Here is a 57,159-nt window from a genome sequence, read left to right on the forward strand (position 1 = left end):
TTTGAGTTGTCTCAGCAGAGCGCCTGACGCAGCGAGACGGTGGCCTGTTTGCTCATACCGGGGGTATGTAGGTCATCCACGGGCCGGCCCGCTGTGACAGCAGCGCGGCCGCTGCGCTGGGTCTGCCCGGCAGGACGGGACGGGGATTGGAGTAGACAGAGAGAGAGGACCCCCCTCACACGTCAGCAGCAATACTTCCTTATTCCCCCCCTTAAACACTTTGACATTATCAGGCCACACAGAGCGACGTCCGGACTTATTACTCTCACCTTTGCTGCGGCGGAAAAAACAAAAAAAAAAGAACAAAGAGAAGAAACGGAGCGAAATTGAAGGCAGGAATCTGATGTACGTTTTTGTTTTGTCCACAAAATACATGCGGACTGAGTTTATTTCTGTTTTAATCTAGTCATTGAACAACAAGGTGTTTGTATGTATTTATTTATTTTAGAAAAAAATAAATAAAAGAAAGATATTACATGAACTGTAAAGATAGAAAGTTGTTTCAGGCCTTTTAATGTTGATATAGTGCCATCTAGTGGCTACAAACAGAAGCTCTAGTTCCCAAACCTGACCAATTCTGAATCGAGAATCTGCAACTGATACAAGTTATTTCTGCCCTCAGTCCAGCTAAATAAAACGGGTTAGAGCCACGAATATGACCTGATCCTTCGAAAAAATAAAATAAAAAAAATAAAAAGGCATCTTATAATATTTGATAAGTAGCTACAGCAGAAAATCTATTGTAATTTTTAAAGTACAACCTCAGGAATCCTGATTTCAGGCTTTAATGTACTTCCAAAAAAATAACGGTTACATTTTCTCAGTTTCCAGCCTGAGAAACGGTTCTAAATAAAAATGAACAGTGCTTTTGTTATGCTGTTGTGGAATTCAACATGAAAAAACTTGTATTTGTTATTGCATTTTTAAAACCTAAGTAGTTTCTTCATCAAGTCAAAGTTAGTAAGAGCCACTGTGGCTCCGGGGCCACAGGCTGCGGGCCCCTGGTCCTCAGGCTCGGTCAGTTCCATGAAGAGCTGAGCTGTTAGGAATGGAGAGCAGAAGGCTCATCGGTTGTAGGGATGCATGGAAGCAGATTTTATATTTGTCTTGATGCTGCTTGGCATTTTCCCTGGAGGACAAAAAAAAACAAAAAACTGTAAATATTCACAAACCGTCACAAACAAATCAGACACTCATCAAAACCAGGACATAAACAATATCTGTGTGGGATGACTACTTAATAACTTAAATTAATCTTATTGTTATTTCCCAATAATTTATCTATAAAGGTGCAAATATATACATCCACCTCCAGTCATGTTAGTCATTTTCAATACATTTAATCATCCAATCTGCTGAGTTCTGTTAGTCAGGTTAAAAGTACCTTTGAAAATAACCTTTAAGCAGGTTTTAATCATACTTTAAGTTCACATTTTTGTTTTTAAAATTGTTTTTTACTGGTTTGACGTACAGTATGGTGTATTAGAAAAAAATTTCTGTTCAAAAGCTCTGAAATTTTTTAGATTTCAGAAATTATTCTGGAGAAAAAAAACAAAAAAAACAAGGACATATCTGAGCATCAAAAGTCAGAAAATTTCCTAAAGTTGAAAATTTTCAACTTTTGAATCTTTGGAAATTTCAGTGATTTTTCTAGAAAATTTCTGAATTTGAAAAGTCACAAATTTACTAGAAAAATCAACTCAAATTTTTTGATTTTTTTTTTACTTGAGCTTCAAGTCAAGAGGGCAGATATTTAACGCTTTTTGATTCCATCTACAATGGCCCCAATACGCCCTCATAGATGTTAATCTTAAATGTCATGTTTAAGCTGTTGCTGTGTAACAGTTTATACGTAAACGTGTTAAAACATGATAAGTGTATGTAAACATGATCACAATATCCAAATCTGGCTGTTAGATGAAAACAGCATCAGGCTGAGTTCTGATCGCTCTCCAAACCAGGCCTCTTACCCGGCTGTCCTTGCTGCTGTGGCGCTCCCGGTCCCCCCATACCTGCTTGCTGGCCTCCACCACCTCCGATAGTGACCTGCTGTAAGGTTGGACCCCCGCTCATCATGGGCCCCTGCCCTGGATGTCCAGGAGCCATGGGACCTGGAGGCCTACACTTGGAAAGGCCTTTTCCAAACGCAACGGCTGCAACCAAAGCGTTGGTGTCTCCGGGGTTAAACGACGGTTTGTTCAGTCGGGACGCTGACGGGGAGACATGTTGAGGTTTTGACTTCAATCAGGATGCAGAAAGAAACAAACGGACGGAGCGGTGCGGTGCGACCTACCGGCACTTTCTGCATCTCTGTCATCGCGCGGGTTGTTCAGCTTCTCCAGCAGGTTGGAACACATTTTATTTAGCGCCTGGATCTGTTTCTGTTCGATGATCCAACGATGAGTTAATGTAAAACACACCAACTGTTCGATATGAAATATGAAAAATAAAGGAGTCGAGACAACATGTAACTGACCTGCGCTACATCCGGACCGATGCGCGCCGCATCCGTGCTCAGCTGCTTCTCCTGCTCCTCCACTTCCGGGTCGGGTTTGGTCCGCAAGTAGTCTGGGACAATTTCATGGCTGAACACCGGGACACGCTGCTCTGTGAGGACCTGAGGGGGGAATAACAAGAGAGATGAGAGGCAGAAATCCAAAAACACAGGAGGACAACGGTGAGAATACACTCACCGTTAGATCATCGTCTGGCTTCTGGGACAGCACCAGAGGGATGATGACCTGGCTGCGGAACGACGGCGTCTTCTCGTTCTTCAGCATCTTATTGATGGTGTTCAGCTGACCAGACAGGAGACCGAAGTTATCCAGAACATTGGGCCTGAGAGAGAGAGCAACACACACAGCTGCTGTGGTCAAATGTTGTACAATTAAACTAGAAAAAGATAAAGTTGTTCTTCATCCTATGAAGAGAAAGTAAGGTTTAATTTAATAGAAATTACAATATATACATTATAAACATTTTCTGACCATCAACTCTTCCATAGTTCATGTTGGCCCAGAAATCCAACAGCAAAATGATTTAAGAGGAAACAGAAGAAGCAGATTCTGTTACTCCAGGATGGAACTGAGCAGCTACTGCAGTTTGTAGTCAAATATTTAGTCACCATGTCAGTCGCTCGTATTCGTTCTCCAGCTTGTAGATGAAACTTTGCAGAGCGTTTTTAGTGAGAGCCACCAGAGAGATGAGAGAGTCCACAGAGGCTTCTAACTGCTTCTCCTCGCGTTGCTGAGAGGAAAACAAGCAACACAAATACAGAGAACGGTTAGCAACTTAGCATTGTAGCTATAAGGTACAGAGCTTAGCCAGCTGGGCTAACTACAGTGTTTAGAGGTGTGTTAATATGAGCACAATAAACCATAAGTTGTGCTAAACTAAAACATTTATCTTTCCGATAAAGGTGCATTTCTTCAAGAGGCGTATGGGAGTCAAACTTACCTGCATTGTTGAACTACAAGTTAGCCGGTTAGGAGAAATGAAACGAACCGTGTTCTTCTTCTCTGGAGTTTTATGGCAATTTGCATCCTATTTGTTGCATTGCTGCCATCTTCTGGAAGAGTCGTTCATCGTACTTCTATTATATATGAATGTGCTGTATAATTCCGATTATTTTATTTTGTGACAAGCTTAAAGGCATGCTTAAGTGAAAAACCAACTTCCCCCAGTTTTAGTCCGCTCGTAGAGACAATACTCAACCATATACTCACTGTTGCTTTAGCACTACAAGGAATCCAGTGTTTAGACATTTTCTTTCTAATTCTACACTATCAGATGTTTTTCAAAACTATAAGTACACTGTCTTACAGACAGTAAAGTAGATCTACTTTACTGTCTTACAGACAGTAAAGTAGATCTACTTTACGGGTGTGCTGTAACTTTCAGTTGGGTTTCTGCTCCAACACCTGAATCACTGCAGCCATTGGCTTCAGGTGTGTTGAAAACAATTGATTACATTTAATTTCCTTTTGAAATAGAAGATCGAGTCCAATAAGCAGTAAGCTCATGCAACACCTCAAGTTGACCATGTGGTGGCAGTGTACTGATCTTTTAAATACTAAAACTAGTATTCTACATTACTTACACAAAGATTAGTCAAGTTACAGTAGTAGGTAAATAACTGAAGTGTAAAATATTTCAATGAATTATTTTCTGAAGTAATAAGAGATATTTGTCAGTGAAATATTTTATTTTGAAAAAAGGCAAAGCCTTTCAGGTAAGCATACATCATCATAATCACCATTTGGCACAGGTTTCCTCCCAATGCTGATGCACATTTATTAGGCCTCTTTCTTTGACATTAGATACTTATGCGGTCACATGAACATATCAGTTAGTATAGTAGCTTAATCCTCAGGCGGAGTCACATTTTGTGGATAGAAAGTTCAGGTTGGTGCAGGAAAGAAGCATTGCTGACCTACTGCTTCAGGTTTCATAAAGTAAGAACACGGGTTTATACTCTACAACTTTTCTGTGGTACATAATTACAGAAAGCCAAAATCTTTAGTCACAGTTCTAGTGTTGCATGTAAACTTTCAGGGTTTAGAAGTGGTTCTCAACGTCTCCCAGTTCCACAACCACAGTCTTCAGCTGGGAGTAGTACTCGATGGTCACCTGGCCGTTCTCCCTGCCAAAGCCTGGGGAGATTCAACAGTTTGGGTTCATTCCGGCAACAAATCCCATGTTCTCTCAAAGTTAAATTGAAAGAATTGTTTATGAATGTAGAAACCTCCTAACAAGCTACCTGACATCTTGTATCCTCCAAATGGCATTTCTACAGGACTGTTGTTGTAGTTGTTGATGAAGCAGGTTCCCGCCTCCAGCCTCTCTGCCACACGATGAGCTCGAGAAATATCCCTGCAGGTGGAGGGAGGAACTTATTTCATGTGATAAAAGATTAAACCACTTGCGTCTGGACTTGAACTTTATTAATCTACTGAAGTGAAAGGAACAACATGAATAGGCTGTTATAAAATCCAACCTAGAGAAAGCAATAAACTCCTCTTCAAAGGGAAGCGGCGGTAGATCTTGACTCATTGCTGGTCAGAGATAATCCTGCTGGCTCTGTTGCTCACCTGGTGAAAACTCCAGAGGCCAGTCCATAGGTGGTGTTGTTGGCCCTCTGGATCACCTCGTCCTCAGAGTCAAAAGACAGGACGGACATGACCGGACCAAAGATCTCCTCCTTCACACAGGTCATGTCGTCTCTGCAGTTTTCTGTGAGCAGAAGGTGTGTGAACCGTGATTTGACAGAAACCAGTAATCGCTATGGCGATGAGTGAGGGAGTCAAACATACCAAGGACACAAGGGGACATAAAATAACCCCCCTTCAGTTTGGGATCGGTGGGAACAAAAGGGTCTCCTCCACAAAGCGCCTTGGCTCCCTGGCAGAACCACAAAGAGAACGATGAGATCTGGAAACTCAGGATCTACGGCTACGTTCACACAGCAGGTCTGAATGCTCAATTCTGATTTTTTTTGCTGAAATGTGATTTTTTTTTTGGTCGTTCATGCTACTAATTAAATGCAGCCACAATCAGACTTCTGTGTGAATGGTGTGATAAAATTTTTTAAGGTTACCATGATTATGAGTAAATTAATGCATAACAGTATCAAGATTCGTCTGTAACGCACATGCTCATTGGAAGGTTTTCTGAAGCCGTCTCTCTGAACTCAGTATTGCAATAAAGTTGTTGGATTGTTTCTTGTTAGTGTGATAAACACCCTCATAACGTCCTTGAATGTTTCATTTCCCTTATGAAAAAAATGCTTATGCTTGCAATTTGTTTTGTAACCAAATAGATTGTCAAATTATGTGAATCGAATGAAACCCTTGTTATAAAACTGAATGCTGTGTTCTGCTCGAGGCTTTGAATCCTGACTGTGTTCAGTGAGCAGTGTGTTCAAATGCTGTAAAGCACAAGAGTCAAACTCCAGTCCTCGAGGACCGCTGTCCTGCAGTTTTTAGATGTGCAAAACACTGGAATGAAATGGCTTAATTTCCTCCTTGTGTAGATCAGTTCTCCAGAGCCTTAATGACCTAATTATTCTATTCAGCTGTGGTGCAGCAGAGGCACATCTAGAAGTTGCAGGGCAGTGGCCCTCCAGGACTGCAGTTTGACACATGTGCTGGAAAGCCTTCAAATAAATACTAAGAATATATGTATTATTTTTCTGGTTTTTGAAACAGTTTTTTCTTACTCTTTATTAAAGACAATTTTCACAACAATGGCTTAAGATGCCAAAGCGACCGACATGTGCAGAGAAAAGCATAGACATCATACAGTAGTACACTGTTTACGGAACTAATACTTGATGAATTATAAAAGTTATTCAGCGACAGTATTGTCACAAGATCATAAGATGAAGGAAGCTGGAAAAAATAAAGCACAACTAATGGCAATGACCTTTTGTGGAGCATCAACAGCAATTTCTTTAGAAAAGTCTGTTTGGATGTGTGGTCAGAACCAGGAGTGTTGGCGTTAGCATGGGATGTGCTTCACTGACAGATTTCATAATTCAGATTTTTTTTCCAGGATTGTTTGTTTGATCTGCCTTCTTCTGGTGCAGAATTATGCCACATGTCTCATGTCAACGATGTAAAAGTTTGATGACCGTTCTGACTGGTGGCGCTTTGAAAACTATCAGGTATGCATCTGATTTAGTTCCACATATGGAAGTGGCACAGACTGGATTTTCTTTGGGTGAATATGTTGGATTTGGGTTGCAATTACCCGCTGTGTGAACGTAGCCTCATTTTGAAGTCTCCCAATCCAACTTTGATAATGAACCAACCTCCTTCTTGGCTTTAGTGACAAACCCCAGAGCCTTGTCCAGCTGGGGCTTGCTGATCAGGGCCCCCATGCGGGTGCCGTCCAGCAGCGGGTCACCCACAGAGATGGCCTTGGTCCTCTTCACCACTTCCTCCAGGAACTGTGGCATGATCTCCCTCTGTACAAACACCCTGGTTCCATTGCAGCAAACCTACACATTTCACACACACCTGGTAAGAGCTCACAGAGGTCGCCCTAGTTCAGACGGGCTGAGTGACACGAGCCAATATGGATGGGATGCCTGTCAGTCTCACCTGGCCCTGGGTCAGGAAGTTGGCCATGAGCGCCCCCCTTATGGCATTCTCCAGATCACAGTCTTTGAAGATGATGAGGGGAGATTTCCCTCCCAGCTCCAGGGTCACCTGCTTCACCCCCTTGGCAGACATCTCCATCACCTGAGAGGACATGCAGCACGGATGGAGTCATTCTAACTCATTTTGGTAAATCTAGGTGCTGCTATTCAAAAGAATTGGATGTTTTGTCAACTAGAGCCTCGTTCACAAGGCAAGACTTTTATGCCAATTTTTGTCTAGATTCCCCCCCTTCCAAAAATCTTAAGGCCACCCCAGTTATTGTGACAGCTCTAAAAATGAGCTAAAGAACTATTCCTCTGTGGTGTAAATCACTTTGAACTTCCTCGTTGCTGAAATGTGCCATACAATTAAACTAGATTATTAAAAGTGACATGGTCCGCTCCGATAGAAAGTCAGGGATATTCAACATTCAAGCTTAGCAAGATTTCCCACCGGAATGTTGTTGAGTGAAACATTCCGATGTTTCAAACAAACATCGGAAACACCTGTTAACCGAACAGGTTTGGCTCAATACCAAACCTTTTATAGCTACAATGTTTTATCGTCATGTGTGGACTCTCAGGTTTTGAAAACAGGCTAAAAATGTTGCTGTGTGAACCAAACGTGCACAGACGACACACTTTAGCATTTGTACCTTCTTGCCAGTTGGAACACTGCCTGTGAAGGAAACCTTAGCCACCTTGGGGTGGTGGCAGAGCAGAGTGCCAGTCTCTGCTCCACCTTGGACCACACAGAACAGGCCATCAGGCACTCCTGCCTCTTTGTAGATCTCAGCCATAACCAAAGCAGTCAAAGGAGTCATGGGAGACGGCTTGAACACCATGGCATTACCTAGAAAAGCCATTGTTTTACTCCCATCTCTTTTATTAGTGACTTCATGTCAAAATGAGAGTTGAAAGTCGCTGCTGTTCACTGACCACATGCCAGGGCCGGCGCCGACTTGGTGACAGAGATCTGGAAGGGGTAGTTGAATGCCCCGATCCCCACGCACACCCCGAGGGCCTCCCTCCTGGTGTAGGCGAAGGCTCCGCCAGGAAGCTGGATGTGCTGACCTGCAATCACAACACAAACCCGCGTTCAGACAAACAGAAAGTACACTTCGAAACACAAAGAGACATCGCCGCACCCACCAGTGAGTGTCCCGGCCATGCCGGCGTAGAACTCCATGGTCTGACAAGCGACGTCCACATCCACCAGGGCTTCGGTGATGCACTTGCCATTGTTCATCACTTCCAGCTTTGCGATTTTCTCCCTCCGTTCCTGTTTGATTGGGAGCAAAAATGTAGAGTCATTACTGGAAAATAAACCAAACTCCTTCATGCGACCTAAAATGGGCCAACTAGACACAAAAGGAGGATTTTGCACAAATCCAGAGAAGGGAGGGCTTCCTGTTAATGAATAACTAGTGTCACGTTGCAAGCTTGCAATAGTCAGCTCCAATTTAAGTTGCACAATAAGGACAGTAAAAGTTGGACAGCTTCAAAGCCGCCTGACCGGCTCACCCTGATAATGCGGGCGGCCTCAAGCATGACCCGAGCCCTCTCCATGCCAGACATCTTGCTCCATTTCAAGTAGGCAGAGTGGGCACTCTGGATGGCTTCCTCCACATCCTCCGCCCCACAGGGCACCAGCTGGCACAGGACACGGCCTGAGCAAACAGGAAGGCAAATAAGCTACTGACAGCTGGACTGTACTGATAGATTCCCCCCTCTTTTCTCCCCCCAGACAGTAGGGAGAAAATTCTAAAGTAGCCACACCCCACAGCTCTGAAGTTAGTATCTTATCTGTAGCGTCAGACTCTAAAGGACTATTTCACCACTTTTGAGTTTCAGATTTATTTTCTCTAGTTCAATGAAAGAAAGATCAGTCAAACCTGGAAAGAAAATTTCCACACTGAACAAAAATACATTTTTATATTTACAAAACTGCACATTTCTATTTGTCCCTTTGGTTTCTTTACCATTTACTTCGAGGAAAGCTTAAATAAATGGTCAGTCTGGTCAACCTTGGAAATGATTGTCCTAAACTAAATAAAGCACCTTTAATAAATTTCCTATGAGTGAAAGTTCATTTTGTTTGCAAAGCTCCCACAGTAAAATTTCCCTTATTTGTTACTCTGCCAAATAAAATAAAGAATTCAATGGTTATAAACTGGATTTCTCATAAGTAAAGTTATGATTTAGCCCATAAATTCAGTGAATGAAATTCAGAATATCTAAATTGATTAAAGCCAAGGTAGAATATGGGAGAAAAATGAAACGGGACAGTCTAATTCTGTTGTCTGACAGAAAACAGAAGTGTTTGAACATCTGGCCGTTCTTTAATTTTGTGTTCCACCTGTTGCACTTAAAAAGTTGTCATAGAAATACTATAATTCAGCATCATATTTCTCTCCACCCCGGGGGTGCTTATAGAGGGGAAATGTTAGGACAATTCTAAGGTCCCCTGACCAACAGGTGCCCCTCCACAATTTATTTATTTATTTTTTGTTTATATAAATTGAAAAAATAAATAAAATTTGGGCCCTGACAATTACAAAATTAATCATATTGTGTTTTCTGAGATTGTTTTTAGCAGTAAAAATTTTATGTTACCACTCCCAGACTAAAAAACACACATCCATATTTGCCCTGAACACCCCCCTGGATCTTCATGAAATGGTTCGTTCCTGCTTGGGGCACTTGATGGTGTTCAGCAGCAGTCAGTAGAAGACAAGAACGACTGTGGCGGTTATTATGCTGCTAAGAAAAATTATAAAATCAGGTTTTCAAAAAAATAAAAAATAAAATTGAGAGATGGAGAAAGAATATTAGTCCAGTATTGAACCAAAGAAAGCAAGTTGCAAGCCTTTAAAATTGTGACGCTTTTTATGGGTCAAAAAAAACTCAAAAGAAATTGTAACAGCAGCTGCGTGGGGAAGTGGGGGGGGGCAATCCAATTTTGTTGTCAGGGGCCCCAAGATTTCTGGCAGCACCCCTGCCCCTCCCTATATACAAACTATGCATTAAATACATCTTAAATGAGTGCACAAAAAATATGTTTTAACACTATTTCAACAACAGGGAATGACACGACATTTGAATTTTTTAATCAAATGTATTAAAAAATATAGTTTAAATGACTGCCAAAAGCACAAAACTCAAAAAGCTATGTTTATAGTAAAAGGTTTAGAAATTGTGAAATTATGTGATAATTATGAAAACTACCATCTTTGCATAAAGATGTAAGCAATGCAGTTCCTCTTTATTTCAGGTATCGAAGTCTGAAACAAAGAAGCCCTTAAAAGTCTACATTTCGTCAGTCTAATAGTGCAGTTCTGTTATTAGGCTGACAATTTGGAAAAAGATGCGAAATATCCCATCAGGGTCATAAATCAGAAGCTAACTTCAGCGTCGCCGTGCCTCTCCTAAATTCAACTCCAGAGCAGAGTAACTTACAAACCAAACTAATGCTATTGTTCTGCGTGTCATTTTTTAATATGCATTTCCACCAGAACAAACTTTTAACATGCATTACCAGTTGCAGGCTCGAAAACGGGCTCGGCGTTTTTCTCCTCCCTGGGCTTCACCCGTTTCCCAGCCCAGAAGTTCAGAGGCTCGGTAACCACCAGGGTTCCAGTGGAGGCTCCGGAGGTCGTGTCGAGGATTGACTGGGCCATTTTCACACAGATTGTACCTGAAAGTTTCAGAAAAATATCTCCATTACGTAATATTAGCCTGCGAAGGCAGAGAGTTAGCAGAGCATATAAGCTAGCTCATTCAGAGAACGTGACACGAGGACAGAGTGCACGCGCTGCTATTGTTGCTGAGAGAAGTCATTGTAACTTTTTGGAGAGGAAAACTGTACCGTCTGGGTTCTGCGGAGAGAAGAGCTGCAAGATGGACGTCTGCGAAGAGTGGAAGGAGGATTTTACGGCCCTTTCAAGCAGCCAGGACACACCTCTTCTCAGAGAAACTGCTTCTCGCTTCTGTCAGGCTGATAAAGCTGAGGCTGAGCCAAAACAGGCGGACTTTAAACACAAATAACTCCGAGAAAGATTAATAAACCCTGTTAATACCGAGTCGGTGCCATTTCTGTTACATAATGCAAGCGAGTAGACAGAAATATGGTTTCACAAAGACACCTCACTTTAGTATGACACAGTTTATGGACACCATGAAAAAAAGAGCATTTTTAAAGATATGTTTCTAAACTGAGTGTAACACAATACAATGCAAATTAATAGGGGTGAGGAGAATTTAGAAAGGACCCCGAGATAAAGGACTTGGCAAGTTATACAAGATTGTAAAACCAGCTGGTCTGCGTCCAAGAATAAAGTCTGTATAAAAGCATAGTATGATTCATCAACTTTTAAGAAATCTTCTAAGTATTATTTTATTCATAATGTACAGTTTAATGTTGTGTTTTATGAAACCAAACAGCTACAATAAAATAAAAAGCACACCCTCTTTATTAGTAGGGTTTTGCTAATCAGAACACAACGAAAATGATATGATCCATGTTTTTTTTTTTAATTAATTCAATCTAACCTCAGGCAAAAACACTCAGACAACTACTGTCATTTTTAAAAATGAATGCAAAACAGAAGATATGCTTCTAATTAGATGCATAATGAAATAAAACGCATGACTTTGAGAACAATTCCCTCTTGACAGATGAGACTAAAGTAGAAATGTTTAACCATTATTACACACAGTTGATAACCAAGCACAGCATATCAGGACAGACATAGTAGGAAGGTGAATGATGTTTGTGTAACTAATGAGTCGGGTTTCTGTTGTGTTTTATGTTCTGTTAAGGAAAACACTGATCAGATGGAAGAAGTGCTGGTGTTTAACTTCACCAGCACTATCTTTCAACAACTGACACAATTTTCTGTATCAACTTGATAAAGAAACTTGATACATTTTATCAAGTTGCTGTGATAAAGAAAATTTAAGAAATTTTTTTCTGCCATGGTTGTTTTAAAGAAATCATTTCACTTCAGGGGGAGCGTACTGGTCCTAATGTAAAATTATTTTTCTTTGGATATACTGTAACTCTTTGTGAAAATTCCAAAGTCTGAGATAAAAGTTGAAAAAAAAATGTTGGACATATTTACCTCGTCATTCACATCTAAACAGGATGCAAAATAAAGAAAGCAGAGAAATATGACATATAATCGTAAAACTTTTATTAATATGCAATTTACTCAAAATAGAGATGATGACATTCAATAATACTGAAAGGCGTTCAGATGTCATTGTGTCAATAAATGATTAAAATCTCAGACCGGTCCGTGTTGTGAGGTGAACAAGGTGTGAACTGAACTTTCCTATTTTCTCCTCTACTTTTAAGTTAAATATTACAAAACACAACAAGAAATCAAACAACATAGTAGCTCCAAAAGGCAAGACATTTGCTCCAGCACAAACAGTTCCATCAATGCTCTGTTGGGGTCGCCATGGTGACTTGATGATTAAGAAAACTTGGCCGCTTGGGGCGGAGGTCCCAGGAACCCCCCTGCCTGCTTGGTGGCGGCTCTGGAGGGGGCAAGTCCGAGCATTTTCTGAATGTTCTGGAAGGAGGACAGACAGAAAAATCAGTTTTTCACAACCTGGTAGAGAGTGATGGCTCTTCACAGGTACCTTTGGCAGATTAAGTGACCATATTGTGGAATTTATAGTATTTAACTTAACCACAAAAAGTCTAATTTTCACATTATTCATCATAATAAATATTTGGCAGTAAGTACTGCATATTTTGGCTATAAGTTTATTCCTCTGACTTACTAAATTGATCTGGGACTCATGTCTGATGAACAGCTGTTTAATAGAGACTCCACTGACTGGAGAACGATGAGTCAGGTTTGATGATGTATTGAAATATATAACAAAAGAAATAAACCAACTGCATACTTTTTAATAACTGTCCATTTTTATTTCTCACTACTTTTAAGCTGTAAATAAAATCGGCAAACCTTTAAATTATTTTAATTTGATATTCAGAAACTCTGCAAAAACATTCAACGTTGGGTTAGTCTTTATATATATGCTTTTACAAAATAAAAGTCAGTTGTTATTTGAACTAAGAAGCAGTTTCCAATGGAAGCCAAATCTTTTCCTGTGCTTAACAAAATTCTCATCAAGTGACAATCAATAAACATACACGATGAGAGTTACTGAAGCTTAGAAGCAGTGGAGTTTCTTATCACTGTCCATAACTTCACTGGTTTATTCAGGGTCAAAGGTTGAAATGAATGAACATTGACTTGACAATGGGGGTCAAAGGACGTATGAGGCTGATGTAGAGATGAACTCTGTTAAACTCACACCAGCTCCTTGATGATGCAGCACCGTCACTGATCCAGGTGTTTTCAGACAGTCTGCTGCTGATAGCTGCACTTCATCCACAGTCATCATGACCAAGCGCTTTTAACGATGAGACCTATCCCGTTCTGGATCCAACATTTTTATATTTGGCTTTTATGTCTTGAAACATGATTTAGGGGTGCACTGATCACAGTTTTCTGGCTGAACAACAATCTTTAAAAAGACGATTTTGGCCGATGCCAATTTTATTCTTTTGATATTTTTCTACAGTACATATAGCGACAAAGTTGGCAACAGTGGGGTGTTGTAAATATTGAAGCAATATCAATATTGGACATTGGGCCAGATTTTTACATCGGAGCATCCATAGAGATTCGTGTTGGTTTGTCACACCTTTACCTGTGCTGGTCCACTGACATAAAGTCACGGGATCAATTTGTGCCATGACAACCACTCAGTAAGCAACATAATATCTTTAAAGGTAAGAAAGTTTTTCTGGATTATCTAAAACACAATAATTACCTGTCTGATAGACATGGTGCAGAGGATGTAGAGGAAGATAAAGGAGCAGTCAGTGTAGTCTTCTCCCAGTAGGTTGCGGTGCGACAGCCCCTGAATGTAGGACAGCGGCACAAACGGCAGCTTGGCCACAACCCTTCCATCAAAACTGCCAACAAGAAAAACAACAAGAAGTTTTAGTTTGTTTATTGCACTTCATTAGAAAACCTTTAGATTGTTTCATTTCCAAGTAGTCACTTCTGTTTTGATCAAAAGTGGAGCTTACATAGAGTTGAACATGCCCATCAAAGCTGTGAAGCAGAAGCCAATTGCGAACATGGACTTCATGCGCACCTAGAAACAAACACACCAATGAAAAACAATATTCGACTAAAACTACAGGATCCATGTTGAAGTTTTATTCAATAAGACAAGGACAGGCTGGTTGTCACAGGCCTCACCATGGACAGGTCTCTGTTGTTGTTCTTCAGCTTCTCTTCCTGTCTTTCTGTAACAGAACAGTTTATTTTAGAGCTGCACAGTGCTCTGGTACACGCCATCACATAATGTAATCACACAGAGCGTTGTATAGTGTCTTAAGTTTTTTATATCATGTAAAGCACTTTAATTGCATGTAGAAAGTGATGGGGACATAATGATAGTTACAGCAAATCAATGCCATTTGTGAGGTGGTTCCTATGACAACTCATTGGCTTCTTACCGATTTTCTTCTTCTGCTGGCGTCCCGCAGACTCGGTGATGGTTTCTTTTTTCTTTTCAACTGAAAGCAGAAAAACAAGAGTAAAGAACCATCTATAGATGTCAATCTCGTCAGATAATGGCGACCAGTCCTGGAGCACTTACGCTTTTTGCTTTGTTTTTCCACCTCAGCCTTTAGCCTCTTGTACTTTTCAGTTCGATATACTAAGACCCAGGTGATCCCTGCCAACAGAGCAGAATATGTACAAATGTCACAAACTGTATTCTCTTTATTAAAATAAATGATCACTGTAGATATCTACTTTATCACATACATATTTATAAGGCTTCTTCTAGTTCACTAAGCCTTTGTCTAGTGTTTTGAACTGATCTCAATGTCTAACTAATCGATGTCTTGCACAGATTTCTGGCTATTTCACAAAATATAAAAATAATTTACATTTTATTCCGATGGTGATACACATATTATCAACATCTCATATTATGTTGATGTCCACTTTTTCCAGTTTTACCTATTGTAGAATTTAATTTCATCTACTGGTCCTTTATCTGGCGCATGACCCACATGGCGCATGAAATAACGCGCCCGTCACAGGTTCGAGTCCTTTCAGCATATCTCTTTCAACTCGTGTTCCTGTTATTTTACTTTCAAACTAAGGCCAAACAACGAGAACTCTCACTCCTATTATTGTTTATTGTGGGTATCTGCGTACTTCTAATTCTCACTCTTTTCAACTTTGCACGGATAATTTCCAATCGAGCAAATAAAGAATTCTATTCCGTCGTTAATATCTATAATATATGAACTATAATATGTGGTTGTTAATCCGTCTTTAACCAGCAGGGTGTGCTGTGTGCACATAAATCCTACGAAAACCCGATTTGGGAGTCAAGCAGCTGAAAGGACTCAACAAAAGATGAATGGAGTCATGCCTGCACTTATTGATAAACCATTAAAGAATGAGTAGAAGCCATATTTAACAAACTATCAACACAGTCAAATACATGGTGACGCATTAAAAATGTTATATTTGCTAAAGCTCTGTGAGACTTTTGTTTTGAAATACTAACCGGAACCACAAGATGTTAGCCATTAGCCTTGTCGGCTAGTTTAAATTCAAGCCTCATTACTGACTGTAGGGCCAGAAAACATTAGAAATTACTTGTCATACCAAGGCTGATATACTTTCTCCGCCCTGAATCTTACAGGAACAACACATATTTGTACACGGCCGTGTTTCTGAACACCGTTAAACACGGCAGCTATCTTAACGAGGATTTCCACCCACCTTCTGCTAACAGCGCCGTACAGACAGAAATAAAGACGATCAGAATGGTGTCTGCAAACATGGTACTCATGGTGGTTTTCCGGCTGACGGAGCCGCTTCACAGAACAAAGGCCAGACACAAGTTAAACCCTGAGCGGCTCCTTCTCTCCACTGAGCTTCATAGAGCTCTGTCAGCATTTCACAGAGGTCATACAGCTGAGAAACACTTCCGGTTTATTCACGCTTACGAACACGCGCACGAACACAAAACAGAAAACCTTTACGGCTAAAAATTTGTCTATTTTTAGTAATATTATGTTACCGATAAATACAAAGCAGTGCATAATTGTGAAATGGAAAGACAATGGGAATTTTTTAAATTGTATTTTTATATACAAATAATGATCTAAAAAGCGATGCAAGCATTTCAGTCCCCTGCACTTTGAGGAAGGATTAAAAGTGATTTTTCTTTCACTCAGTTGTTACTGATTGCTGTGTTTTGGCAAAAGTCCGTTAGTTTTGAGACAAACTAATTGACTTCTCAGTCAGGGTTACTGCTCACTCCTTGTCAAGAATTTTAGTTGAATTCAATCTCTTTAAAAACCTTATTTTGTCATGATAGACCCTATCATGTCTGATGATTAATGCAACTATTCCTTTGTGATGATGAAAGATAAAATACCTCTTCAGCTTTCTAGGAGAAAACTTGGGAGTTTGCATGTTCTCCCTGTGCATGTGTTGGTTCTCTCCTGGTACTCCGGCTGACTGTTAGGTTAATTGGTGTCTCTAAATCAGGGGGGTCAAACTCCAGTCCTCAAGGGCTGGTGTCCTGCAACTTTTAGATGTGCCTCTGCTGCACCACAGCTGAATAGAATAATTAGGTCATTAAGGCTCTGGAGAACTGATCTACACAAGAAGGAGGTAATAAGCCATTTTATTCCAGTGTTTTGTACCTGTGGCACATCTAAAATCTGCAGGACACCAACCCTTGAGGACTGGAGTTTGACACTTGTGCTCTAAATTCTCCCTAAGTGTGAGTGTGTGTGTGTGTGTGTGTGTGTGTGTGTGTGTGTGTGTGTGTGTGTGTGTGTGTGTGTGTGTGTGTGTGTGTGTGTGCGTGGTTGTTTGTCATGTCTGTCTCTGTGTTGCCCTGCGAGAGACTGGCAACCTGTCCAGGGTGAACCCCGCCTCTTGCCTGGAATGTTAGCTGGAAATAAGCACCAGCACCCCTCCCAACCCCACTAGGGACAAGGATATACAGAAAATGGATGGAAATATATTCACATTTGGTCTCATCAGAACAAAACACATTCACTCACCCCTTAGGATTTTGGAAATTGAAAAAAAAGAACTGATTAATTGGGGTCTTTTTTTTTAATTTTTTTTTTACATTTTTTGTGTAACTTTTAGTAGTGATTGATTGAGCTGTGTTTCTAGAATATATTTAGCAGAAAAGTATCATAACTCTAAATTCCTGAGATCTGAATATTTCTAACAGAACACTTCGCTCCCAGACTGCAGGTTTACTGGTGGCTCCTGGAGGTTTCTAAAAGTAGAAAGATCTTATAGTTATCAGGCTCCTCACCAGTCTGCATTTAAGACTAAAACTTTCCTTTTTGGTAAAATCCTTTGCTATCTCTGTAGCTATAGGCTTAGACTGCATAGTGACAACTCTGCTATATTCTCCTACTACTCTCCAAATTTGCAGTATTTGCAGTTATTGCAGATTTTAACTGTACTCTCCGTCTCTTCATAGAATTTATATCTGGTTTAGCTGCAGCACCTGGAGGGTTGTTGCTACCAACAACTTATGTTCTTCTGTCTTTCAGTCCTTAATCCTATATCGCTCCTAGACAACACTTATTATTATTATTATTATTATGGACATTGAGCGTACTCCTGGATCAGTGCTGATCAATGCTTATACGTTTCCTCTTCTTTTTGAGTGCAGTCTTTATCCTGGCTGCTCACACTGAGCCTTGTTCTGCTGAAGGTTTCTTCCGGCTAAAGGGAAGTTTTCCTTTCAACTGCCGCCACATGCATTATTATCAATATGAAGGTTTGCTGCAAAGTCAATGTCTCCCCATTTTAACAAACCAATTTGAAAATGAAACTGAACTTATTGATAACAGGATCAAGTTGGAATGTATTGACCTGACTAGGAGTCGTCTCGAGGCACTTTTGTTTTGTTGTTATTGTAAAGTGTCTCGATATAAATAAACTGAATTGTACTCCCTCTCATTTCCTGGGCTCTGACGTCACTATCCTCCTCCTCACAGTCACAGTGATGAAACAGGAGGCGAGCGCGCGCACACACACCGGCATGCACAGACCGCATCGGCCGGCAGATGAAGCATGCCGAGAGACAGCGAGACAAAGCCGGGTGACCCGGTCCAGCGTGACGGGCACCGGCAACCGTTCCTGATCGGTGTGGCCGGCGGCACGGCCAGCGGCAAGGTTGGCATTTCCATCACAACAGCCGAACATGTTCTTTGTTGAATTCCTCTGTCTGACGTTGTGATCGATTCTTATGTTTTGTTTGCTTGTTCCCCTTAATTATTTGTTCTATCCTTTGCATCATCCTTAAGAGTGTTGCTTGATTAGTAACATAAAAGGGTAATTTGCAGGGCATGTATATAAAAAAAAAACAAATGAACAAAGAGAGAATGAGCAGATTTCAGTTTATCAGCAGCAGCTGTGCACAGGCTGCAGATTCAGTCAAATCAGAATAAACTACAACATATTTCTCCAGGGAGTCAAATATGTTACGTTAGAATAAAATAGAGGGATTTTGTTGCAGTGTATATTATGGAATCATTCCTTCTTGTATTTCATGGATCTACATGCACTGTTTCTGTTCTTCCTCCTTATATCATTGATCAGCTTTATTCCCAAAGTCTACAGAATGTTGAAGCTTACAAGTCTTTCAGTGTCCATTCTTCTATAGAAAAGAAAAAGCTGCTTTGGTACATGGCTATGTTGCGGAAAAAGATATTGTGGATTTTATTTAATTTTGTTGCCTTGTTATCTATGCACTCAAAAAGCTGAAGTTGTAGTCGATTCAATCGGCAGAACTTTATTTGTGGCTGAGCATTCAGTTGTTGGTGGTTTCTGTTTCCTGATGTCATGCCCCACTGTCTGAAAGTAACCGTTCACAGAAACACCTGTTTAACCAGCCATGTTATCCAAATGGGGGTTAAACTGTATTTCTTCTTATTGTGTTTGTCTGTGAGCTGCAAAGACAGCTAAAGTCACATTTTATATCAAACAATGTCAACTATGGATTTATTTAATGCTTGTTAAGATACATTTATCTATTTTATGCACTAAACATAGACAAAAAGTTTATTATTCCCCCTGTTCCCCATCTTGCAATGTTATCAGATTTGACATTGTTTTAAAGGCTTGTTGACATTAAGGGTATCAAAGAAAGTGTTGTTTTTTTAATAACCTGCTAATGTGTAAAGTTTCATAATTCTTGACTAAAAACATATGGACATTACAGGAGAGGGTGTAGTGCAGACAGGGCTATTGTGTGTTAGTGGGAAGCTCCGTTGTATTGTAATCTGAAAGTTGTGGGTTGGATTCCAGTGTCCTCCTGTGCCAATGTGCCCTTTGGCACTTAGCCTCCATTTACTGATCTACATATCTTATTGTAGATAAGTAAATATTTTTTTAAATGTTGTGACCAGCTCAGATGGAATTTTATGTGATGGGAGGAACAGTGTGTAGAAGTTTAACCTAGGAAGGGGTAGTCTGGCTGTTCTGAAGTAATTTTGTACACCATGAATTATTTGAGAACAATCAACTGTTTCCATGACATACTTCAACATAGTATGGGCCGATACTCTAATTGGCAAATGGCTCCAGAGCGATCACACTACCTTCAGTCATTCACACACTGATGGTAGCACATTGTAGTCACAGCAGTCTGATAAAAGCGAGGTTGCCATGCCAGCACCAGCACTACCGGAGCCTCTGACCACCATCAGCAGGTGAAGTGTCTTGACCAAGTAGACAACAACTGAGACAGACTGTGCAGGGCTTTGAACCGGCAATCCACAAGTTACAGGATGAACTCCTACCAGCATCGCCACCTACGTGACTCTGATAATTCTGCTTGGTGTTTATGTTCTTGTTTGGCCAGTCATCGGTGTGCAACAAAATCATGGAGCTACTGGGCCAGAACGAGATCGACCACCACCAGCGCCAAGTGGCCATCCTCAGTCAGGACAGCTTCTACAAGGTCCTGACCCCAGAGCACAAGGCCAAGGCACTCAAGGGCCAGTTCAACTTTGACCACCCAGGTATTGCAGTGGTCTTCACCTCTTCATTAAAGATTTGAACGTTTTTCACCTTAAGAGATGGCTCATTCAACTGCGTTTGAGAAGTTATGTTTTTACTGTTTTGTTCTTTCTTTGGGTCTAGATGCATTTGACAATGATCTTATAATTGAGACTCTGCTGGACATCAAGGAAGGAAAAACTGTCCATATTCCTGTTTATGACTTTGTCTCCCACTCCAGGTGAGTCTTTTCTTGACCTTACAATCCTACAACTCTGAAGAACAATTATAGGTTGTGTGAACTCGGGTAAAAGTAAAAATCTACCTGATTTTTACCTCGCTTTGTGTTTGCTCTCTGTCCATCAGGAAGGAAGAGACGGTCACGGTGTACCCTGCCGATGTGGTGCTGTTTGAAGGCATCTTGATGTTCTACTCTCAGGAGATTCGAGACCTTTTCCAAATGAAACTGTTTGTGGATACGGACGCAGACACACGTCTGTCGCGCAGAGGTGTTGTCATGTTCTTAAAGTGAAAAGATGCTTAACTAAAGGTGCTTGGGCTGTTTTTGTTATGTTTGGGGAGCCCCACAATTAGAAAGCAGAGGACACACTGGCCTTATCCCAGAAAATACACTTACTGGCTGATTAACCATCGTCTGCTTTCAGAACTTCCTTAGCTCTTCTTGTCTAGGTTCAAGAAGGTGTATCGTATAGTTGCTGCAAATATGTCTCAGTTTCCTGTTTGTAGCTGTTTGGCATGGCATCTGGCAAGGTCTTATGCTACCATAACCTTTTGAATGTGTTGTATTATCAGAAATGGTATTCTGCTCCACCAGTCTGCCTATCTTCCTCTGACATCAGCAACACGTTTTCACCCACATGAAAACGCGTTTTTACCCAAGCCAAAATGTGTTTTCATGTGGGTGAAGGAATTGCCCTCTGGGCATTTCCTTCTTTCAAATTGGTTCTTGGAAGTTTGGAGCAAACTTCCAAGAACCAAGCAGGTTTCTTTTTTTTGTCTCTCTTATTAAAAATGTTGCTCTAAGACTTTCTTGTCCAGACGGTTAGAAGCACTGGAATTGTGAACCATTACCAGTGTTTGTAACAGAAAACACAACACTTGGTACGCATATTTGGGTGCTTCTGATTTTTGAAGTTTGTAGACACAAAGCAGATCCAGGTTTAATTAGAAGTAACAGTTCTAACATGCAAACCGGAGTGTATCCTGCAAGATGTAGTTATATCCCTGGAACATTCTCACATTGTGTCATGTTGTAGCTGTTTAGGAGTTTAAAAGTTGCATAGGTAGTGGTCACTGGATTGAACAATGCTTTGCATCAATCTGCAAGAGAAATCTTTTTTCTCTTGCTACGTAGTTACGTATTGAGTACCGTAACTACGTTGATGGACGTAGTTACTCACAGAGACTGTATTTATGCTAATGTTTTGCTGGAAAATTACCTTTGTTTTTAGAATTTCAAGGCCTAGAGGTTTATTTAAGCACAGCCATGACCGGTAGCGTGGATTTATAATGATTTATGCAATTCCTCACATTTTGGTGTTTTGCACTGGATGTTTTGTCAAGCTAAGTATTCCCAAAGGTAGCTTTGTGGGAAATCTTCTGTCTGTGTGTCTCTCAGTGCTGAGGGACATCAGTGAACGTGGCAGGGACCTGGAGAGCATTCTAGCCCAGTACATCAACTTTGTGAAGCCTGCTTTTGAGGAGTTCTGCCTGCCAGTGAGTGTGCATTCTGCTCCTGCCGTTTGCATTCTATGACCATGAATATGGACTACAACCTTCCTCTCCTCTCTGTTTCTCCCCTTGCTGTTCAGACCAAGAAGTACGCTGATGTGATAATTCCTAGAGGAGTTGATAACACCGGTGAGTACGTTTTACCAAGAACTTGGATTGGTAACACTTCACTAGACTCAACAGGGTTATCTTGAGGTATGCAGCTGTGTTTACTGTTTATCTTTGAGTTCACATTTTTTGTCTCTGGGAGCTAAAGAATCAAGATTAGGGACAAAACAGCATTGTCTGGGCTGAGAAAAAGGACATCTGGAACTCAGCAGGTGAAGACAACAGGATTTCTAACTTTCTGTTTGAATGAATTTTACCAACTTGCACCTGTTATTCTCCACATACAACAACCGTTTTGGTGAAGAAAGGCTGTACCTTCTAAAGTTTTCATAGCCCTGAACACTTGTTCTCAATCCCTCATGTTTCAACTGCAAACTTTAGTGGCGATAGTCAGTGACATGCGCCTCTTGTCTTTTTCTCTGACTACAGTTGCCATTAACCTGATTGTCCAGCACATCCAGGACATCCTGAACGGTGGCCTGACCAAACGACCCAACGGGTGGATCAATGGATATGGGTTTCTGAAGCAGCAGCCCGGCGTGGAATCCAGCAGCCGGCCCCACTGACATGAAATCAAGTCAGCCTCTAAGTGCTCTTCTTCTTCAGTGATGACGATCAGCAGTTAGAAACTATAAACGTCTTCCAGCGGTCTGATTCTCCTCCGACTAAAGACATCTGTATATATAGAGAATTTGATTCAAGCTTTTTTTTTCTGATTCCAGTTTCCTCCTTTAGGTTTGAACTTTATGATCCAATTTCATTTTGATTCAGGACCAGAGCTGCTTGCCTTTACAACAGAAACAGACTTGAATGTGTTGTAAAATCAGAAATATTAATCTGCTCAACCAGTCTGCCTATTCTTCTCTGATATCAGCAACGCATTTTCACCCACACATTGTCCTCTGAACATTTCCTTCTTTCAAATCGTTTTCTCGGATGTTTGGAGCAAACACTTGTTTTTTTTGTGTCTCTCATTGTTGTCTTTCTTCACTTGACCCTTTCTGGGAAACAAATATGTCCATATATGCAAGTTAAAGTTGAAATAAGTTGGTTTTACTGTTGCATTTGTTTTGCTTTGTCTGTTGAAATGAATTTTGAGACAAGTTAAAGGAACCAGTTTCCCCCTCAGGTCCTCTGATTTAACCAGGACCATTGGGTCTGAAACACAGATGATTTTTGTCTTTACTTTATGAACCAGCTGCAGATGTTTAGTTCAATATGATCTGGACTCATTCACAAACAATTGGAGCAATTCATTTGCTTCCATATTCTGATGCAGACAGATGATTTTTTTTATTTTTATTAAAGTGTACACTAACGGGTACAGTCATTAAGTTTAATATGTCTAATGTGGAAAGTTGCTGTACATTTTCTTATACTTTTTTGTATAGAACTTTTTCTAATCTTCTCAGGTACTCTGCTGTTCTTTGTATTCAGCTAAATTTTGTTTTACTGTTGAACTGAGAGTAAAATGTCACCTCTTATTAAAGCTCTCACTTTTTCACAAACATTAAAGTCGAACTCACTTGGGCTAAGTTGCAGTAATCTGTCAAATTAAATTATTTTCATTACTGAGAATGCTTTAAACGCTGCTTGAAATACTATGAAGTGTACAGAAAATGGGTTGACTCCAAGTCTCTTTTCTTTTTATTTTATAAATCTTGTTGGAATAACTAACGGAAATGCTGTCTACTTTATGGGGGTAACTATTCCCGGCAGAAATAGATGTCTGGCTTCTTTGAGGTCTGAACTTTAAAGTCTGATTTAGACCAACACTTCCTCTCCATTATTTTTCCTCTAACTTTTGCATAAAAGTGAAATATATGCTGAGGTTATTTGAGTATGCAGGAGTTACAAGATTGTCTCTCTTTTTTGCGTCTGTTTATGGTATACAGAACAACGTGTTTAAGTACAATTACCTGTCGTTTTTAAAAATGACATCTGTCATCTTTTAAAGAGTCGCAAATTCTCTCCAAGATGGTCGTTTCACACTAACTTCGTGATGCTTTAGAACAAATCCATAAAAGACTAAAAGACGGTGCAGAATGAGATCACAGAACTATCCAAAAATATCCAGAACGTGCATCAGTTCTGATATTTTAGTTTTCTTGGCTTTCCAGTGATTTAACTGAAAAATCAACAGAACGTCTAGTTTGAATTAATGAGACTAAACAGATAATGGAGGAAATCCCTTTATAGTTTTATGGGGAGTATCTATTCATCAGCATAGATCAAAAGGAGCAGGAAAACCAAATATTTTATAGCATTAGCTGGCAAACTGTGAGCAGCATGTTTAAGAAGCTACCTGAGCAGGTAGCCTGACTAAATAAACCATCTAACATCAGCTGGGTAAAGAGCAGAACGGCAAAAAGGTAGAATATTATTGACAACAAGCATGAGAGACTGCTCATTTAATAAACTCAAGTGTTTATTTTTACCATAATCAAAATAAACATTTCAAGTGTGTTGATTTTCTGTTTTAATTTGGAAAATAGATTATCCCATGTTTTTTATTTGTGTCAATACAGTGGAAGTGTAGTTTGAGCTGAATATGTTGAAACAATTCACCTGTGATCACATCTTTAGCAGATCATATGAAACAAAAGATTACATAAGTTCCCACGTTTCAGGAGACATTTTAGAGACGCACACATATGGTATTTTCTAAGCCTGTATCTTTGAAGGACAACGTTGTGATTTTTTCTAGAGACGGAAGGAATATAATTTCCAGATGATGCGTCAGAGTGTATGTCCGTAAACTTTCCCTGATTTTTATAAACTACAAAAGGTGCAACAAAATAATCAGATATTAGTCGACCAAGGAAAATCAACAAATTCTGGTCTCTAGCTGGTTGGTGAGTGCATTGAGGTCTTCCTAAATGGTTAAAATGCTATAAAGAACTTAGCTTGTCCTTTGAGCAGTTAACACTACCAAACTACAGCACCAGAACTGTCCACCAGGTCTGAAAAGTTCCTGCAGGTCATCGCTCCCCTTCCTGATGACTCATCCCCTGACTGCGGTGTCCTGACCGAAGAGGCCGCGGTACAGTTCGCTGCGGGCCTCGTCACTCATGGAGCTGTGGTCCACAGGAGCCATGAAGTTCACCAGCTTGTTATGGATGTGGAATCGCACCTTGCGCCCCTTGCTAGCTTTGGTGTCCACCTTCTTCTTGATCTTGCTGCGCAGCTTCTGGATGGCCAACCACTGCTTGCCCATGGCCACCTGGTCATTGGGATCCGTGGCGCTTGTCTTGCGCTCGATGAGCTCCCTCAGGAGCTGGTGGTAGAAGTCGTCGTCGTCGAATATGTCCTCGTCCAGGTCTTTCAGGTGCGTGTTTAACTTCGGCTGATGCTCGGCGACCTCTTCCTCCTCCGGGATGTTGTCAAGGATCTCGGAAGAGGATTCTCTCTTGCCGAGGACTCTGTACTCGGAGCGTCTGGTCTGGGTGCGCCGCAGCAGCCTCTCTTTGTCCATCAGCACCTGCTCCACCTGGGTCAGAATGTTCCTGTCAAACGCTCCGAAACCTTTGCTGCTCTTGCCCGTGGTCAGGCGGGTTTTGTCGTGCCACTTCTGCAGCGTGGCGTTGCGGTAGGGCTCGAAAGCTGCAAAACGTTTGGCCATGAATTCGGGGTACTCCGCCATGTCCAGCTTCCTTTTGGGCGCTCCAACGTCCGCCGATGACCTCTCCTGCTCCTCTTCATTGCCATCGATGTTTATCTCGTCATCCTCCTCGCTCCCAGCTGGAGGCTTCCCCACGGCGATGGGGCGTGTGTCGGGGCTCTGGTACAGCAGCTGGTCATGCAGCTCCAGCAGGGACCTCTGGAGAGCCTTCAGGGCCTTGTGGGTGTTCTTCAGAGCCCCGGCGTACTCAGGCCCACCTCTCCTCTTGAACTCTGGGAACGCAGGCGGCTGAGGCAGCTGGTTGGCAGTCACCAGGGCTTTCTGGAGTTTGATCCGGCTCTCAAGCAGCTGGTCCCAGAGAGCCAGCTGACTCTTTACTGCCCTGCCTTTCTCTACCTCCTCGTCCAGTTTGTCTTTAGAAAACGTGCGGACAGCGTCCCCTTCCTGCTCGTCTTCCATCTCATCGTCCTCAGAGCCTTCAGACTCCTCACCACTGCCATCATCTTCACCATCTTCACTCATCCCCAGGTCGTCCATTCCCTCCGTCATTTTATGAAAGTCCACTTCTTCAGGAAAAGTGATATCAGAGTCCTTTGCCTGTGGTGTCACTTTAGCATCTAGTTTTGAATATCTACTCAAGTATTCCAGCTCCTCTTCATCATCGTCGTCGTCATCATCACCCTCCTCTTCCTCTATAGAACCCCCTTCATCATCTTCCTCCGTGTCAACCTTCTCATCATCCTCTTCCTTGTCTGATTCTCCAATATCCATGAGCAGCTCTTTACGGGACACTGGCTTCCCCGCATACCTTCTGTCCGTGTCCAGCAGCAAGGAGGAGTTGCGTTTCCGAAGAGAACTGACCGCGACCCCAAGATCATCCTCGTCGTCCTCGCTGAACCTCTCGACCACACGGGCTTTGGTTGCTTCGTCTGCGTCGTCCTCTGGATCCGCAAACTTAGGCAGCGGATTCAACAAGTCCTCGAGCTCCTGGGAAAACGAGCCCGCCATGACGGATAGTTTATATTTTTGCACGTGCGGAGCGGCTCCGGATGAGATCACTGTGCGTCTGACGTTGGTAACATGCGACGAAACCGAGAAGCATGTGTAGATAAACCCTGCGACTTGTCTCTCAGGGAACATTTGACCCGAGTTCGAGGCTGCCTCCGCCCTCTCCCCCCATTATTTAGATAATAATAATAATAATAATAATAATAATAATAATAATAATAATAATAATAAAAGTTCAGTGTTGTCTAGGAGAGATATAGGATTAAGGACCTAAAGACAGAAGGACTCCAGGTGCTGCAGCTAAACCAGATGTAAATTCTATTAAGAGACGGAGAGTACAGTTAAAAAATGCAAACTGCAAATACTGTAAATTTGGAGAGTAGCAGGGGAATATAGCAGAATTGTCACTATGCAGTCTAAGCCTATGACTACAGAGATAGCAAAGGATTTTACCAAAAATGGTCAATTAATATTAACAATTATTTTTTTTCAGATAATGCCAAATGCCAAAAATAATAACAAAGATTTTCTAAGGCAATTTTTTTTATTACTTTCGTCAAAGTCAAAAGTTTAAATACAGTAAGATTACTGTGTCTTTAAACAATTTGGGACATTTAATATCACCTCTTTGGAAGCTTCTAGTATGTGTCTTTTTATATAGCATACGTACTTCTGGTTTAGACTATATATATATATATATGGTTAATTTAAATACAACCTTGCAAAGATTATACATTGGGAATCTCCTTCAAGACAAAACTCCGGAGTCCAAACGCACCTTAGAATGTCGACACTGCGCATGTGTACGTTGTAGTCGAAGCTTGTGGGTGCGAGCTACACTTGCTAGCTAGTTTTGTTCCTGGATCTTTACCATAAATAGCGTAATTTAGGGTACAAATATGTCAACAAGTGACTTTTATTTGAGGTATTATGTGGGACACAAGGGGAAGTTTGGACATGAGTTCCTGGAATTTGAATTTAGACCTGACGGTGAGTATTGTTTGGCGGTAAAACTGAGGGCTATAGTTTCCTCCGCTGAAGCTAACATTGTTAGCAGCAGAGTTTTAGGAGGCCGCAGCGGATCCACAGCAAGCCGAGAGTGCAAGATTGATTCTGTAGATCAACATATGACCACAAACCCTACTAATCGGCATTTAGGGTGTTGTACTGACTCTGTGCAAATTTAAAATGAAATCAGTAATAATAAACTATTTTGATTTTAGGGCGTATAAGCCATGTGGCGTTTAGTTTCGTGGCTCCTCCTCATGTGTAGCTCATTCATTGTATGTTATTTTAATGGAAATCTTTTCTTAAAGGTAAGCTGAGGTACGCAAACAACAGCAACTACAAGAATGACGTCATGATCAGGAAAGAGGTAAGTTACGGTCAATTTCTGCTGATTATTTTTGACGTAAAACTGCCTCCAGCGTGAATAACGTCTCATATGGTCTGTGGTGTTGTTATTATGCTCCTTTTGGAACAAACATCTGCGACAGAATAATTATTGGCCATATGTTTTATTGATGAAGTGTTTTTGTTTTCCATCCATGAAGTGATATGATTAGGTAGATATGAAATGTACATGAGATGAGGTGAGATCAGCTTCGTATTTGAATGAATTACACCGTTACGATACATTACTGTGTTTCTCCTCCACCAACCAGGCATATGTACACAAAAGTGTGATGGAGGAGCTGAAACGCGTCATTGATGACAGCGAAATCACCAAGGAAGATGATGCACTGTGGCCGCCGCCTGACAGGGTTGGAAGACAGGTTAGTAAGGATGTGATCCTCCCCACTTTGATCCACATCAGACCAAAAGCTTTTTATTTAATAAATATTTTAACATCTCTGAAATCTTATTTGAGCGAGATCTGACTTAGTCGCGCAGGTTATAATGTGATCTTATACGCGCTTCTTCAGAGTCTGTTGAGTGTTTATAGTTTTAGATGAAATATTTCATAAAATGTCAAAATTTCATAAGTACTGCTTTGGGTGTTCAGATTGTCTTTTTTATTTATTTTTAATTTTGAATAGATCAGATGACATGTTTGAAAATGTTAGGATTTTGCATTACTTGCTTCTTTTCATTCTTACTCTTTGATAATTGTTTAGAATTAAATAAGTAATTTAAGGTTAGTCTATTTTAATTGTTCCTTTATAATTATTTTATAAAACCGATCAGGTGTTTGAAAAATTGCTTTTATTATATCTGGACGTGTCTTTAACCTGCGATTGTGTTTGTTTTCAGGAGTTGGAGATCGTCATTGGAGACGAGCACATTTCATTTACAACTTCCAAAATTGGCTCTTTGATTGATGTCAACCAGTCAAAGTGAGTTCCACTTGAAAACAGTGCGTTACTGTTCACATGTGTTACTGTTCACATGTGATACGGTCAGAAGGGGCTGAACTTGAACTGTTCTGCTTCATTTCAGGGATCCTGAAGGACTCCGGGTGTTTTACTACCTGGTCCAGGATCTGAAATGTCTCGTCTTCAGTCTGATTGGGCTCCACTTCAAGATCAAGCCCATCTAGAATGTCCAATTGGAAGACTTTAGTTACGTTAACTGATGTTTTTGTTGAACGACCGCTTTTGTACATTTGCTTTTGGTGGAAGTTTTTATTTTGAATAAACAATGAAAATGGAAATGGTGTCCTTTTGATTCGTCAGCTGCCAAAGATGTGCACTGAGCATCTGATTATCAGAAATGCTACTACTGGTGATTTGACTGGTTTAAATTATAGTAAATCATGGTTAATACAAAATATTTGAGAAATATTGAATTAAATTAGGACAGGAGTTTGGATAAAATGCTAAAGTTAGAACTAAAGCTTGTATTTTTCTAGTTTTATTCCTCAATAAAATAAATGTACCAGTGTTTCACAAACTGAACATTTACTAGAAAGTAACTTGTAGAGTTGGATTTTCTGTTTAATTTTATTGTATATTGATGTTTCTAATCTGTCAAATGACTGCAGATGTGAATTAGCTTAAGTTATAATCTGGTACAGTGCTTCAAATGGAGACATGTTTAAGCTGTACACTGTCCTTTTTTAAATATAGTTTATATCTGCATTTTGTACAGGAAGACCAAATTTCAGTATTTATAAGAGGTGACAAATATTGAAACAGCTGATATATTTAAGTCCTGAGGGAAAAAAAAGAGTAAAATTCACTAGTTTTCACTAAAGTTTTTAGAAACCATTTACTAGACATGCTGTTAAAGATTAATCTCTTGTACTCAAATATCCAGAATAAAACAAAAGAAATCTAGAAATTTAAGTCCAGAAAATTGTGGAATTTTGAATTAATGAGATGGAATCCAAGATATTTAAATTTTATTCCAAAAGACAATCACAATAAAGCTGTATTATGAAACAAAGACAGTTAAATCATGTGAATTACAGTAAATATTAGTTCTGTTTTCTGTTCACATTTCAGTAAGGCACAGCTTCTTCCAGAGGACGACTCTGCAGCTGCCTGTTGCTCTGTAGTTTCTTCCCAACATGTCAGCGGTTTAAATTTCATTTCTTCATTTGCCTCCTAAAAATTCTGGTAATACAAGTAAATTTTTCCTTGAATGTTAACGGATGGAATTAGCTACGCTGAAAGACAAAAAGATTATTTGTGGTGATCAGGCACACCGTCATCTTTTAACTCAAAGGTTTCCCTTCCACAACACTGAAGATGTCCTCCAAAGACTTGTGGACGCACTGCAGAAACTCGTGGACGTTGCGAGCAGGATAGGCGGACATGTTGCAGCCGATCCAGTTGTCATGGACACCGTAACCGACGCCGAACCCGTCGGGCACCACCGGAGCGAAACCCCCGAGGCTGACGGCGGGGCTGGTGAGCGTGCTGGTGGACAGGATGTTGTGGTTTATGGCGCCATAGGCTGGGTCAGTGTACAGGCTGGGCAGAGATTGACCCTTAGAGTTGGCAAGGTAACACAGAGCAAACAGGTGGCGGTCAAACCCTTGACCTGCTCAGACAGAAGAAGAAAAATATTGCATATGATTTCCACATATGCATTAGACCTGCATAGCGCTTTTCAGGACACTCAAAGACATGAAGTCAGTCATTTCCAGGTTAGAAGCTGGGGTCAAACCCACTAGTCAAGTTGATTGATCTGAAATCAATTTGGCTTACAGATTAACCTGAGTTAAGAGTTTTAATTATTTCAGTAATATATAATGACATAGAGTAGCTTCAATCAGTGGGTTGTCTTTTGAAATGAACATTTTATGTGGTCTGCTCTTTATCAGGATTGCTGCTTTTAAGGTGTTTCAGAAATAAAGTGTTGTGGTTTTATTGATAACGTTGATATAAAAACTTCGCCTAATATCAATATCATCTTTGCTGTTATGGCTGAAACCAATATCATATATATTTCTCTACCTTTCTCTACGGTGAAAAAAACCAACCACACCGCTGACACTGCTTCAGTTAAACATCTCCCAATCCCAACATCACATGCCCCGCCCCCTCCCTCTCTACAAACACAAACCACCATATCTGCCCAGTTTTACTTGTTGAAACAACATATATATATATATATATATATATATATATATATATATATATATATATATATACGTATATATAGGAATAGAAAGGTTTACACACCCATAGCTGCCTCCTTGGTGAGCTGGCCGTGGTATTTGGAGCATTCATTGAGCATCGCCCGCAGCTCCTCCACGCTGTGCTTGCCGGGTTCACGAACAAAGGCGTGTGAGCACCGTTTGGTGTGGACGGTGGCCGGTCGGATGGTCTCTGTGCGGCCGTGCTTAAATGCTGCAGTGCTGCAGGACTCGTATGTGGCCGCCGTCTGGCCGTACTGCCTCAGGAAGGCCATCTGAAAAGACAGCTGGGCTACGGCATCTGGACTCAGCTTGCTCTTCTTCAGCTGCTCCTTCCCGCCTTTCTTGAACTCGATGGCGGCAATGGTAAGCTTCGATACGGCTGAGTCAAAGTTCTCTTTGGCTTTCTTGATACCGCTCTCCAGCTCTCTGTCCAAGTGGAACTGCAATCTGCGGACAGCGGAGGCCGAGTCCACGGCTGCCGGGGCAGAGTCTGGGTGCACCAGCGGCTTCTCAGTCGTGTCTTTGAACACCTCGTTCTGAAAGCGGAGAACGGCTACTCCGTCGCCCCAAGAGTGCTCAAAGTTAATAGCCGCCTGACCGTCCTTGGCTATGATGATGCTGAAGGACTTGTCATACCAGCGGTTGCAGCCGTCGCCGTGCAGCATGTTGTGGGATATGTGAATGTGGTCCCGCATGCTCTCTTCATCCAGGCAGAGACAGAAGAGGGCGCTGTCGACTAGCCCCAACGCCTCTGCGTTTCCAGTAGCTACCAGCTTCTCCCTTAACCCCGCCCAAACATCCCTGTTCTCACTGGTCAGGATGCCCAGAGGCAAGGAGGGCGCCGGTGTCGAGTCAGACAAAATGTACTTCAAGTGGGAACGGATCTCTGCCGGCTTCACCAAATTCCCGTCTCTGTCCACAACGTCGAATACATACATGTTACCTTTTCGCATGACTAGCAGATGTCTGCCCTTGTCATCGGTGAGGAGCTCATCCCGACCGCGTTTCGGGATGCGCGTTGAGTTGAAGAGGCGGTAGTACTGAGACATGTCTAGAGGGTAGGCGTTCACCATGTAGGCTCCGTACCAGGACAGGGAAGACGGAACCCAGCGGATGAAGTTTTTGAAGCTGTCCGTGTCACTCTTGGCCGGGTTGAGGTGGAAAACCTCCGGCTCCAGTAGACCCGCTCGCAGTGTCTTCATAAAGCGCACGGCCGAGCACACCATGTTAGTTGACCGCACCAGCTGCTCGTTGTACCCCGCCTTGGGATCGGGATTGAAGGACATGAAGGGGTTGAAGTTCAGCACCACAGAGTCACGCGCAGACAGATACATGTCGAACCAGGGACCTGATGAAACAGACTCATTAGATCCTGTTGTCATCTGTGAAGCCACTGAAGGGTAACGCGCCCACCTGAGATGTAGCTTGTGTGCTTATTGGCCTTGTCCTGAGCCACCAGTTCCTCGTGGAGCTGTTTTCCCACTCCGTTCTGGAAATCCTGAGCAATTTTCTCCGTTGTTCTGAAGACAAAAGATGAAGATGACGACATGTTCAGTTTCAAGCATCAAATTATAAAATGCATTGATAATCTCATTAGTAACTTACGTGAACTGGCCATCATCCAGCAAAGGTTTCTGGGCAGCTAAATACCTCCTGATGGTGTCCTCCAGCTTGGGTACGGGGAGTCTACAAGGGCAGATTTGGCAGAAAAAAAGGGGACCAATAAACCTTAATGAGTGGATAATGCTATGCCTGTTAGTTGAATAATAGCAAAAGGTAAAGATTGGTTTGACTTTCCTGCATTTCAGGTTCCACCACATTTCAAGCATTATGGCAAAGGTTTTACATTTGGAAATGTGGTCTGCTTTCACTGGAGTTGTAGTCTTCAAGTTACCACGATGTTCTAAAACTTCTGCTGTTGTGATCATAAATGTGGAAATGAGCTTTGCCCAATACCTTCTCAGAGCCTGACCTTAGGATCTGCTGGTGAGAATAGGCTGAATAGTCTTGTTTATATTTGTATCAGAGCACATGACGTTTATATCCTCCAGAAAGCATCAAATCATACTGATTACTGATCTGTGGGACGACAATACACTGGTTCCATAAAAGGCTTGTAGATCCAACGTATCTCACATCATGGTTCATGTGGACATCCTGTGCAGCTAAAAGACTGCCTGGTCAGTTTTGGGACTCTCATCGTTTGATAACTAGGGGCACAATGACTGCAGTCTTCTGGCTGATTATCAACCTTTAAAAAGTAAAGATTGATAATATATCAGCACTACCATCAGTTTTGGTTATTATTAGTCAGTTTTGTAACATACGTGAATTTGTCCGACAATAAAACTGGCCTGGGCCAATATTAGCAATCAATATAGTTGTTGTTTGTTTCTCGAGGGGGAAGGGAGGAGACTGGTCATGTGACAGAGACAGTGATGCAGCGCACGATTGTGGGGAGTTTAACTGAAGCAGAGAGGTAGTGGTAAAGTCAGTGGTGTGGTCGTTTTTTTCCAAGGGGTCAAATGAGTAATGAAATATAACATTGGTAAATATCGATTATTGGCCATTACAGCAATATTAATATAAGACATTGATATTGCCCCAAATTTTAATATCAGTGCACCAGTTTTAATAAGCCCGATATGGCAATTCTGATTTTGGCCGATACCATTTTTTGTCAGAAAAGTTACTAAATATAGCAACAACATTTACTAAGTTGGTAACATAGGAGTGGTTACTGTTATCCGTGCACATGCAGATGTAACCTGGTGTGCGGGTCTGTCAGTCAGCCATCTTTCATGACAGAGTAAAACGTCACAGTAGACAATTTCCAGACATTTGCGACCTTTTAGTGCTCCTTTGGTTTCTGTTAGTGACCATGTATTTTGCAGCCAAATAATAGCTCAAAATAGCCAAATCTATCTTTGTAAGCAGAGGGAAAAATACAAAGTGGTCGCGTTCATTAAGAAAACTGACCGGCAGTGTGCAGTCCAGCATTACTTTATGCACCATCCAGTCAGAGAAAACTCTGGTTACATACAACACAACTTTTTCTAGTTTCTCCTTAAAACAACTTTAAATTGTGTGATGGTAAATTTTCATAGTTTTGCTAGGTGTACCTTCGTACCAGCATGCCTAATGACAAACAATGCCAGATTAAATAAGACTTGTTTCTTTACTCTATTGTAATCCTAGGTCTCTCTCTCTGAAATACAATGGATTAATGGAAAACATTGGAATTAACAAGAATACATGCGATACACGTTTAGCTTTAAAATAAAAAAAAGTATTTCGAATTAAATACAAGTTCCAACATGTGGTTGTAATATTTGTTCCAATTAGTAGTAGTAAATGTAATTTATGGCAGTTTAATTAGTTCAGCAAGTAACCTAGGGTTGTTATGTTTATATGTTTACATATTGAGTTCATAAGGGTTTATGTGCTCTGTCATATTGTTTGTTTTTAATTTTTGTGACATGTGATTTATTAAATGCCCTGACCTCGTGTCCCTGCCTTAATGAGGTGGCCAGCATCACATCTGATCACTCGGGTTAGTTGAAAAGTGAAACATTTAATTTTGTATTCTTTACCGCCACCTTGTGGTCACCGAGCAGAAATCAAGCGTACCCTTTTACCTACATTCGTCCTTAACCTTCTTTTATTCGAAAAACCTTATTAAAAATCCACTGAAAGGTTCCATGTAGTACCGACTAACATTAGAACAAGTCAATTACAGACCCCCTCTTTAACAAAAGTCTTCTTTTCATTGGTTTTCCTACCTGGGCAAACTCTTCTGGTAATGCATGGATGGAACGACGCTTTGGTGCAGATAGTCCGCAGAAGAAGCCGTCCTGCTGCTGTAGCACCGAGCTGAGATCCTCGCCGCGGCTCTTCTTAAATGAAGCTGACTCCCAGGTTTCCTCAGGCAGACAGCGCATTGTGCTGACAGCAAGGTGGCCATGGCGTTAGCTAACAACCAAAGTACAGAAACCGTTCACAGGGAGGTCTAGTGCTATGGCCAAAGGTAAAATGCTGCCAAGTCACCGCTGTCAGCAGGTAGACACCACAGCTAACACCGGCGGCTAGCAGTAGCAAGCTGCCTTAGCTTAGCCTCTTTGGCTTCAGAAGAACACAAGTTTGAAAATGCGCGCTTCATAAATAACTTATTATAATTTCAAAACGATTAAATGACACGGTTTTCATTTAATGAAACAACAAAATAAATAAACAGGAATTGAATTAACAGGAAGTCTAACCGGTACAACAAGTCACGTGATTTGTTCTGGTCGTGGACCTTTCCGGGGTATCCAAGTCCACCACGCTGCAGCACACAGAAAGGGGAGGGGACGGACCACTGTCAGGACGCTATTTCCTATATTATTCGGGGTCTCCCGTTTTTATTTTCTTTTAAAATATGTGATATATCTTAACCTTTAGGAAGGATTTTCACTCTCAGTATGTTTTTGAACTTCTCTCTCTTATTTACTTGAAGTAAACAGAGAGTAAATCTGCTCCTTAGTCGCATCTTTTTGGCCCTGCTACTGCCTCTAGTGGCGTGGGGGTGGTAGCACAACTAATCTAATTATATTACTAAATCAGAATACCACAAAGTCTTTATTATTTACTATTAATTTTGGCAGATGCGACTAAGGAGCAGATTTAGAAGTACACCGAAACCAATTCTTTCATTCTTTAATATCATGTATAAATTGGTTCAGGCACTGTCACATAATTTATCATTTGACATTAATAGAACAGGGGAGAGCGCGAACGCAGTCCCCCACTACCATAAATTGTGCAGTTGAGATTCTCCCATGTGGAGAATTCACAGAGGTCAGATCGCTGCAGTGCAATGGCTGATCTCACCCTGGGTGATCCACCTACAGGACCATGGAGTCACTCCTGCCAGGTAAGTATGCCGTTCAGTCCTCTGATTGACGATTAGCAACTTCACACATCTGGTTCTGACTCACGGTGGGAAATAAAATATTCCCTGAGTCACTTTAGGATTTAATATTTAAATTTAAACCCACAGTCGGAAAATACAGGAGTTCTTCCACGACACCAGCAACACCAGGAGTATGTGGCAAGGCATAAAGGCGATCACAGATTACAATCCATCCTCCCCCCCAGTGGGTGAAGTTGATGCTGACTTTCTAAATGGACTCAATAACTTCTTTGGGAGGTTCGAGGCACTGAACCGTACTCCTGCAAAGAAAACTGTTCCCCACCAGGAAGAGGAGGCACTCTGCCTGGACACAGACGATGTGTTGAAGACTCTGAAAAGAGTCAACCCACGGAAGGCCCCAGGCCCCGACAACATACCTGGGCGGGTGTTCAGGGAATACGCAGGTCAGCTGGCTGGTGTCCTAACAGACATTTTTAACACCTCACTGGACCAAGCCACAGTGCCAGCCTGTCTCAAAACTGCCTCCATCATTCCGGTGCCAAAGAAACCTCAAGTCACCTCTTTCAACGATTACCGGCCTGTGGCACTGACTCCCATCACGATGAAGTGCTTTGAAAGGCTGGTAAAAGAACACATCGTCTCCAGAATCCCCTCCACATTCGACCCGTTCCAGTTTGCCTACCACCGAAACCGCTCCACTGAGGACGCTATCTCCTCCGCCCTACACCTGAGCCTGGCTCACCTGGAGGAGAAGAACACTCATGTGCGGATGTTGTTCCTGGATTTCAGCTCAACGTTCAACACAATCATCCCACAGCATCTGGCAGAAAAACTGGGACACCTGGGCTTCAGCACCCCCCTGCGCAACTGGCTGCTAGACTTCCTCACCGACAGACTTTGATAATCCACACTTTTCAGATTTTTATTTGCCAAAAATTCGAAAACCATGTAAGATATTATTTCCGTTTTACATTAAAGCACTGATGGTCCCACGCGTTCATTTCCAGTATGTTTTGTGCTCATTTAACCAGCAGAGGGCGCAATTTCCCTACTCATTCGCTGTGACGTTTGAGCTTTTGTTGGTGGGGGGGGAATAAAACAGTGGATTTTACCAGTAACAGATGAGCGTCTTTCGGTCTTGATTCAAACGTAGAAATGAGTTAAAGGGCTTTGAACTGTTGGCCTTCAAGTCATTTTCACTCACCAAGCCCAGCAGAATTCTGCCCACTCTACCTCCTTTCATCTCTGCTCTGCAAACATCGACTGAATGAGAACTCTCCTTTTCTCATTGTGAAAATTTCTACTTTTTAATTCACCATTCTCTGTGTATTCTCTCAACATAAGGAGCATTTTAAAATAGATTTCAAATTAAAAAGCTACTTTTATGAAATATGCTGGCCGTAAGACTCAAGCATTCCAAAGAGCACACACACACCCAACTACATCAGTAGATGATCAAAGAACTTGATTTTTTAAAAGTAACTCCATTAAATGCAGTTTAAATGGTAATTTAATTTTCAAACTGAAATCATGACAATGTATCATAATCATGGTCACTATCAGTTTAAATTAGTGCATGATGCATTGTTTTTTTTATGTATTTTTCCCCCCAAAGTGGTCAGATTGTTATGGTCCGTAGGTGTTTGGACTTTTATCTTCAGTTATTTTCTATTTTGATCATGTCCTTATTATTTATTTCCATATTTCTTGCTGTCTTAGTTTATCCTTTGTGTCAGTTCAGTTGTTCTCATTGTTTGTGTTTTTTTATATGTTTCATTAGATTAGTATTTGTTTCTGTTTACTGTTCAGGTTTCCTTTCCCCTTTCATTCCCTTTGTTTCCATCCTCACCTCAGCCTATCATTTTGCTCCCCTTCACAACTGTTAATTATTTCCCCACTTGCCCCTGCCTGCTCCCTTCCCCATCTGCCCCCACTTACCAGAAGAATCGTCTTGTTAGAATTAGGTCTTCTGTTTTTTTTTTGTTATTTCCACTCCCTCCTCAGTATGCTTAAACTCTCTAGTTACTTTGTCCTCCACTCAGTCCTTCATTTGAAGGATGCTTCTTATTCATTTGGACATGAAAAATTAAACCTGTGTAAAACATTAGGGGTGGGTGGAGGATATTTTTTCACTGTGTTTCAGTGGGTATTAGGACTACATGTAGACTTTTTGAGAACTTCTTTCTGTATTACATCACACCTCTCACTGCCTTTCTACTTCCAGGAAGAGCAACAATCTACACTCTGCCAAGAAACCTTTAGAGAACATTTTACTGTCAGTCACTTTTGTGAGTGAATTTGACTAATAAAGAATTAGAAAGATGGAGCTCTTTTCAACACTCCGCTTTTCGACCCACTCAGGAATCTACTCAGGATAATTAATTTAATTTTCTACAAGTTGAAGTGGTTTTGAAGAAATATTGCAAACTATTGAAATGCAGTGATTAAAGATTCCACCACTAAACTACCAGAATCTATTTTTTCCTGCTGCCATTAAAGCGTGAAACTCGAACCCTGGAAGTCAAAGACTTAAAGAAAAATAAATTACTTGACAAGATGCTTTTAAAGTTCTTTTGGTTTCAATTTGTATGGATTGAAGTGCAGAAGTATTTTCTGCAGTCTCTTCTGCTTTAAAAACATCTTTCCTGGAATGTATGGCTTGTGGAAATCAGCACACTCTTAACGCAGTCATTCTTCTGAATAGATCTTCAGTCAAACTTTAAGATGATATTAGAAGTTTTTAATTCTATAGCCAAACACGAGGAACAAAGCAATCAGTTTGTGGCAGTGTAAAAATGTCAGTAATTTTACTCTGAATAGATCAGATATATGCTGTTTATTCTAAAGGATGCTTCAGTTAAAGCCGCCAAGGTTTTACCGTTTGTTTGTCTGTCAGCTTCGCACATCTGACCAACTTCTATTCTTGCAAAATAGCTGAGGTTCACCGGATGGAAAGTGTCTGCAAGAATCAGCTTTCAAGTCAATTTTTTTTTATTTTTTTTTTTTTACATATGACATATAACAAATGTGGTGAAAACGTGACTTTGAAAAACGAACTTCCAGTTTCTTCCTTCTCATGACAGGCTAAATGACAAATTATTACTGTTTGTTTTAGACTAACTTTACAAATGGCATCCCGTAATATTCTACTTTACATGCCTCAGGAGGATGTTTGAACACAAACGTAGTAACAAAAAATAAACAGCATAATATCATTATTATTGAAAACTGATATTTTAAATAAGAATTTTATGCTCTGCGGCTGTTAAAATCATATTTTATGCTTTAAAGCTGTCCAAATTAAAGACCGTTCGCTGCTATCTGACATCGACAAATCGAGTCTGGATATTCATGTCTATGTGAAAAGACAGGAAGAAACCCGGAAGTGCTGCAGTTACCTAACAGCAGGAGAAAGGAGAAAGTACAGCAGTAGATCTGCTTGTTTGTTTTAGCAGAAGCGCTTTTTTCGTTCCGTACTCCTTACAGCAGAATGCCTGAAATTCACAGGTAAGGCGGGTTAAATTCATACCGTTTTCATTTAGCATCGAGCCATTTCACAGGTTCACCATCATTGGTCCTGTTTATCCCGTTTAGCTCTGGACTGGGACGAATGTCAAGGAAAAGCCGATAGTCGGGTTTATCAGCTAGTCTTCAATTGACAGCTGCTCATATTAGGCAAAGACTTTAATTGACGTAAACTGATGCTGCACAGTTTAAATACCCCGCTGATCAATAAACAAAGTGAAGATTAGAGCCTCAATTAACCAAATGTGACAACAACTTTAATCTAACAAACGTTCTCCAGGCTGTAAGGTCAGTAACCTGCTGATGTCACCTGAGATATTTGTTCAGTTTAAATAAGGCATGATGTTTAAATTCTTTCTACTTTTTATTGGGCGTGTTTACACTTCTGGTTTCCACTGTACACGTGTTAAACAGCAAACACACAGATTAAGTGATGCTGCTGAACATAGGGTTAGGGTTAGGCTAACCCTAACCCTAACCCTGTTCCCACCTGTTCCTAACACACAGCAGTCCACTTCGATTCAGGCGCTCACCTCATCCAGGAGAACACACTTCAGGAAGTAAAGTTTAATTATACATTATTTAAAAAAAAAATTTAAGGAAAAAAAATGTCAAAATACAAACTAGAAACTCCATGCTAGCAGGTGCTGAGCCTCCCCTCATGTTGGTGCGTTTTTGCCATAAATGGCAGCTCAGTTAGACTTCCAGTCATCAGCCTGATCTCCTTCTGGTTAGTCGCCCCCAGGATTCAGGTGAGGAAGTGATGGAGTGAGTCACCTCGGGGTGTGTGGCCTGGAGGGCTGGGGGGGGCCAATCACATACAATGAACGAAGCCATCAAAGATCTGTGCCCTGAGCTTTCCTGATCCTACAGTGACTCCAAAGATGAAAGAATCACGACGAATTCTTTGTTTTGACCACTTTTAAAGGCCGTACTTTAGAGGCAGATTTGTGCTGCGGCTAAAGCTTTCTGTATATTGTCTGACGACGATGTTGCCTGTGTTCCTCTCTGTCCTTTGCGTTTCGTCTTTCTGCTCGTCGTCTTCATGGGAAGGATTCGAGCCGTTCGGACCAGCGCTGGTACCGGACTGGAGGGCTTCAAGGCCCATGCTGTGTTTGAGGAGATCAACAAGAAGCTGCAGGAGGTGACTGCATTACACACACCAACCAATTATTCTTACTTTAAACATGAACTCACAGGGAAGTTTTAACATGGTAGAACCTTGCATGAAGATACAGCAGCTTCATTTTAAATAAAGCATGTCATTTGGATCTAAAACTGAAAAACAGCAATTATTTCTACTGCTGGTAATGGACTGAAAAATCAACAACTGGATTTCACTAAGCAACAGGAAGGAGCATCCTGTAGGATAATTACTGCATGGACAATTACCTTCCAGCTGGCAACAAGTTATTTAACCCCAACTGATGCAATGAGAAACTCCTCATTTCTTAAAGGGGCAGTGTTATGTTTTTTCCAGGCACATAGAACAATCAAGTAACTATGTTACTGTCAGTTGTTATAAAAAATGCTGTATATATCAAAAATGACTTTAAAGAAATTTGAAATTGGGCCTGTTTCTTTCAGAAATGTCTTGCTCTTTTTGAAACTCCACCTTCAGGAAGTCATCACAACATGGCTCCTCTATTAAACCTTTAACAACATTTTTACCAGGATTTTACTGAGAAGTAGCTTGTATAATAAGATAAGCAGGTGCACAGTTCCACCAGATGTTTGCTAATTGCTGCTGGCTAGTCTGAAGGAGCTGAGTGGGGGAGGGCTGCTCTGTGAGGCAGAAGCTCTGAAGTTTGGAAACTGCAGCTCTGAGGAGGAGCTGCGTCTTGAAGGCGGGGCTATGTCCACCCAGCCGTTTTCTACAGCTGAATGGTTGCCATAGAGATTAAAGGATTTCTCAAACATACATGAAAGAATCAAGGCAACGCTCCAGGAATGTTTCTGATGAGGGAAACATTCCTGGATGCAAAGCTTAAAAAGTGGATTTTACATTTACACACTGTCCATTTAAACAAACATGGAAAGTTGGGCTGGGCGATAAAATGATAATGATCTCTAAGGCAATAAGACATGTGATCAGTACTGGTAGAAAATATGTCTGATCAAATGTTGTTAATTTCACTCAACCTAGATCCAGAATCTAAAAAAAAAGTTCAACAGTTCAAGAAGAAATTATGGATAAAGGCTGAAAGGTAACATAATCAGTTTGGCAGAATTCTGGATGTTTAAAATAAAAACTAATCAGTTATTATCTATCAATCGATAAGAAATGCTAATATCATTTTTCAGTCATTTGGCCAACCCTAGTGGAAAGACACATCATTGGTCATGGAAATGATGTTTAAGAAGTTTCAAATGATTGTCGTAAAGCAGAGAAAATACCTAAGGATAACACAGATATTCTAAGATGACAGTGCCAGCTTTCAGCCAGCTGACTGGCAGTACACAGCAAGGTGTCGCTTTGTTATTCTAAGCTTTAAACAGCTGAAAATAGCTCTGGACTTCTCTGGCACTCCATTCTAACTGAAGGAACAGAGTGCCAGAACATCTGATCAGTTTTAAAACCTCAACGTACTGATCAGATGTTCTGGCACTCTGTTCCTTCAGTTAGAATGGAGTAACCAACCCACCACTTATCGGATGCTTCAGATTTTTACAGCTGCGTAAATAAAATAATTTAAAAAATCATCAATTCATTCATTTGTTTGTGCTCACGTGTGCGCCTGCTGCACCAGCTCCAGGTGGCACATTGGGACCGCCTCACCGCACACACATCACGTCAAGCTTACGCTGACTCAATCAGCAAATGGTTTCCTCACTGACTCTGCTATCCTGAAGCACTTACTGACCTCAGGGAAGGCAGGTCGATCTCCAGCTCTGCGGCAGGGCCGGCTGTGAAGATTTGTCTTAAATGACAGAAACATGGAGATAGAAGTGTCACTGTGTCAGTTAAAAAAAACAAAAAAAACAACAAAAAGTCAGAACGGGTAGGTTGGGCTTTTTAAGCCTGGAAAAGAAATCTGCAGTCGGCGCCTCCCCACTGAAAACACAAAGAAGGACTAAATGACAACAGCTGACAGGGTGTAATTTTTGTCAGAGAACACAGTCATTACGGACTTCTACATGTGTTCAGTACCTGATCCATATTCAACATATGAGCCATTGTTTAGATGAATTCTTGATAGTCCAAAAGAAAGCACAGATTGGAGTAAAAGCTGTTTTTCAACAATTATTAATTCCTTCTGTTGACATCTTTAGCTTTGTTTGTAACTTTCTATAGCTGTAATCTGAAGCTTTTGATCAGCATTAAATCTTGTTTTCAGAGTCTTGACCTCTCTTTGTGTCTTCCTGGTGTTTTTGCTGCAGCTCACCTTGAACTTGAAGCCTGGTTACATAAAGCAGAGAAATGTCAGTCATTGTTCGCTGTTCTTAAGGTTTTGAATGCATTGAAGCAACTCAGAGTCTATCTTGACTGGTTGTCAAGTAAATTAAGTCTAACCTTTCATGTGGTTCTCAAATTAATACTAAAGCAAAGAGAACATCAGGAGTTTAGCATTTACATCAGACACTTGGAGGACCCTTGGTTCAGGAACATTCTGGGAAAATAAACTCCCAGTGAACTTCAGAGACAGGTGGAGATCGCCATGGAGACTCCCTCCACTTCCCTTTCCAGCTTCTATAAAATAGACCAACAAAAACAAACGGTCATCCTCCAACTACTTCCTGTCCTCTTCTTCATCGTTTTCGACAGTAGCAACATGTTGATCATGTGACTCGTGATGCCAAAAAAGTGTTTCCATTGTCGTTTTTGCAAAGTACATCAATTTTGATCAGACCAAAAACCACCTCATCCTTATAGAAAAACATTTTTCCTTTAAGCAAATTTATTTTCGTAATTTCAATTTGCGCAACTAAATGTTTAAAGAAAACGCAACTACATTTTTCAGCTGAAAATGTAACAAATGTTGCAATTTTGAATGGAACAGAGTCAACCAGACTATCAGGTGTGAAAACGGCCAAACTGTCCCGTTCCTCCAACAGATCGAAGGCGCAGAGATAACTTTGTGCATGTGTCCGGTTCTCTAAATGTTCACGGTTTCTGCGGTTTCCAGGAAGGGGAGCAGTTTGTGAAGAAAATCGGAGGAGTTTTCGCCTTCAAAGTGAAAGACGGCCCAAACGGACAGGAAGCCACTTGGATAGTGGACGTGAAGAACGGCAGCGGCTGCGTTCACAACGACGCAGGTGGGAAAACGTGCAGGTTGTCTTTAGTCACAGATTGAGGTCGAAGCTGAAGGTCTGCTCACTTATCTGCTTTATCTCCGTAGATTACCTTTAACTCAGCAAATATGTCTAATCTTTAACTTCTTTATCTCCTCTCGGCAGACAAGAAAGCAGATTGCACCATCGCCATGTCCGACACAGACTTGTTGGCCTTGATGACCGGGAAAATGAACCCACAGACGGTGAGTATGCGAACCATATCGTATCCTAGAAGACATCTCACCAGAGAAGAAGCCTTCTTTCTTTTTTCCCCCTACTGAAGAGATGGAAATGTGGGAAGCATAGAGAAAGACAGCAGGCACTTGAAGACTGCAAGCATTCCAGCTCATTAAATCACAGCATTGTTATGAAATATGTTTGGCTGCTTCTGGAAATGATGGAAGCAGCGGCTGCAAGGATGAGCTCAGAATTACTGTGAAAATTCTAAAAGTGTGTTTGAAAAACAAAATAAAATATTGTCCGTACTTTCATCCTGCGACGAGACGATGACCTCCAGGACGCAGGCTGTGTAAACACGACTTTTATCAGTGTCAAACAGCGAGTGCTGTTCACCGAGGAGGAAAGCTGCCAGAGCAGAACCAAGAAACCTTCAATTGAAGACGTATTTGAAAAAAAAAAAGTCTTCCCATGGGAATAATCCAAGTTGCAGAGCATTCAGAGAGAACGCAGCAGATAAAAACTGCTCTGTTAGTTTAAGAAGTAACCTCAGGTAACCTCATCTTCTAATGGATTGTGCTTTTGTGTCCTGGACCAAACAGAACATTAAATTATTTAACAACTTCTGCGTCCATAACAGCTTTGACTCATTTGACTGGTTGTCCAAAAAATCCGGCGTTATGAAACAGTTTCTTTAGGGTACTTCCAGATCGTTTACCTGCTAATAGAGTTTCTCCAGTTTTCTTCTTCGCTGTTTGCCTCCTCAGTTGATGCTCCTAAAGCCTCTTCCTGCTTAATGGGCATGATTTTATTTCCTAAGTTTTAAAAGGGCAGGATTATGTAAAATAATTTTTTTTGTGCTTTACGTCGTGTTATAATGTTAATTTCTCATCTAAAATATACCTGGAGTGTTGCTTTGATTCTTTCATATGTTTGAGAAATCCTTTCATCTCCATGCCAACCATTCAGTTATGCAAAAGGCCTGGGTGGACCTAGCTCCGCCTTCGAGGTGCAGATCCTCCCCCCCACAGAGCAGCCCTCCTCACAGCTCCCTTCAGACTAGCCAGCAGCAATTAGCAAACACCTGGTGGAACTTTACATCTGCTGAACTCATCATAGGAGCTACTTAGTGAAACGCCAGTAACAACTTTAACACATTGATAGAGGAGCCATTTTGTGATGACTTCATGAAGGCAAAGCCTCAAAAGGAATTTCTTAAAGAGACAGAGGCCCAATTTCAAGGCATTAAAAGAAATTTGATTTTATAATTTAAGTCATGTTTGATATAACAACTGAAGGTAACATAGTTACTTGATTAAGCTATAAAATTGCACTGTGTGCATGGAAAAAACAATACTGGCCTTTAAAGACTTTTTAAAGAAAACACTTCAGGTTTGTGCAAATTGTTAGTTTTGTTTTGTAAGACTTGCTGAGTTCACTGTGACATGTTGGAATCCTGACTGATAGGGAGCCGGTCTGGTCTTATCAGAGCTTGGAGGTTATCACAGTTTTTGGTCCACTCACTTTCTGAGGATTAGCTGTAGGTTCTTAATGAGGCTAAGACTTTCCCACAGAACATACAGACTTTATATATAGAAAACTATGTGGTACTTTTTCCAATAAAAATAAAAGTCACTAAGGAAATTATTTTATTTCATAACCTGTTGGTCTGCATGTCTGCTGCTGCATACAGTCATTAAAATTTCTGTACAAAAAACGTTATTGATCCCAAAGGAAAATTGAACGTCGTAACTCGGTATTGATTCAAAATTCTTCAAATAGTTGTTGTAGATAGTGATGACTGTTGACAGAAAAGCTCTCCTGTCCCAGTCTGTATTGCAGCGAATCTGAAGGAGCCTCTGACTGAAGACACTCAGTTTTTCTAAGACAGTCTCATGAAGAGGAGGTTCAGAATTGTCCATAATTTTCTTGATTTTTATGCATCATACATGTCAAACTCAATCAAAGAGGCTACTTCAAAAATACCACCAATTATTATAAACAGAACACAGTAATTTAATACAGTCATTTTTTCCAGTGGTATGTCATGTTGCTCCAATGAAGAAAACAACTGATCAAATGGGGAACAAAAGTCAGCTTTTGGAGTTTGCTTGTAGCATCAATTTGTGTTTGAACTCATCATAAAAAAATAATTCCTCAGTAATAAATGATTAATTACTCATTGATTTACTGTAACAATGTCTTCACAGGTTCTAAAGTCCTTCCACTGACTCCTGCAGCTCAGAGAATAGACTTTAAAATCCTGCTAGTTTATAAACCACTGAACAGTTTAGCACCACAACACATTAAAGATCTGATCTGGCAGTTGGATCAAGCTGCCAGACCTCTAAGGTTCTGGTTCTGGTTCTGCAGATGGAGAAGCAGCATTCTATTTTTATGTTCCACTAATCTGGAACAAACTTCCAGAAAACTACAAAACTTCTGATTCACTGAGTTCCTTTGATATTTAAATAGAGGCTGTTTAAACCCACCTGTTTGCCCCATTTCCATGTGATTTCTTGGTTTTTCTGTTTTTAATACATTTACAAAAGAGTCCAAAACTTTATTCCCCATTGTCATACTGGAGTATTTGTGTGGTGGGATTTTGATGAACGAGATTAATTAATTTAAAACAATTTGGAATAAGGGTGTAACATAAAAAATTAAGCTCTGTGAATATTCATTACAAATTGTCTTTATTTTCATTTTGTCATGTCACTGCATTTATTTGTGTTTATTAGCCTGTTTTCAGCATAAAAAAACACTTTATATTGCGACTTGTTCAGCCTTACTGTGCTGGCTTCTGGTTTTAATTAATAGCCCAGTTAACTGACCAGTGTGTGTTGAAGCAGGGAGCCGTGGGCAGGCAGGGTGAGCAGGACGGGGTCTGGTTTGAAAAGCCAAAAAGAAATGTCAAACATTTGTTCCAAACTTAGTTTATTGATGCAATACTGGGAAATCCTTACATTTTCATTATTTATTGATATTTTTTGCTGCATTCATCTTTTCAGCTGCAAGAATTTGTAACTCCAATTTATTGTGTGTAATAGCAGTAAATCGCAATACCAGGTTGAGCTTAAAAAATGACTCGATCAAATCACCTCCGATTTGTAGAAGGTAGTTATTACAAAAGAACGGTTTAGATTTTTCTCGTTACGACCAACTTTTTTTTTTTTTGGATTCAGAGAGCGGAGCCTGCATTTCAGTCGATGGCTCTATTCTGTTTTTCCAGATTAAGTTAGTCTTCCCAACATTCACTGCTCTGCTCCGAACGCGCCTGCCGTGCCGTTTCCTGTCGTGTCATAAGCTTTTGTTGCCGTTGCCCCACTTTCTCCCCGGCTGAGTTAATCTCTCACAGTAACTCTTAAAACTGCTGCTGCGTAGTTCACTCTAACACCAATTCCAAGCTGTTCTGACGCTGATTTATTTATTTATTTCATTTTTTTTTCTTTCTACCCATCCCCGCCTCCCTCTCCCCATCCGATTCCCAGGCATTTTTCCAGGGCAAGCTGAAGATCACGGGGAACATGGGCCTGGCCATGAAGCTCCAAAACCTGCAGCTGCAGCCGGGCAAAGCCAAGCTGTAAGAGACACTGCATCAAGCCCTCACTGAAACGCTCGACTGTGAAGAGTTGAAGGTGTGGAGGAAAGGTGGAGGTCTGGAAGGAGAAACTGTTGTGGACAGACTGAACCACTTTTCCTCTTGGATGATCTCACTGACCGAGCTGGGGGTGGTGGTGGGGGTGGATTAGTCAAAGCTCCCTCCTGTCTAACTGGGGAATAGGATAGATGGACAGATAATTAATTTCCTAATTGAGTTCCTGTCTGCACTCTGTCTTTTTAGCGCCGGCCTGGAGTTCAGACAGTCACTCTGTACTTTGGTACTAATTGCGCTTCTGTCCAGACTTTTTAACCTTCACCGATAATGACACCTAACTTTGAGTGCACTGTAACTGCAGGTGTTTTTGAGAAGAACTGATCGATAATATGTTGCACAATTATGAATGCAGCTGTGTTAAGTGCCTCCCTCAGTATCTCAAATCAGTGTTTGTAGTTAGCTACCAACGCAGAGCGGGTTTGGACTGTGGCAACCCAACGTTTTCTCTCCCTGCCTCGTCATTTTCTGGAGTACTGTCTGTACGCTCTGGTTCTTTGTCGGATTTCTTAGAAATAAACTTGTCCTTGCTGAACAGTTTAGCCTTTTTCCCCCTCATTTGCTGCACTTAATTTGCACCCTTTACTGCCTGGTGACCTCATGTTTTTCGTGCACACAGCGGCTCCCGTGAGAGTCCACAGAACAAGGCTTTATTTTCACTTGCATTTTTTCCAACACTACAGCGACCTGATTCTGCACTCTGACACGCTGTACATGGAGGAGCACGGCTCACACACAAATCTTTTAACTAGCTCTGACCCAGATTCCTCTGCAGCTTTGGCTTGGAGTTTTCTGGCTCTTACTCTGATGTCACAATGGGGTTGTTTTACGACAGATTTCTTTTTAAAAAAAAAAAGACTTAATCAATGCAATACCTTTTTATCTTTCAGTAGAACCCTACACTATTAAAATTTATGTTGTGCATCTCTACTCCTTTTGATGAAAACAAGAGAGCAGAGTGTTTGAGAGAGTGAAGTTCTTGGCCAATAAAATCAGTTTCTAGTTTTGTTTTCAGTGAATCTGGATTCAATATTTTCAGAATAACTTCAGTTATGTTTCTGGGATTAAAAAAAAAAAAAAAAGCAGATTGGGGTTAATTTGAAACAAAGTATTTCCATGTGAAGATATGATGATTTTTTAAAAGTGTCATTTCATTTTTTTTTCTTTTTGCTTAACCTTTATTACAACAGAAAAATCTCATTGAGATTAAAAATCTTTTGCAAGTGAATCCTGGCCAAGACTGGCAGCAGCGAAACAAAGATTACAGAACATTCAGAGCAAAACCAGAAAAAGTTCATACTGTCAACAAATTAAATTAAATTAATCAGTTTAACAGACGTTACTTTCCCAGAATTAGTATGTTTGAAATAAACCCAAACATAGACATGCATTACATAAAATATCTTATTTTTTGTCAATTGACCTGAAATTGGAATGTGTTTATCTAAACCAGATGAACAAAGATCCTACTTGATAAAAGCAAGAATGCTTTCTTGCTAGCTTGCTTGCTATCTAACTAGTTAAGTAGCTGGCTAAGAAGTTTATCAATTTTCAAATACCCAGAATATGTCATGGTTTTGCAAGCTGCTGATTTGTTAACTTACATGGTTTGCGTTCAGTAAAGGCACATGTGGATGTATTTTAGGCAGTAGGCAGACTGCCATGCTTCAAAGTGACTTGAATAGAATAGAAATGTCCCTCATTGTCCCATACTGGGAAAATTGAGGTGAAGCAGCAGCAGCATTGAGGTAAGTAGGTCCAAACCAAGATTTTAAAAAAATAGTTAAAAATACATGAGCAACATTAAGGGTAATGTACTGTAAGAAGAAGATAAATAGTGCAATTATCAGAAATGGCATACTCCAAATGTGCAACCTAGTAGGACCATTTTTCTTTTATGCAAGTGCATTGTGCATCAAAAGACAAAGTATTTACAATATATGAAAAATAAAATCTGTAAAAACAACTGAAATGTGCAAATACCAGCAGAAATGTTATTTAGAAAGAGTAAAGATTCACATATCAGCAGAGATGTAAATACACAGTTTGTTGTGAGCAGTGATGGTTCCAGAGTCTGACAGCTGCTGGGAGGAAGGATCTACCATAATGCTCCTTCACACATTCATGATGTAGCTATCTATATAATGTTATGTGAAAATGGCACAGAATCGCTGTGACAGAGGGTGACCCAATACTTCCAGCATTGTACTTTCTAGATTAGCTGGGTTGTGTTGACTCGAGTGATATTATGTCAAATTTTGCAGAAATTTTAACATGGTAAAGTTCTTAAAAGCTTTTCAGCATGTGGTAATTTAACACATTTAGCTCTTCCAAACACACACATTCTTGTCATTAAGACCAGATAGTTTAATATTTGTCTGTCCTGAGCACAAAACTTCTCCAGTTGGTCGTTTATCTTGTCCACATGTTGGAAATAGTTTCTTTCTTGGATAGAGACAGTTGGAAAAACGACAACTGATCTCTTCAGTTCACACTGAGTGAGCAAATAACTCACTCAGTTATTGCTGAGTTATGGTTGACAGCCATATCTGTCAACACAAATATGGCTGAAGTTTGTTGTTGAATGATGTTGCAGAGTCAGGCCAAGAACAGCTTGCCTAAATGCTGCTTCAGAAGAAAAGCACCAAAATCTCCTTTGGGTGTCCTCTCGCATTTTAAACACTTGTTGTGACCCAGGTCAGAGGCAGCTTCTGACATATGGGCCACATCTGTCCGGTGCAACATTTGCCAGTAATAAAAACAGAGCCATGTGAGGAGAAGGTGGCCCAGATAAGACGTAAAACTCTTCCTCTGCTTTTGTAAACAGAGTTTTGTGAAGGAAAAACTGATCCAACGTTTTGCATCTAAGGATTTTCTGGCGCCCTGTGACAGACTGGCGACCTGTCCAGGGTGTACCCCGCCTCTCGCCCGGAACGTAGCTGGAGATAGGCACCAGCAACCCTCCCGACCCCATTAGGGACAAGGGTGAACAGAAAATGGATGGATGGATGGATGGATGGATTTTCTGGCATCAAGAGCAGCATGAGGCAATATGGACTTCATTCTTATTTTTCAGTTAGAATTATTTTTATGCACCATATATTAAACAGGTTTGTTCTGGTGTACACAATTACAGTTGTCTAACAGATACTAAGAGGCTAAGCCACAAACGGTTATTGCTAAATAGGCTTTACAGATTGCTGTATCCAAGCATTTTGATGAAAAAAAAGTTGAGTGGAAGGAAAAAGTCTGGTAGAAAAAATAACTGCAACTTATGGATTGTAAAGCAAATCGCACTAAAGATTTTCAGGGCTACACTACAACATTCTTTGTGTGAACAAGAAGGTTTTGTTACAACACTTCGGCCAAGGAGAAAAATGAAAAGTACCAATAGATGCTTTAATTACCAAACTGACCCAACACAAACCCCACAGAGAATCCATATTCATATCTTAATATCTGGTTTCATTTTTTTAATGAAATCGAATATTTAGCTTTAATTAGAATAAAATAAAATAGAATAGAAATTGCATTTATTGTCTCATATGAGGGAATTTGAGTGCAACAGCAGCAGTAAATATATAGGTTCACATAATTTGCTCCTTAATGTTTGTTATTTTCTTTTGTTTTCTATGTAATAATTTTATTTAAATTTTTATCTGACATTTTACTTGTTTGAATTAAATAAAGATTTCATTTCATTTTGAATAGGAACACTATTTTATTTTGGGGTATCAGCCTGAAGGGAGCTGAATATAAACAGACACAAAACTTTTCTGATTTTCATTAAAACAAACAAAAAAGAAGTTAAAGCTATACATTATTTACTTCCACATTATAATTATGTTTTTGTCTGTGTCGGCCATTATGGCATATTAAATACTGTGGTTAGCTGCGTTTGCGGCTAACAACAGAGGATCCTGGGTCTTTCTGAATCGAGCTTCCAGCTTTGTGTATCTGTAAAGTGAAATATATAAAGTGTCCTGCCTCTCTTCCAATGACTGCTGCAGACAGGAACCAGCCCTGTCCGCCTCATGGACGGACGGCCGGACGGACGGACGGATGAAAAGCTGGTTTTAGCCTGAGAAGTAGAAGTCAGACGTGGGTTTCTGTGCCAGACTCCCTTTCCAAAGCTGCATAAAAACACACTCATGTCCATGCTCTCTCTATTAGTCATCGTAGTATTTGGCAGTCTGTTTTTTCCCTTGGAGAGGCTCTGTTTGCTGCTTAGTGTTTTTACTAACTTTCCACTGTTCCAGATGTACAGATGGCGTCCTCACAATAACAGACCTTAGAGTGAATTGCTTGTCGCTGCCACTCAGGCTGCTTGATGTCATTCTGCACAGAGCATCAGGCGTCTCACTGACGCACACCATCCTTGATATCGTCCTCTCTCGCTCCTGCTGTTTTAAATCACAGACACACACATACGGTCAAACCTGATCAGTGTGAAGTTTTATCATTTGCAGCCAGGCTTTCTCCTCCTCTCTTTGCACACACCAGAGGTCCCATCTGCATTCTCCCCATCTGCTGTGTTTGATCTTTGACTTGAGGGAACCATGCTCCTCTGAGCAAAGTAGTGTAAATGTTGACGCTCCTCCCCAGAAACAAGGATTCCTATGCTTTTTCAAGAATGTTTGTGAAGGAAACATTATAAACCCCAAACAGGACAGTTATTATCCAACATATTTTTGCAGGATTTATTTTGACCCCTCTGCCGCACAGCCAGGGGGGCTGTTTCCACGGAGCATTACTGTGTCTCCAAATCCCATCGCCGCACCTGTCCCCTCCAAAAACAGATTTAGAAATATATCTGTAGAAGCATCTTGTTGCAGATAATTGTGTCCCAGCACAGGAGCTGAATCACCGCAGGGATGCGTTACTCCTACTGAGCAGGAAACTATTTCTTCAGGTCAGAGTCACGGCCACAGAGTAAGCAGGTGCGTCGTGGGAAGTAGAGTCTGGCTGAACTGTGAGTGCTGGTTTGCTTCCTTTCATTCAGTGCTGGACTCTTTTATTTGGTTTATGCCAAAAGACAAAGAGGATTATCACGGCCACTGAAAACCTTCTATGGGTGTATCCATATATGTGACTCAGCAGCGCATGTTCTTAATTAGCTCAATCAAAGAGGTGGTCTTACTACTAAACGTCCTATAAATGTTGGGGTGGGATGTATTTCAGGTGTAGATGGTGTCCACTGCTGCACATGGAACATGGAAACACTGCGCATGGAGTGTGATGGAATACCACCATCCTGTTGTTGACCATAATGTTCGGTCAGTGTCCTGTCATTCACTTTTTTTATCCAAAAGAGAAATTAAGTGTCCTTACTCCTATCAACCAAGTTTATTCAAAGAGTCATAGTGATTGGTCATGCTGGGAATGAACAGTCTCTGGTAGCGGTCAGAATTGTGACAAATCTGTCTGTATTATGTATTTTCCACACAGTGCGATCTTATAGTACAATCAAGAAACTATATTAACTTCAGTTGTTATAAAAATGCTACATATATAAAATTTGACTTCATAATATTACACCTTAAAATTGGCCTCTGTCTCTTTAAAAACTGTTATTTCTGTCGCTCTGCCTTCTGGAAATTATCACGGATTCTCTATTAACCCTTGAACAACATTTTTACCAGTGTTTCTCTGAGAGGTAGCTCCTATAATGAGCTCGGCAGATGCACAGTTTCACCAGGTGTTTGCTAAATACTGCTGGCTAGTCTGAAGGAACTGAGTGGGGGAGTCATAGGGGAAGGCTGCTCTGTGAGGCGGAAACTCAGAAGTTTGGAAACTCCTTGAAGGCGGCACTCAGTCCTCTAAGGCGTTTGCACAGCTGGATGGTTGCCACGGACTAAAGGATTCCTCAAACATGCATGAAAGAGTCAAGGCAACACTCCGGCTTTGTTTTTGATGAGAGAATAACATTTTAATATTATGTAAAGCTCAATAAAGTTGATTTTACATAATACTGCCCCTTTAAATCTCTGTCTGACTGAACCTCTTCCTTCTTTTCTCTGGTCCCTCTCTGCATCCACCAAACCTCCATTTTAACTCGGTTGATGGTAATCTGTGGATCAGCATCAAATAAGAAACACATCTTTACAGTGAGAGGTGAGTCACTGCTATTCATACATTCAACTCCTGTATTACCAAGATGTAAAAATAACTTTGTTTACTTTGTTAATCTGCTATTTGCTTGTCCACAGCTTTATATAATATAAAGACTCATTGATTGGGATTATCAAATGATTTGAATGTTTACTGGGTCTCAGTTTTATATAACACGTCTCTAATCTACACATAAATTACTGTTATTGAATGCAGTCATGTAATGTCAGGTCAGGTAAATGGTGGATATGATCTTTTCTTTTAAGCCATTTCATCCTTTTGTGCCTTTTAAAATTTTAATTCAAGGTTTGACGTCGGGTCGGTTCTTAGTCGGGTCTCAAGGTTTGATTCTAATTAAGGCTTGTTTATAATTTGTTTAGTAAAATTGGCTAAATAAAATTTCATTTTATATCTCTTACTAGCCACCAAGCCTTTGATCGTTGGAATGATAACTGATGAAAACCACAGGTATTGAATGATGAGTCGCAAAACTCTTTATTAGTTCTGATTAGAAAAACAAATCAGAGAATGATTTGAACATGCTACAGGAAAGCTGACCTCAACTTTTATTTAATGGTGTGCTTAGAAAAAATAAGACGAAACGGTTTGCATGGTCTTCAAGAGTCTTGTTAATCAACATGGACTTGTGAATGTGCTCCTTTAATGCTTTAATGCAAAACTGCAGAGAACAAGATGGTTATTAACTTGTATCACGGTTCTTAGTCTCAGAGAAATGAGAGGAGAAAGACTATCTTTCTCAGAAAGGTGTGATTATCTCCAGAGGAGCAGGATTTAGTCTATCAGTGAAGCCCATCCTGGACCTGCCTGAGAGCGCTGGAATAATTACAAAAACAACTTTATCTGTAAAATCTGTTACAGTCACTACTGCTCCCCTTAATAGAAATCTGATACCGAGTTACAAAATCAAAGATGAGCATTTTGCCATCTTACTTCTATGAGTTGCAGGTGAACATCAGTGAACAGATGTGCTGCTTCGATCTAATTTCTGGCATATACAAAAACATTGGAGTGTCAAGCAAAACAGCAAAATGACGGCATTGTGTTTGCTGCCTGCCTGCCGTTCACAGGACAGATTTATGAACCCAAATTAATTCCAAGAATTTTTAAAACATAAAAATGTAAGTAATAGATATCTTTATTGCATTGATATTGTACTGTCTGTTTCACTGCAGTGAATAAAAAGAGACACAGCTCATGTAAAGTATGAGGCTGATTGCCACTGAGGAGATATGGTTAACAAATGGTTTCACCTAAAAAAGAACAAAACAAAAAAGAAGAGTATTTTTCATCAAAGGAAGGTACTCAACCTTTAAGCAATAACCTTTTCAACCTCTTCAACCAGCTGGTGATCACTCTGACTCAAACATGCTCCATGTGTTTCAATTATGTTTGGCTTTCGGAAAAACATTCACCGTTTCATAGTCCCCCAGCACCGCGTCATGAATGGGCAAAGAGAATTATTCTCATTCGTTCTCTGCACAGATTAATCTGGGCACACACTGTTCAATTTTTAGACCATTTTCAGATGACCTTTGCGACCAGGCCGAGTTTTTGCTTAATAGTGTTTTGTACATTGCGTGAAATTAAAAAGGGCGACGAGCAGCGATTAGCACCTCATCACCAGCTTCTGATGAACAATCTACAGCGGGATGAAAATTTAAATTCTGGTTGTTCTTTGTGAAGCTATCTCACTTTTGAAACAGTCACAAGCCAAATTTACCTGAAACTCTCACAAGTCATTCACTATAACATTACTCAAGAAACTATCTAAGTAACCTCTCTTACGATAAGTAAGCATGAAAAGCAATTTAATAATTAAATATTACCAGAAGTGTTTAAAGAATGTGACCACTACTAGGACAGGGTCCGATCTTGGCTGAAGGTCAAAGGACACTGCGTTCAGGTTCGGTGGCAGACTGGCAGTCAAGGTGGCTAAGAGAAAACTGCCTGCACGGAGTGAAGAGGGCAGAACAGGCCGTCCAGAGGATCCATATTCACGTCACGTCCAGCGATCCACAGAGTGTGAAGGGGTACAACGTCCATCCCAGAGGATAACAGCAAGGATGCTTAATGCCCCAGAGAGCTCTCTCTGCCAGGTGCTTTCAGGAAATTCTATGTCTGATTTGAGGAACCAAACATCTCCCTCAGCACCAGACCTACTCCTCAACCAGGAGAAGAAACACGGTGACCCCAGCAGAAGTGAACGGGACCCTGCAGAGGATCAATCCCTGCTAAGTTGCTGACCTTGACAACGTCTCTGGGCCGGTGCTGAGGGGCTGACTGACATTTTAAGCACCTCTCTTCTTCAGACTTGAAGACCACAATCATCCCCATCCCCCAAACATCCACATTGACAAACCTGAATGTCTACTGTCTGGTAGCCTTCACTCTGATAGTCATGAAGTGCTTTGAGAGACTGGCCATGGCTATATTGACCATGCAATAAATTGTGATGTTTTCAAGTGGTCAGTATAAAAAATGCTTTCCTGGAGTCAACTTTAGCCTTTTTGTAGCAAAACTAAAATCCTGTTGTCTTATCCAGGGGGCTCTTAAGGTTTACCCTGGGATTGGGTGGTGAGGGGTGGGGGCGCTTTGTGTGAACAGGGATGTTTTGGGTATGATGGTTTGAACAAAACTATTATTTTATCTGTCATTTAGTCATTAAGACATATTTTGGGGGAAAAATATTGCACTACAGAGCCTCTTTAGTTGCATTGAGGACAAACAGGTCTTTACATTGTGTCAGAAAATGGTGCAAGGTATTCCATTCTGCTCCACTGGCATAATGTAACAGCTTGAGGTGATGAGGAGTGGGGTGTTGAAAGTCATTTCCTAAATAAACAGAAAAGAATTTGCAGAAGGCCTGGCCTGTTGTTTTAGCTCAGGGTGGACTTCCCAGAGCAATAACAAGCAAGATGATTTTCTCACTGCTGGATTTCAGCTCTTGTGCGCTAAACACTGATTTCTAATGGTGTGAAAACCAAAGTTTGAAACCAGAGAAAACAACACATCTTCATCATCTTCAGTCTCCAGCTCCTCTTGTTTATTTGCTGCCACCCCAAGTTACCCCAGCGCTCTTTGTCTCTCTTGTGCACTGCTGGTTGCTTTGAGTGGTGAAGCCCTGGTGTTTAAACTCATCGACCTTCTGAACAGCAGCTCCT

The 57,159-nt window shown here is 40.8% G+C and overlaps 8 protein-coding genes and 1 non-coding gene across 11 annotated transcripts; 3 read left to right on the top strand and 6 right to left on the bottom strand.

Moving 5' to 3' along the window:
• Positions 1-422: 422 nt before the first annotated feature.
• Positions 423-3,596, bottom strand: med8 (mediator complex subunit 8). 3 transcript variants are annotated; one of them, XM_028028946.1, is made up of 7 exons: positions 3,457-3,596; positions 3,125-3,246; positions 2,694-2,838; positions 2,477-2,617; positions 2,294-2,381; positions 2,013-2,210; positions 423-1,129 (listed from the first exon to the last, which is right to left on the bottom strand). In XM_028028946.1, exons 1-7 carry the CDS (start codon positions 3,460-3,462, stop codon positions 1,065-1,067), a joined length of 765 nt encoding a protein of 254 aa, XP_027884747.1. In that variant the 5' UTR covers positions 3,463-3,596; the 3' UTR covers positions 423-1,064. The 3 variants fall into 3 exon arrangements, with proteins under 3 accessions (XP_027884747.1, XP_027884746.1, XP_027884748.1); XM_028028945.1 differs by having other exon boundaries at positions 1,971-2,210; XM_028028947.1 differs by lacking the exons at positions 3,125-3,246; positions 3,457-3,596 and adding an exon at positions 2,988-3,103 and having other exon boundaries at positions 1,971-2,210.
• A 587-nt stretch (positions 3,597-4,183) lies between these two features.
• aldh9a1a.1 (aldehyde dehydrogenase 9 family, member A1a, tandem duplicate 1) lies at positions 4,184-11,142 on the bottom strand. The gene is made up of 12 exons (XM_028027916.1): positions 11,010-11,142; positions 10,680-10,838; positions 8,666-8,811; positions 8,294-8,423; positions 8,081-8,215; positions 7,798-7,994; positions 7,104-7,244; positions 6,812-7,000; positions 5,313-5,400; positions 5,091-5,232; positions 4,760-4,872; positions 4,184-4,652 (listed from the first exon to the last, which is right to left on the bottom strand). The coding sequence occupies exons 2-12, from the start codon at positions 10,819-10,821 to the stop codon at positions 4,558-4,560; spliced, it is 1,518 nt and encodes a 505-aa protein (XP_027883717.1). The 5' UTR covers positions 10,822-10,838; positions 11,010-11,142; the 3' UTR covers positions 4,184-4,557.
• A 1,172-nt stretch (positions 11,143-12,314) lies between these two features.
• Positions 12,315-16,191, bottom strand: tmco1 (transmembrane and coiled-coil domains 1). Its single transcript, XM_028027917.1, has 7 exons — positions 15,982-16,191; positions 14,837-14,914; positions 14,694-14,753; positions 14,434-14,480; positions 14,259-14,326; positions 13,997-14,141; positions 12,315-12,720 (listed from the first exon to the last, which is right to left on the bottom strand). The coding sequence occupies exons 1-7, from the start codon at positions 16,049-16,051 to the stop codon at positions 12,622-12,624; spliced, it is 567 nt and encodes a 188-aa protein (XP_027883718.1). The 5' UTR covers positions 16,052-16,191; the 3' UTR covers positions 12,315-12,621.
• Positions 16,192-18,230: 2,039 nt separating this feature from the next.
• uck2a (uridine-cytidine kinase 2a) lies at positions 18,231-23,639 on the top strand. The gene is made up of 7 exons (XM_028026874.1): positions 18,231-18,417; positions 20,108-20,267; positions 20,389-20,485; positions 20,611-20,753; positions 21,884-21,981; positions 22,077-22,125; positions 22,534-23,639. Exons 1-7 carry the CDS (start codon positions 18,316-18,318, stop codon positions 22,668-22,670), a joined length of 786 nt encoding a protein of 261 aa, XP_027882675.1. The 5' UTR covers positions 18,231-18,315; the 3' UTR covers positions 22,671-23,639.
• Positions 23,640-24,566: 927 nt separating this feature from the next.
• Positions 24,567-26,799, bottom strand: aatf (apoptosis antagonizing transcription factor). The gene has a single exon (XM_028028800.1). It carries the CDS (start codon positions 26,732-26,734, stop codon positions 25,109-25,111), a length of 1,626 nt encoding a protein of 541 aa, XP_027884601.1. The 5' UTR covers positions 26,735-26,799; the 3' UTR covers positions 24,567-25,108.
• Positions 26,800-27,523: 724 nt separating this feature from the next.
• Positions 27,524-29,387, top strand: magoh (mago homolog, exon junction complex subunit). Its single transcript, XM_028028309.1, has 5 exons — positions 27,524-27,724; positions 28,051-28,109; positions 28,399-28,509; positions 28,988-29,070; positions 29,174-29,387. Exons 1-5 carry the CDS (start codon positions 27,634-27,636, stop codon positions 29,271-29,273), a joined length of 444 nt encoding a protein of 147 aa, XP_027884110.1. The 5' UTR covers positions 27,524-27,633; the 3' UTR covers positions 29,274-29,387.
• A 673-nt stretch (positions 29,388-30,060) lies between these two features.
• Positions 30,061-35,704, bottom strand: cpt2 (carnitine palmitoyltransferase 2). The gene is made up of 6 exons (XM_028028308.1): positions 35,582-35,704; positions 35,105-35,294; positions 32,928-33,008; positions 32,736-32,842; positions 31,366-32,670; positions 30,061-30,721 (listed from the first exon to the last, which is right to left on the bottom strand). The coding sequence occupies exons 2-6, from the start codon at positions 35,284-35,286 to the stop codon at positions 30,393-30,395; spliced, it is 2,004 nt and encodes a 667-aa protein (XP_027884109.1). The 5' UTR covers positions 35,287-35,294; positions 35,582-35,704; the 3' UTR covers positions 30,061-30,392.
• A 376-nt stretch (positions 35,705-36,080) lies between these two features.
• LOC114151650 (U1 spliceosomal RNA) lies at positions 36,081-36,242 on the bottom strand. Its single transcript, XR_003596980.1, has one exon. It is a non-coding gene; the product is annotated as a U1 spliceosomal RNA (small nuclear RNA).
• A 3,342-nt stretch (positions 36,243-39,584) lies between these two features.
• On the top strand, positions 39,585-48,408 carry scp2b (sterol carrier protein 2b). Its single transcript, XM_028028489.1, has 5 exons — positions 39,585-39,741; positions 40,813-40,903; positions 43,887-44,016; positions 44,158-44,237; positions 47,703-48,408. Exons 1-5 carry the CDS (start codon positions 39,725-39,727, stop codon positions 47,796-47,798), a joined length of 414 nt encoding a protein of 137 aa, XP_027884290.1. The 5' UTR covers positions 39,585-39,724; the 3' UTR covers positions 47,799-48,408.
• The last annotated feature ends 8,751 nt before the right edge of the window (positions 48,409-57,159 follow it).

This window comes from Xiphophorus couchianus, chromosome 9, assembly GCF_001444195.1.
Source record: "Xiphophorus couchianus chromosome 9, X_couchianus-1.0, whole genome shotgun sequence".
NCBI lineage: Eukaryota > Metazoa > Chordata > Actinopteri > Cyprinodontiformes > Poeciliidae > Xiphophorus > Xiphophorus couchianus.

Coding starts and splice junctions, on each gene's coding strand:
- med8 (XM_028028945.1), bottom strand. Junction 2,618..2,693: donor AGCCAGACGATGATCTAACG/GTGAGTGTATTC, acceptor TTCCCCCCTCAG/GTCCTCACAGAGCAGCGTGT. Junction 2,382..2,476: donor TCGGTCCGGATGTAGCGCAG/GTCAGTTACATG, acceptor ATCATCGAACAG/AAACAGATCCAGGCGCTAAA.
- uck2a (XM_028026874.1), top strand. CDS start 18,316: ATGCCGAGAGACAGCGAGACAAAGCCGGGTGACCCGGTCCAGCGTGAC. Junction 18,418..20,107: donor GCGGCACGGCCAGCGGCAAG/GTTGGCATTTCC, acceptor TTGTTTGGCCAG/TCATCGGTGTGCAACAAAAT. Junction 21,982..22,076: donor TTGAGGAGTTCTGCCTGCCA/GTGAGTGTGCAT, acceptor CTTGCTGTTCAG/ACCAAGAAGTACGCTGATGT.
- aldh9a1a.1 (XM_028027916.1), bottom strand. CDS start 10,821: ATGGCCCAGTCAATCCTCGACACGACCTCCGGAGCCTCCACTGGAACC. Junction 5,233..5,312: donor TATGTCCCCTTGTGTCCTTG/GTATGTTTGACT, acceptor TTCTGCTCACAG/AAAACTGCAGAGACGACATG. Junction 4,873..5,090: donor GCCTCTGGAGTTTTCACCAG/GTGAGCAACAGA, acceptor CTCCACCTGCAG/GGATATTTCTCGAGCTCATC.
- scp2b (XM_028028489.1), top strand. Junction 40,904..43,886: donor TCAACAAGAAGCTGCAGGAG/GTGACTGCATTA, acceptor TGCGGTTTCCAG/GAAGGGGAGCAGTTTGTGAA. Junction 44,238..47,702: donor GGAAAATGAACCCACAGACG/GTGAGTATGCGA, acceptor TCCGATTCCCAG/GCATTTTTCCAGGGCAAGCT.
- aatf (XM_028028800.1), bottom strand. CDS start 26,734: ATGGCGGGCTCGTTTTCCCAGGAGCTCGAGGACTTGTTGAATCCGCTG.
- magoh (XM_028028309.1), top strand. CDS start 27,634: ATGTCAACAAGTGACTTTTATTTGAGGTATTATGTGGGACACAAGGGG. Junction 28,110..28,398: donor ACGTCATGATCAGGAAAGAG/GTAAGTTACGGT, acceptor TCCACCAACCAG/GCATATGTACACAAAAGTGT. Junction 29,071..29,173: donor ATTGATGTCAACCAGTCAAA/GTGAGTTCCACT, acceptor GCTTCATTTCAG/GGATCCTGAAGGACTCCGGG.
- cpt2 (XM_028028308.1), bottom strand. CDS start 35,286: ATGGCCACCTTGCTGTCAGCACAATGCGCTGTCTGCCTGAGGAAACCT. Junction 32,843..32,927: donor CTGGATGATGGCCAGTTCAC/GTAAGTTACTAA, acceptor TTTTGTCTTCAG/AACAACGGAGAAAATTGCTC. Junction 30,722..31,365: donor CACCAAGGAGGCAGCTATGG/GTGTGTAAACCT, acceptor CTGTCTGAGCAG/GTCAAGGGTTTGACCGCCAC.
- tmco1 (XM_028027917.1), bottom strand. CDS start 16,051: ATGAGTACCATGTTTGCAGACACCATTCTGATCGTCTTTATTTCTGTC. Junction 14,915..15,981: donor TACGGCGCTGTTAGCAGAAG/GTGGGTGGAAAT, acceptor CTCTGTTGGCAG/GGATCACCTGGGTCTTAGTA. Junction 14,327..14,433: donor ACAACAGAGACCTGTCCATG/GTGAGGCCTGTG, acceptor GTTTGTTTCTAG/GTGCGCATGAAGTCCATGTT.